General features: G+C 38.8%; 2 non-coding genes across 2 annotated transcripts; one reads left to right on the top strand and one right to left on the bottom strand.

The window, feature by feature from the left end:
• Nucleotides 1-48,356: 48,356 nt before the first annotated feature.
• On the top strand, nt 48,357-48,464 carry LOC112752182 (small nucleolar RNA R71). Its single transcript, XR_003176628.1, has one exon. It is a non-coding gene; the product is annotated as a small nucleolar RNA R71 (small nucleolar RNA).
• A 13,828-nt stretch (nt 48,465-62,292) lies between these two features.
• Nucleotides 62,293-62,400, bottom strand: LOC112752708 (small nucleolar RNA R71). The gene has a single exon (XR_003177131.1). It is a non-coding gene; the product is annotated as a small nucleolar RNA R71 (small nucleolar RNA).
• Between the last annotated feature and the right edge of the window lie 9,689 nt (nt 62,401-72,089).

Raw genomic sequence — 72,089 nt, 5'->3', positions numbered from 1 at the left:
CTAGGCATGTAAAGCTCCTGCGCAGCTTTAAACAGATATCCAGCCTCCCGGGATGACGAATGTCAGAACGTAATCCATGATCCCAAGCTGTGTTTTTTGATCCGCCTCCGTTTTGATTTGTAAGTTTCCATTCAGGCGGGTTAAAAAGTAGAATCTCACCGTGGTGACCAAACGTCCTCCGTGATCCATGCAATTGAGCACGATACCAATCCGTGTACTTCGAGGTGAAGCGTGGAACTTTATTGAACCGGGTGCACCAGCTCTGAATACGAGCCATTTCCCTCTTACTCTTAAAGCCGCAGAGAGCTCTAAGTTGGCCATCTGTTTCAAGCAAACCATATTCAAGTGAATAAGTAAAATTATAAGTTAAGGATTGTACCCACTTGAAGCTTGTATTGGGTGGTAACGGCCTTGGGATAGGTGTTTTTGGTGGTTTTGCAAGTTCTGTTTCCTTGTGCTCTTCTGTGAATTCTTCCACTTCCTTGCAAAGATCTTCAATTGCATCTGTATCCTGGTCAAAGTCTTCTATGTCTTCCTCATCACTCGAGTCATAGATTGGAGGTTGAGAGAAATCTACCTCCGAATCATCTTCATATTCACTTGGGGAAGATTCTTCGATCTCAGAGAATTCACTTGCAGACGCAAGTTCATCACTAGGAGCACTAGACTTGTGACTATCATCATCAAGGAAATTTGCTTCTTGGATTATTCCGTCTGATTCTTCGTAAACGACTTGCCTTGGAGATTGTACGGTATCCTCCTTAGCATAAACTGTGGCATCTTGGACGGAGTTTTCCTCAATTCTGGATTCCCAAGGAAGTTCAGCATCGCCTAGATCTTCAACCAACTCTTCTTCTTGAACAATGACAGCTTCTTCCACTTGTTCTAGTACGAATTCATTCTCTGTCTTGTCCACTGGAGTCTCTAGTATTTCTTTCATGCTACGCTCTTCATCAGGCTGTCCACATGGAGCTGTGGTTGATTCTTGTATATTTGAGCGCCTAGTGACCCATTGAATTAGCGCTTGCTCCAGTTGTTGAATGGTTGTTTGAAATTTAATCATTGTTTCTTGCAGGCGATCCTTTGCTTCGCGGTTTGCCAGACTTGGACATGATACAAAGGAAAGTGGTGATGATTGGGAACGATTGGATTGGTATTGGGGTAAGGAAGGATCATATGATGGCGAATGGTGAAGAGAAGCTTGTGAGTGTGGTGGTTCGAGGTTATGTTGAAAGGATGATTCATATGCACGGGTGGGGCTTGTTGGTAGTTACAAGGTTGTCCACCATGTCTTTCAACTGGGTATGCATGGTAGAATGGTCTTTGTCCAGGATATCTCGGAGGGTGTTGCTGCCAAAAGGGTTGATTAGATCCTCTTGGTTCCATCCATCCTTCATTGGTCTGACCTTGATGCACATTCCTGCTGTTACTTCTATTTCCTTTAACAATATTAGAACCAAACTCAAAGCGAGAGGGGTGAGAGTTCATAGTAGCAAATAAAGATAAAAAGGGAAAACAACAATAATTAAACAAGCAAAAGAAAAATATTTACAATAACCAATAATAAGGCACACGTTAGCAGATCCCCGGCAATGGCGCCATTTTGACGTCGTGATTTCTACCAGTAAAGAAATTCATAGAAATGGTTGCGTTGTAGATATAGTTTCTAAACTAGCAAAAATCCCTTCGTACAAACGTGTTGGGTGTCACAAGTAACAAACCCCTTTAAAAATTGTTAACCGAGTATTCAAACCTCGGGTTGTCTTCTCAAGGAACTGCGAGGAAGTATGTTCTTATTATTGGCTATAAAGGTTATAATCGGGGTTTAGAAGGTGAGAAGCAAGTAATCTAAATGACGAGTGAATTAAATGGCAATCAAGAATAAATAATAACTGTAAAGCGACTTTTAGCAAGGTAGAGAAATTAGAGGTCCAACTTAATTATCTCTCTCAACAATAATGAAAGTTAAATCTAAACTCCACTTGGTCGACCTTTACTAGGGTAAGGGAAAGTCAAGGGACTAATTAAGTTGACCTTTGAATCCTAATTATTTCCTCAGAAAAGGTTGGGATTATTTAAGTTCAGCTCAATTAGCAAGATCACGATTATCAATTGTATTGAGTTTAATAACTGTTGAGTTACTAAATTCTTAACCAGAACAAAAGGGGAAAAAAGTAAAGTTGCTGGAATAATAGTAAAAATATCCTTAGATGGGAAGCAATGGTAACTTAAGTCAAAGAGAACAATCATAAACTGAAAATACCTCAATTATCATTAATTCAAATAGAAATCTGTAACATGGAATAATTCATAAATAATAATAATCAATTCAAATGTTGGAATAAATAAAGAGAAGTAATATTAAAATAAAATTAAACCTGGATCCAGAGTTACTCTTAAAACAAGAAGAAATCCTAAATCCTAAAGGCGAGAGGGAGGAGATCTCCCTCTCAACTAAATCTAATTCATTGAAAGGTGAAAAATATGCGAGCTCTCCTTGAATGGAAGCATTCCCACACTTTATAACCTCTGGTCTATGCTGTCTGTACTTGGATCTGGGCCAAAAAGGGCTTCAGAATTCGCTGGAGGCGTATTCTGTAATTTCTGATGCGTGGCCTCTGTCACGCGTCCGCGTGGGTCACGCGGTCGCGTCATTTGGAGCTTCTCCTTTCCACGCGGTCGCGTCAGTCATGCGACCGCGTCATGTGCGCTCTACTCAAGGCGCGCGGTCGCGTCAGTCATGCGGCCGCGTCGCTGCTGATTCGTGCTTGACACGCGATCGCGTCATCCATGCGATCGCGTGAACACCAGTTTTTTTAAAGCTCCGTTTTGCTTCCTCCTTCCACTCTAGCATGTTTCCTTTTTCATCCTTTAAGTCGTTCAGCCTTAGAAAATCTGAAACTACTCAACACACTAATCACGGCATCGAATGGAAATAAAGGTAATTAAAATAATTAATTTTTAAAGCTTAGGAAACATGTTTTTCATTATATGACATAGTAAGGAAGGGAAAGTAAAACTATACAATTAATGTGAATAAGTAGGTGAAGAGTTGAATAAATCACTCTAATTAAGCACAAAAGAACTCATGAAATATGGGTTTATCACGCCGTTGCCGGTGATTGTTCGAGTTTGGACAACTGACGGTTTATATTGTTGCTTAGATTAGGAATAATTTATTTTTGTTGGTTTAGAGTCACTAAATTTGAGTCTTTTATTTGAGTTTAGTTTCATATTTTAAGTTTGGTGTCAATTGCATGCTTTTATTTTCTTTCAATTTTTTGAATTTGCATGTTCTTAGTTCTTTTTTTATCTTTAAAAATTCTAAGTTTGGTGTCTTCTTTGTGTTTTCCTTTGTATTTTCGAAAATTTGTGTTTGATTTTCTAAAAATTTTAAGTTTGGTGTCCCTTGTGGTTTTATTTGCTTAAAAATTTTTCAAAAATTTGTTCTTGGTGTTCAACTTGATCTTCAAAGTGTTCTTGGTGTTCATCTTGATATTCAAAGTTTTCTTGTTTTTTCTCTTTGTTTTGATCTAAAATTTCTAAGTTTAGTGTCATTTTGTTGTTTTTCTCTTTCCTCATTAAAATTCAAAAATCAAAAAATATCTTTTCCTTATTTTACTCATAAATTTCGAAATTTTGCATTAAATTAGTCAAAGATTTTCAAAATCATATCTTTTTTTAGTCAAGTCAAAATTCTAATTTCAAAAATTGATCTTTTCAAAGCTTTTTCAAAAATCAAATCTTTTTAATTTCTTCAATCATATCTTTTTTTTTTAAATTACAATCATATCTTTTCAATCATATCTTTTTCAAAATAATTTTCAATCATATCTTTTTTATTGCTAATTTCAAAATCTTTTTCAAAAAATCACCTAACTGCTTTTCTCTTTCATATTTCGAAATTAACTAAACTTTCTTTTTCCAAAATATTTTTAATTAATTTTGTTTTCAATTTGCTTTTATTTCATTTTCTTCTAATTTTTGAAAGTTTTATTTTATCTTCCATTTATTTTGTTTTTTTCGGTTACTTTTAATTAAATAAAATAAAAAAATTTAAAATATAATTTAATTGCAATTCATATCAATTCCCTTTTCTCCATCATGGACATAAGTGGAAATGAACAGTCCAGAAGGACTCTGGGGTCATATGCTAACCCCATTACAGCTGCATATGGGAGTAGCATCTGTATACCTCCCATCAAAGCAAGCAGTTTTGAGCTAAATCCTCAGCTCATTATCATGGTGCAGCAAAATTGCCAGTATTCCGGTCTTCCACAGGAGGAACCTACTGAGTTTCTGGCACAGTTCTTACAAATTACTGACACAGTACGTGATAAAAAAGTAGATTAGGATCTCTACAGATTATTACTGTTTTCATTTGCTGTAAAAGATCAAGCTAAGAGGTGGTTAAATAACCAACCCACAATAAGCATAAAAACATGGAGACAGTTATCAGACAAATTTCTGAATCAATTTTACCCTCCAAAAAGGATGACACAGTTGAGGCTGGACATCCAAGGCTTTAAACAAGAGGATCATGAATCCCTTTATAATGCCTGGGAAAGGTACAGAGGGATGCTAAGGAAATGCCCCTCTGAAATGTTTTCAGAGTGGGTACAGTTAGACATCTTCTACTATGAGCTTACAGAAAGAGCTCAAATGTCTCTAGACTACTCAGCTGGTGGATCTATACACATGAGAAAGATGATTGAAGAGGCTCAAGAACTCATAGATACGGTTCTTAGAAATTAACATCCGTACTCAAGCAGTGAGTCCTCCATAAAAGAAGAGGCTATGGGAGTAACTACTGATCCTAATCCTCAAGAACAGATTGTTGAACTTAATCAGCAATTACTCCTTATGAAAAAACAATTAGCAGAATTTAAAGAGATGCTCCAAGACACTAAAAACTGCTAATAAGAATATAAAAGCACAATTGAATCAGACAAGACAGCAGCTATCTAAACAGATAATAGAAGAATGCCAAGCCATTCAACTAAGGAGCGGGAAGACATTGAATAAATCAGCTCAAAGTAGTAGAAAGCCAAGAAAGGAACAACTGACAGAGGATGACCAAACCACTGCTCGAAATCCCTCTGAGGACAGCAAGAGCCCAGAGAAGAATAATTCTGGCGTTCAAACGCCAAAAAAGGGTGAAAGATTGGCGTCAAACGCCCAGTGGATGCCCACTTCTGGCATCCAAACGCCAAAAAAGGGAGAAAAGTTGGCGTTGAACGCCCATTCCTTGCCCAGTTATGGCGTTCAAACGCCATAAAAGGGTGGGAAGCTGGCGTTGAACGCCCATCCAGCACCCAATCCTGGCGTTCAAACGCCAATAAGGGATCAGACACCTGCAAGTGCTGATAATAACCCCTCTAAGAAGGCTTCTCCAACCACCACTGTGGGGAATAAACCTGCAGCAACTAAGGTTGAAGAATATAAAGCCAAGATGCCTTATCCTCAGAAACTCCGCCAAGTGGAACAGGATAAACAATTTGCCCGCTTTGCAGACTATCTCAGGACTCTTGAAATAAAGATCCCGTTTGCAGAGGCACTTGAGCAAATACCCTCTTATGCTAAGTTCATGAAAGAGATCTTAAGCCATAAGAAGGATTGGAGAGAAACTAAAAAAGTTTTTCTCACTGAAGAATGCAGTGCAGTCATTTTGAAAAGCTTACCAGAGAAGCTTAAAGATCCAGGAAGCTTTATGATACCGTGCACATTAGAGGGTACTTGTACCAAGACAGCTCTATGTGACCTTGGGGCAAGTATCAATCTAATCCCTGCATCCACTATCAGAAAGCTTGGCTTGACTGAAGAGGTCAAACCAACCCGGATATGCCTTCAACTTGTTGATGGCTCCATTAAATACCCATCAAGCATAATTGAGGACATGATTGTCAAGGTTGGGCTATTTGCCTTTCCCACTGACTTTGTAGTGCTGGAAATGGAGGAGCACAAGAATGCAACTCTCATTCTAGGAAGACCTTTCCTAGCAACTGGACGAACTCTCATTGATGTCCAAAAAGGGGAAGTGACCCTGAGAGTCAATGAGGATAAGTTCAAGTTAAATGTTGTCAAAGCTATTCAGCATCCAGACACATCAAATGACTGCATGAGCGTTGATATTATTGAGTCCTTGGTGGAAGAGATCAATATGACTGAGAGTCTCGAATCAGAGCTAGAGAACATCTTTAAAGATGTTCAGCCTGATCTGGAGGAACCAGAGGAAATAAAAGAACCTCTAAAAATTCTTCAGGAAGAGGATAAGCCTCCAAAACCCGAGCTCAAACCACTACTACCATCCCTGAAATATGCATTTCTAGGAGAAGGTGACACTTTTCCGGTGATCATAAGCTCTGCTTTAAATCCAGAGGAAGAGAAAGCACTAATTCAGGTGCTGAAAACACACAAGACAGCTCTTGGGTGGTCCATAAGTGATCTTAAGGGCATTAGCCCAGCAAGATGCATGCACTAGATCCTATTGGAGGATGATGCTAAGCCAGTGGTTCAACCACAGAGGCGGCTAAATTCAGCCATGAAGAAGGTGGTGCAGAAAGTGGTCACTAAGTTACTAGAGGCTGGGACTATTTATCCTATTTCTGATAGCCCCTGGGTGAGCCCTGTCCACGTTGTCCCCAAGAAGGGAGGCATGACAGTGGTTCATAATGAAAAGAATGAAATGGTTCCTACAAGAACAGTTACAGGGTGGCGTATGTGTATTGACCACAGAAGGCTCAATACAGCCACTAGAAAGGATCATTTTCCTTTACCATTCATAGACTAGATGCTATAGAGACTAGCAGGTCATAAATACTACTACTTTTTGGATGGCTATTGATGAGCGGATAATTTATACGCTTTTTGGCATTGTTTTTACATAATTTTCAGTATGATTTAGTTAGTTTTTAGTGTATTTTTATTAGTTTTAATTAAAATTCACATTTTTGGACTTTACTATGAGTTTGTGTGTTTTTCTGTGATTTCAGGTATTTTCTGGCTGAAATTGAGAGACCTGAGCAAAAATCAGATTCAGAGGTTGAAGAAGGACTGCAGATGCTGTTGGATTCTAACCTCCCTGCACTCAAAGTGGATTTTCTGGAGCTACAGAACTCCAAATGGCGCGCTTCTAAATGCGTTAGAAAGTAGACATCCAGGGCTTTCCAGCAATATATAATAGTCCATACCTTTCCCGAGTTTAGAGGACACAAACAACGCCAGTTCCATGTTGCAGTCTAGCGTTCAGCGCCAGAAACAAGTTGCAAAGTGGAGTTCAATGCCAGAAACACGTTACAAACTGGCGTTCAACTCCAAAATTGACCTCTCCAGGTGAAAGCTTCATGATCAGCCCAAGCACACACCAAGTGGGCCCCGAAAGTGGATTTCTGCATGAATTACTTACTTCTGTAAACCCTAGTAGCTAGTCTAGTATAAATAGGACTTCTTACTATTGTATTTGACATCTTCGGATCTTTGGATTATCTTTAGTTTCATCTTTAGATCACGTTTGGGGGCTGGCCATTCGGCCATGCCTGAACCTCATCACTTATGTATTTTCAAACGGTAGAGTTTCTACACACCATAGATTAAAGTGTGGAGCTCTGCTGTTCCTCACGAATTAATACAAAGTACTACTGTTTTTCTATTCAATTCAACTTATTCCGCTTCTAAGATATTCATTCGCACTTCAACATGAATGTGATGATCATGACACTCATCATCATTCCCTATGAACGTGTTCCTGACAACCACTTTCGTTCTACCTTCGATTGAATGAGTATCTCTTGGATTTCTTAATCAGAATCTTTGTGGTATAAGTTAGAACCCATGGATGGCCATTCTTGAGATCCGGAAAGTCTAAACCTTGTCTGTGGTATTCCGAGTAGGATCTGGGAAGGGATGGCTGTGACGAGCTTCAAACTCGCGAGTGCTGGGCGTAGTGACAGACGCAAAAGGATGGTGAATCCTATTCCAGTATGATTGAGAACCTCTAGATGATTAGCCATGCAGTGACAGCGCATCGGACCATTTTCACAGAGAGGATGGGAAGTAGCCATTGACAACGGTGATGCCCTACACAAAGCTTGCCATGGAAAGGAGTAGGATTAATTGGATGAAGACAGTAGGAAAGCAAAGGTTCAGAGGAACGAAAGCATCTCTATACGCTTATCTGAAATTCTCACCAATGAATTACATAAGTACCACTATCCTATTTTATGTTTTATTTATCTTTTACTTATCAATTCATAAAATCAGTTGAATCCGCCTGACTGAGATTTACAAGGTGACCATAGCTTGCTTCATACCGACAATCTCCGTGGGATCGACCCTTACTCACGTAAGGTTTATTACTTGGACGACCCAGTCCACTTGCTGGTTAGTTGTACGAAGTTGTGAAACAAAATTAAGAATATGAACGTGCGTATGAAGTTTTTAGCGCCGTTACCAAGGAAGTAAAGATCACGATTTCGCACACCAAGTTTTTGGCGCTGTTGCCGGGGATTGTTCGAGTTTGGACAACTGACGGTTCATCTTGTTGCTCAGATTAGGTAACTTTATTTTAATTTTAACCTTTTTGATTTTATTATTCTTATTTTCGAAAAAAATCAAAAAAATATTTTCTTCTTTTTCGTTTTTCCCAATTAATTCTCGAAAAATACAAAAAAAAATTTACAAAATCATAAAATCAAAAATATTTTTTGTGTTTCTTGTTTGAGTCTTGAGTCAAGTTTTAAGTTTGGTGTCAATTGCATCTTTTTAATTTTCTAAAAAATTATTTTCGAAAATTTCATGCATTGCATTCTTCATGATCTTCAAGTTGTTCTTGGCCAGTCTTCTTGTTTGATCTTCATATTTTCTTGTTTTGTGTCTTTTCTTGTTTTTCATATGCATTCTTGAATTCTTAGTATCTAAAAATTAAAAATTTTTTAAGTTTGGTGTTCATCTTGACATTCAAAGTGTTCTTGGTGTTCATCTTGACATTCATAGTGTTCTTGCATGCATCACATGTTTTGATCCAAAATTTTCATGCATTGAGTCAATTTTGTGTTTTTCTCTTTCATCATAAAAAATTCAAAAATAAAAAAAAATATCTTTCTCTTTTTCACTCATAAATTTTCGAAAATTTGAGTTGACTTTTTCAAAACTTTTTAAAATTTAGTTGTTTCTTATGAGTCAAATCAAATTTTCAATTTAAAAATCCTATCCTTTTCAAAATCTTTTTCAAAAATCAAATCTTTTTCATTTTTTCTTATTTATTTTCGAAAATTATAAAAATATTTTTCAGAAATCTTTTTCTTAATTCTATCTCATAATTTTCGAAAATATTACTAACAATTAATGTGATTGATTCAAAAATGTAAAGTTTGTTACTTGCCTAATAAGAAAGGTTCAATCTTTAAATTTTAAAATCAAATCTTTTTGTTTCTTGTTAGTCAAGTAATCAACTTTAATTTTCAAAATCAAATATTTTTAAATTTCTTTTTCAAACCTTTTTCAAAATAATTTTCAATAATATCTTTTTCAATTTCAATCATATCTTTTTCGAAATCAAATTTAAAATCTTTTCTAACTTCATTTCTAACTTCCTATCTTTTCAAAATTTGACTTTCAAATCTTTTTCAATCAATCTTATCTTTTTGTTTAAATCACATCTTTTTCAAATTTCAATCTTATCTTGCCAAAATTTGATTTTCAAAATCTCTTAACCACTTAACTTTTTGTTTGATTCTTATCTTTTTCCAAACTGCCCAACTAACTTTCCACCTTTAATTTTCGAAAATTCCTCTCTTTATTTTTTCAAAATTCCTTTTTAATTAACTAATTATTTTAAATTTTAATTTTTAATATAATTTCAAACTTTAATTTTCAAAATTTAACTTTAAATTTAATTTTTATTTTAATTAATTTTTGAAATTCTCTCACCTCTCATCTCCTTCTATTTATTTATTCATCTACTAACACTTCTCTTCCACCTAAAAATTCGAACCCCATCCTCCTCTCTGTGTTTGAGTTTTTCCTCTTCTCTTCCTTACATTACATTCTTCTCTTCTTCTACTCACATAAAGGAATCTCTATACTGTGACATAGAGGATTCCATATTTTTTGCTTTCTTCTTCTTTTTCATATGAGCAGGAACAAGGATAAGAACATTCTTGTTGAAGCTGATCCTGAACCTGAAAGGACTCTGAAGAGGAAGCTAAGGGAAGCTAAAGCACAACTCTCTGGAGAAAATCTGACAGAAATTTTCGAAAAAGAAGAAGACAATATGGCCGAAAATAATAATAATGCAAGGAGGATGCTTGGTGACTTCACTGCACCTAATTCCAATTTACATGGAAGAAGCATCTCAATTCCTGCCATTGGAGCAAACAACTTTGAGCTTAAACCTCATTAGTTTTTCTGATGCAACAGAACTGCAAGTTTCATGGACTTCCATCTGAAGATCCTTTTCAGTTCTTGACTGAATTCCTGCAAATCTGTGATACTGTTAAGACCAATGGGGTTGATCCCGAGGTCTACAGGCTTATGCTTTTCCCGTTTGTTGTAAGAGACAGAGCTAGAGTATGGTTGGACTCTCAACCTAAAGATAGCCTAAACTCTTGGGATAAGCTGGTCACGGCTTTCTTAGCCAAGTACTTTCCTCCTCAAAAGCTTAGTAAGCTTAGAATGGATGTTCAAACCTTCAGACTAAAAGAAGGTGAATCCCTCTATGAAGCTTGGGAGAGATATAAGCAACTGACCAAAAAGTTTCCTTCTGACATGCTTTCAGAATGGACCATTTTGGATATATTCTATCATGGTCTGTCTGAACTATCAAAGATGTCACTAGACCATTCTGCAGGTGGATCCATTCACCTAAAGAAAATGCCTACAGAAGCTCAAGAACTCATTGACATGGTTGCAAATAACCAGTTCATGTACACTTCTGAAAGGAATCCTGTGAATAATGGGACGCCTATGAGGAAGGGAGTTCTTGAAATTGATACTCTGAATGCCATATTGGCTCAGAATAAAATATTGACTTAGCAAGTCAATATGATCTCTCAGAGTCTGAATGGATTGAAAGAATCATCCAATAGTACTAAAGAGGCATCTTCTGAAGAAGAAGCTTATGATCCTGAGAACCCTGCAATAGCAGAGGTGAATTACATGGGTGAACCTTATGGAAACACCTATAACCCCTCATGGAGAAATCATCCAAATTTCTCATGGAAGGATCAACAAAAGCCTTAACAAGGCTTTAATAATGGTGGAAGAAATAGGTTTAACAATAGTAAACCTTTTCCATCATCCACTCAGCAACAGACAGAGAATTCTGAGCAGAATCCATCTAGCTTAGCAAATTTAGTCTCTGATCTATCTAAGGCCACTGTGAGTTTCATGAATGAAACAAGGTCTTCTATTAGAAATTTGGAAGCACAAGTGGGCTAGCTGAGTAAAGGAATCACTGAAACCCCTCCTAGTACTCTCCCAAGCAATACAGAAGAGAATCCAAAGAGAGAGTGCAAGGCTATTGATATAACAATCATGGCCGAACCTACAGGGGAGGAAGAGGACGTGAATCCCAGTGAGGAAGACCTCCTGGGACGTCCAGTGATCAACAAGGAGTTTCCTTTTGAGGAACCAAAGGACTCTGAGGCTCATCTGGAGACCATAGAGATTCCATTGAACCTCCTTGTGCCATTCATAAGCTCTGATGAGTATTCTTCTTCTGAAGATAATGAGGATGTTACTGAAGAGCAAGTTGCCAAGTTCCTTGGTGCAATCATGAAGCTAAATGCCAAATTATTTGGTAATGAGACTTGGGAAGATGAACCTCCCTTGCTCATCAATGAACTGAGTGATCTGGATTAACTGACATTACCTCAGAAGAAACAAGATCCTGGAAAGTTCTTAATACCTTGTACCATAGGCACCATGACCTTTGAGAAGGCTCTATGTGACCTTGTGTCAGGGATAAACCTCATGCCACTCTCTGTAATGGAGAAACTAGGAATCCTTGTGGTACAGGCTGCCAATTTCTCATTAGAGATGGCAGATAAAAAATATGAAAATGGCTTATGGACTAGTAGAGGACGTGTCAGTAAAGGTAAAAGGCCTTTACATCCCTGCTGATTTCATAATCCTAGACACTGGGAAGGATGAGGATGAATCCATCATCCTTGGAAGACCCTTCCTAGCCGCAGCAAGAGCTGTGATTGATGTAGACAGAGGAGAATTGATCCTTCAACTGAATGAGGACAACCTTGTGTTTAAAACTCAAGAATCTCCTTCTGTAACAATGGAGAGGAAGCATAGAAAGCTTCTCTCAGTACAGAGTCAACTAAAACCCCCACAGTCAAACTCTAAGTTTGGTATTGGGAGGCCTCAGCCAAACTCTAAGTTTGGTGTTGAACTCCCATATCCAAACTCTAAGTTTGCTGTTGGGAGTCTATAAACTTGACCTGATCACCTGTGTGGCTCCATGAAAGCCCACTGTCAAGCTATTGACATTAAAAAAGCGCTTGTTGGGAGGTAACCCAATTTTTATTTATCTAATTTTATTTTTATTTTTATTGTTCTTTCATGTTTTATTAGGTTCATGATCATGTGGAGTCACAAAATAAATACAAAAATTAAAAACAAAATCAAAAACAGCAGAAGAAAAATCACACCTTGGAGGAAGGACTTACTGGCGTTTAAACGCCAGTAAGGAGCATCTGGCTGGCGTTCAACGCCAGAACAGAGCATGGATCTGGCGTTGAATGCCAAAAACAAGCAACATCCTGGCGTTCAAACGCCAGGAATGCACCCTGAGAAGAACTGGCGCTGAACGCCAGAAACAAGCATAGAACTAGCGTTCAACGCCAGAAACATGCTGCATCTGGGCGTTAAACGCCCAGAACAAGCATCAATTCAGCGTTTAAATGCCAGAATTGCATGCAAAGGCGTTTTACATGCCTAATTGGTGCAGGGATGTAAATCCTTGACACCTCAGGATCTGTGGACCCTACAGGATCACCTCAGGATCTGTGGACCCCACAGGATCCCCACATACCTCCACTCACCTTCCCTCCTCATAATCCTATATCACCCTTTCCCAAGAACCCTTCACCAATCACCTCATCTTTCTTCCCCATCACCTCTTCACCACTTACCTCCATCTCTTCTTCTTCTCATCCTTTCTTTCTTCTTTTGCTCGAAGACGAGCAAACATTTTAAGTTTGGTGTGGAAAAAAAAGCATTGATTTTTTGTTTTTCCATAACCACTAATGCCTCAAGGGATGCACTTCCCTCCACAAAACTATTGGGAGCAAATCAACACTTCCCTAGGAGAATTAAGTTCCAACATGGGACAACTAAGGGTGGAACATCAAGAGCACTCCATCATCCTCCATGAAATTAGAGAAGATCAAAAAGCAATGAGGGAGGAGCAACAGAGACAAGGAAGAGACATAGAAGAGCTCAAGGACATCATTGGTTCCTCAAGAAGAAAATGCCACCATCACTAAGGTGGACTCATTCCTTGTTCTTAAATTTTCTGTTTTTTGTTTATTTAAGTTAAATGTTTATTTATGTTTGTGTCTTATTACATGATCATTAGTATCTAAGTGTCTATGCCTTAAAGTAGTGAATATGAATCCATCACCTCTCTTAAATGAAAAATGTTTTAAAAACAAAAGAACAAGAAGTACATGGTTTCAAATTCATCCTTGAAACTAGTTTAATTATTTTGATGTGGTGACAATACTTTTTGTTTTCAGAATGAATGCTTGAACAGTGCATATGTCTTTTGAATTTGATGTTTAAGAATGTTAAATATGATGGATCTTGAAAGAATGATGACAAGGAGACATGTTATTTGATAAAATCATAAAAATGATTCTTGAAGCAAGAAAAAGCAGTGAATACAAAGCTTGCAAAAAAAAAAGAGAAAAAGAACAAGCAAGCAGAAAAAGCCAAAAGCTCTTTAAACCAAAAGGCAAGAGCAAAAAGTCAATAGCCTTTAAAACCAAAAGGCAAGGATAAATAAAAAGGATCCAAGGCTTTGAGCATCAGTGGATAGGAGGGCCTAAAGGAATAAAATCCTGGCCTAAGCGGCTAAACCAAGCTGTCCCTAACCATGTGCTTGTGGCGTGAAGGTGTCAAGTGAAAACTTGAGACTGAGCGGTTAAAGTCAAGGTCCAAAGCAAAAACAGAGTGTGCTTAAGAACCCTGGACACCTCTAATTGGGGACTTTAGCAAAGCTGAGTCACAATCTGAAAAGGTTCACCCAGTTATGTGTCTGTGGCATTTATGTATCCGGTGGTAATACTGGAAAACAAAGTGCTTAGGGCCACGGCCAAGACTCATAAAGTAGCTGTGTTCAAGAATCAACATATTGAACTAGGAGAATCAATAACACTATCTGAACTCTGAGTTCCTATAGATGCCAATCATTCTGAACTTCAATGGATAAAGTGAGATGCCAAAACTATTCAAGAGGCAAAAAGCTACAAGTCCCTCTTATCTGATTGGAGCTAAGTTTCATTGATAGTTTGGAATTTATAGTATATTCTCTTCTTTTTATCCTATTTGATTTTCAGTTGCTTGGGGACAAGCAACAATTTAAGTTTGGTGTTGTGATGAGCGGATAATTTATACGCTTTTTGGCATTGTTTTTACATAATTTTCAGTATGATTTAGTTAGTTTTTAGTGTATTTTTGTTAGTTTTTAATTAAAATTCACATTTCTGGACTTTAATATGAGTTTGTGTGTTTTTCTGTGATTTCAGATATTTTCTGGCTGAAATTGAGGGACCTGAGCAAAAATCAGATTCAGAGGTTGAAGAAGGACTGTAGATGCTGTTGGATTCTGACCTTCCTACACTCAAAGTGGATTTTCTGGAGCTACTGAACTCCAAATGGCGCGCTTCTAATTGTGTTGGAAAGTAGACATCCAGGGCTTTCCAGAAATATATAATAGTCCATACTTTTCCCGAGTTTAGATGACGCAAACAACGCCAGTTCCATGTTGCAGTCTGGCGTTCAGCGCCAGAAACAAGTTGCAAAGTGGAGTTCAACGCCAGAAACACGTTACAAACTGGCGTTCAACTCCAAAATTGACCTCTCCACGTGAAAGCTTCATGCTCAGCCCAAGCACACACCAAGTGGGCCCCGGAAGTGGATTTCTGCATCAATTACTTACTTTTGTAAATCCTAGTAGCTAGTCTAGTATAAATAGCACTTTTTACTATTGTATTTGACATCTTCGAATCTTTGGATTATCTTTAGTTTCATCTTTAGATCATGTTTGGGGGCTGGCCATTCGGCCATGCCTGAACCTCATCACTTATGTATTTTCAAATGGTAGAGTTTCTACACACCATAGATTAAGGTGTGGAGCTCTGCTGTTCCTCACGAATTAATACAAAGTACTACTGTTTTAATATTCAATTCAACTTATTCCGCTTCTAAGATATTCATTCGCACTTCAACATGAATGTGATGATCGTGACACTCATCATCATTCCCTATGAACGTGTGCCTGACAACCACTTTCGTTCTACCTTCAATTGAATGAGTATCTCTTGGATTTCTTAATCAGAATCTTTGTGGTATAAGTTAGAACCCATGGATAGCCATTCTTGAGATCCAGAAAGTCTAAACCTTGTCTGTGGTATTCCGAGTAGGATCTGGGAAGGGATGGCTGTGACGAGCTTCAAACTCGCGAGTGCTGGGCGTAGTGACAGACGCAAAACGATGGTGAATCCTATTCCAGTATGATCGAGAACCTCCAGATGATTAGCCATGCAGTGACAGTGCATCAGACCATTTTCACAGAGAGGATGGGAAGTAGCCATTGACAACGGTGATGCCCTACACAAAGCTTACCATGGAAAGGAGTAGGATTGATTGGATGAAGACAGCAGGAAAGCAGAGGTTCAGAGGAACGAAAGCATCTCTATACGCTTATCTGAAATTCTCACCAATGAATTACATAAGTACCACTATCCTATTTTATGTTTTATTTATCTTTTACTTATCAATTCATAAAATCAGTTGAATCCGCCTGACTGAGATTTACAAGGTGACCATAGCTTGCTTCATACCAACAATCTCCATGGGATCGACCCTTACTCACGTAAGGTTTATTACTTGAACGACCCAGTGCACTTGCTGGTTAATTGTACGAAGTTGTGAAACAAAATTAAGAATATGACCGTGCGTATGAAGTTTTTAGCGCCGTTACCAAGGAAGTAAAGATCACGATTTCGCACACCAGCTATTCAGGTTACAACCAAATTGCAGTAGATCCTCAGGACCAAGAGAAAATAGCATTCACATGTCCTTCTGGAGTATTTGCCTACAGAAGGATGCCCTTTGGTCTATGCAATGCACCCGCAACCTTTCAGAGGTGCATGCTCTCTATCTTCTCTGATATGGTAGAAAAATTTCTAGAAGTCTTCATGGATGACTTTTTAGTATTTGGAGACTCATTCAGCTCCTGTCTTGACCATTTAGCACTTGTTCTAAAAAGATGCCAAAAGACCAACCTAGTTTTAAACTGGGAAAAATGTCACTTTATGGTGACTGAAGGAATTGTCCTTGGGCATAAAATTTCAAACAATTGAATAGAGGTGGATCAAGCTAAAGTGGAAGTAATTGAAAAATTACCACCACCTGTCAATGTTAAGGCAATTAAAAGCTTTCTGGGGCATGCAGGATTCTATAGGAGGTTTATAAAGAATTTTTCAAAAATTGCAAAACCTCTGAGCAATCTGCTAGGTGCTGACACACCATTTGTGTTTAACACAGAGTGTCTGTAGGCGTTTGAAACTCTGAAAGCTAAGCTGGTCACAGAACCAGTGATTTCTGCACCAGGCTGGACATTACCATTTGAACTAATGTGTGATGCCAGTGACCATGCCATTAGTGCAGTATTAGGACAGAGGCATAACAAACTTCTGCACGTCATTTACTATGCCATCCGTGTTCTAAATGACGCACAGAAAAACTACACAACCACAAAAAAAGAGTTGCTTGCAGTGGTTTATGCCATTGACAAGTTTAGATCCTATTTAGTAGATTCAAAAGTGATTGTGTATACTGACCATGCTACTCTTAAATATCTACTCAGAAAGCAGGATTCAAAACCCATGCTCATAAGATGGGTGTTGCTTCTGCAAGAGTTTGATATAGAAATAAGAGACAGAAAAGGGACAGAGAACCAAGTAGCTGATCACCTATCCCAGATAGAACCAGTAGTAGGGGCGTCCCTTCCTCCTACTGAGATCTCTGAAACCTTTCTGGATGAGCAACTCTTCGCCATTCAGGAAGCACCATGGTTTGCAGACATTGTAAATTATAAAGCTGTGAGGTTCATACCCAAGGAGTACAGCAGGGTACAAACAAAAAAAACTAATTTCTGATGCAAAGTACTACTTTTGGGATGAACCATATCTCTTTAAGAGATGTGCAGACGGAATGATCCGCAGATGCGTGCCTAGAGAAGAGGCACAGAAGATCCTATGGCATTGCCATGGATCACAGTATGAGGACATTTCGGAGGTGAGCGAACAGCCACTAAGGTCCTCCAATATGGGTTCTACTGGCCTACTCTCCATAGAGATCCCTGAGAGTTTGTGCATAACTGTGACAGTTGCCAAAGAGCTGGCAACTTGCCTCATGGTTATGCCATGCCTCAACAAGGGATCTTAGAGATTAAGTTGTTTGATGTATGGGGTATTGACTTCATGGTTCCTTTCCCACCATCATACTCAAACACTTACATTCTGGTGGCAGTAGACTACATATCTAAATGGGTAGAACCAATTGTCACACCCACTAATGATACTAAGACCGTGCTGAAGTTCCTCCAAAAATATATCTTCAGCAGATTTAGCGTCCCCAGAGTACTAATCAGTGATGGGGGCACTCATTTTTGCAGTAAACAGATATATTCTACTATGGTCCGATATGGAATTAGCCACAAAGTAGCAACTCCATATCACCCACAGACAAATGGGCAGGCTGAAGTCTCTAATAGAGAACTAAAAAGAATCATGGAATGGAGTGTAATTGCCCGTAGAAAAGATTGGGAAAAAAGCTTGGATGATGCTCTGTGGGCATACAGAACAGCATTCAAGACCCCTATAGGGACCTCTCCATACCAGCTTGTGTATGGAAAAGCCTGTCACCTGCCCGTGGAACTAGAACACAAGGCCTACTGGACAACCAGATTCCTAAACCTTGATGCTAAATTAGCTGGAGAGAAAAAATTGCTCCAGTTGAATGAGCTAGAGGAATTCAGTTCTGCTATTTAACTCTAGGCTTAGATTGTTCCCTGGGAAATTAAAATCCCGGTGGAGGGGACCATATGTGATTACAAGCGTGTCACCATATGGATATGTAGAGCTTCAGGATATTGACTCTGACAAAAAGTTCATTATTAATGGACAGAGAATCAAACATTATCTTGAAAGCGATGTTGAGCAAGAATGCTCAAAACTGAGACTAGACTAAAGCTCAGTAAAAAGTCAAGCTATTGACATTAAAGAAGCGCTTATTGGGAGGCAACACAATTTTCATTAATCTATGTTAATTTTCCATTTTCCATTGTTATTTTATGTCTTCTTTAGGTTGATGATCATGTGGAGTCACAAAAACAGCATTAAAAACAGCACACCCTGGAGAATGAGCTTACTGGCATTTAAACACCAGTAAGGGTAGCAGAATGGGTGTTAAACGCCCAGTCTAGCACCATTCTGGGCGTTTAACACCAGAAATGGGCACGAGACTGGCGTTTAATGCCAGAAAAGGGCACCAAGCTGGCGTTAAACGCCAGAAAGGAAAGAAAAGCTGGCATTAAACGCCAGAAATGGGCAGCAACCTAGCGTTTAACGCCAGGATTGGCACTCAAAGAGGCATTTACACGCCAAAATGGTGCAGGGATGAGAAATCCTTGGCACCTCAGGATCTGTGGACCCCACAAGATCCCCACATACCTCAACTCAATCTCTCTCTTCTTCACACATTCCAATAACACCCTTCCCCAAATACTCTTCCCCATCAGTTCTTAACCACTCACACCTCTCCATCTCCTCCATTTTCTTCTTCTTCTCCTCCCTCCTTTCTTCTTTTGCTCGAGGACGAGCAAACCTTCTAAGTTTGGTGTGGAAAAATCATTGCTTTTTGTGTTTCCATAACCATTTATGGCACCTAAGGCTGGAGAAACCTCTAGAAAGAGGAAAAGGAAGGCAAAGGCTTCCATCTCCGAGTCATGGGAAATCGAGAGATTCATCTCAAAATCCCATCACTAAGAAAAGGATGGAGCGAACAAGAGAGCTCACACATGGACCTCAACAAGAGCATTCCACTATCCTCCATGAAATTAGAGAGGACCAAAAGGCCATGAGAGAGGAGCAACAAAGGCAAGGAAGAGACATAGAAGAGCTAAAGCACTTCATATGATCTTCAAGAGGAAGAACAAGCCGCCATCACTAAGGTGGACCCGTTCTTTAATCTCCTTGCTCCTATTTTTCTGTTTTTTGAAAATTATGCTTTATGTTCTATCTATGTTTGTGTCTTTATCACATGATCATTAGTGTCTTAGTGTCTATGACTTAAAGCTATGAATGTCCTATGAATCCATCACCTTTCTTAAAATGAAAAATGTTTTCTGAAAAAGAAAAAGAAGTACGTAAATTTCAAATTTTAAAACAGTTTAATTATTTTGATGTGGTGGCAATGCTTTTTGTCTTTCTGAATGAATGCTTGAACAGTGCATATTTTGAATTTTTTGTTTATGAATGTTAAAATTGTTGGCTCTTGAAAGAATAATGGAAAAGGAGAAATGTTATTTGATAATCTGAAAAATCATAAAAATGATTCTTGAAGCAAGAAAAAGTAGTGAATGCAAAGCTTGCGAAAAAAATATGAAAAAAAAGAAAAAAGAAAAAGAAAAAGTAAGTAGAAAAAGCCAATAGCCCTTTAAACCAAAAGGCAAGGGTAAAATAAAAAGGATCTAAGGCTTTGAGCATCAGTGGATAGGAGGCCCTACAGGACTAAAATCATGGCCTAAGCGGCTAAACCAAGCTGTCCCTAACCATGTGCTTGTGGCGTGAAGGTGTCAAGTGAGAAGCTTGAGACTGAGCGGTTAAAGTCATGGTCCAAAGCAAAAAGAGTGTGCTTAAGAGCTCTGGACACCTCTAATTGGGAACTCTAGCAAAGCTGAGTCACAATCTGAAAAGGTTCACCCAGTTATGTGTCTGTGGCATTTATGTATCCGGTGGTAATACTGGAAAACAAAGTGCTTAGGGTCACGGACAAGACTCATAAAGTAGCTGTGTTCAAGAATCAACATGCTGAACTAGGAGAATAAATAACACTATCTGAATTCTGAGTTCCTATAGATGCCGATCATTCTGAACTTCAAAGGATAAAGTGAGATGCCAAAACTGTTCAGAAGCAAAAAGCTAATAGCCCCACTCATCTAATTAAGATTGATCTTCATAGATGTTTTTGGAATTCATTGTATATTCTATTCTTTTTATCCTACTTTATTTTTAGTTGCTTGGGGACAAGCAACAATTTAAGTTTGGTGTTGTGATGAGCGGATAATTTATATGCTTTTTGGCATTGTTTTTAGGTAGTTTTAGTATGTTTTAGTTAGTTTTTATTATATTTTTATTAGTTTTTAAATAAAAATCACATTTCTAGACTTTACTATGAGTTTTTGTGTTTTTCTATGATTTCATCTATTTTCTGGCTGAAATTGAGGGACCTGAGCAAAAATCTGATTCAGAGGCTTAAAAAGGACTGCAAATGCTGTTAATCTGACCTCCCTGCACTCGAAGTGGATTTTCTGGAGCTACAGCAGCCCAATTGGCGCGCTCTCAATTTCGTTGGAATGTAGACATCCTGGGCTTCCCAGAGATATATAATTGTCCATACTTTGCTCGAGATTTGATGGACCAAACCGGCGTTCCAAGTCAGCATAAAATTTCTGGCGTCAAAACGCCAGAACTGGCATAAAAGCTGGAGTTAAACGCCCAAACTGGCACAAAAGCTGGCGTTTAACTCCAAGAGAAGCCACCAAACGTGAAAGCTTCAATGCTCAGCCCAAGCACACACCAAGTGGGCCCAAAAGTGGATTCTGCATCATTTACTCATTTCTGTAAACCCTAGGCTACTAGTTTTCTATAAATGGGACCTTTTGCTATTGTATTTACACACCTCATGACATTTTACACGTTTCATATTGTATTCTCTACGGCATGAGTCTCTAAACTCCATGGTTGGGGGTGAGGAGCTCTGCTGTGTCTCAATGAATTAATGCAATTACTACTGTTTTTCATTCTATTACGCTTGTTTCTGTTCTAAGATATTCACTCGCACTTCAACTTGATGAATGTGATGATCCGTGACACTCATCATTATTCTCACCTATGAACGCGTGCCTGACAACCACCTCTGTTCTATCTGCAATAGCTTGAGTGCATATCTCTTGGGTTTCTAGTCTAAGATTAGAACCTTCGTGGTATAGGATAGAATTATTGGCGGCCATTCCTGAGATCCGGAAAGTCTAAACCTTGTCTGTGGTATTCCAAGTAGGATCTGGGAAGGGATGACTGTGACGAGCTTCAAACTCACGAGTGCTGGGCGTAGTGACAGACGCAAAAGGATCAATGGATCCTATTCCAACATGAGTGAGAACCGACATATGATTAGCCATGCGGTGACAGCGCATTTGGACCATTTTCACTGAGAGGATGGATGGTAGCCATTGACAATGGTGATCCACCAACATACAGCTTGCCATGGAAGGAGCCTTGCGTGTGTGAAGAAGAAGACCGTAGGAAAGTAGAAATTCAGAAGACAGAGCATCTCCAAAACCTCAACCTGTTCTCCGTTACTGCATAACAAGTATTTATTTCATGTTCTTTTACTTTTTACAATTAAATCTGAGAATTATTGATATCCTGACTAAGAGTTACAAGATAACCATAGATTGCTTCAAGCCGGCAATCTCCGTGGGATCGACCCTTACTCACGTAAGGTATTACTTGGACGACCCAGTGCACTTGCTGGTTAGTTGTGCGGAATTGCAAAAGTTTGATTGTGATTTCGTGCACCAGGCTTCTACTGGCCTACTCTCTATAAAGACTCTCGAGAGTTTGTACGTAACTGTGACAGTTTCCAGAGAACTGGTAATCTGCCTCATGGTTACGCCATGCCTCAGCAAGGGATCTTAGAGATTGAGTTGTTTGACGTATGGGGTATTGACTTCATGGGGCCTTTCACACCATCATACTCAAACACTTATATTCTAGTGGCAGTCAACTATGTATCTAAATGGGTAGAGGCCATTGCAACACCCACTAATGATACTAAGACAGTGCTGAAGTTCCTCTAAAAACATATCTTCAGCAGGTTTGGTGTCCCTAGAGTACTAATCAGTGATGGGGGCACTCATTTATGCAATAAACAGCTTTACTCTGCTATGGTCCGATATGAAATTAGCCACAAGGTAGCAACTCCATATCATCCACAGACAAATGGGCAGGCTGAAGTCTCTAATAGAGAATTAAAAAGAATCCTGGAATGGACTGTAAGTACCCGTAGAAGGGATTGGGCAAGAAGCTTGGATGATGTTCTGTGGGCATACAGAACAGCATTTAAGACTCCTATAGGGACCTCTCTATACCAGCTTGTGTATGGTAAGGCCTGTCATCTGCCTGTAGAACTGGAGCATAAGGCCTACTGGGTAACCAGATTCCTAAACCTTGATGCCAAATTAGCTGGAGAGAAAAGATTGCTCCAGCTGAATGAGCTAGAGGAATTCAGACTCAATGCTTTCAAAAATGCTAAGATTTACAAAGAGAAAGCAAAAAGGTGGCATGACAGAAAGTTGTCATCTAGAATCTTTGAACCAGGACAGAAGGTTCTGCTATTTAACTCTAGACTCAGATTATTCCCTGGAAAATTAAAATCCCGGTGGAGGGGACCATATGTGATTACAAGTGTGTCACCATATGGCTATGTGGAGCTTCAAGATACTGATTCTAATAAGAGGTTCATTGTTAATGGACAGAGAGTCAAGCATTATCTTGAAGGCAATGTTGAGCAAGAAAGCTCAAGGCTGAGACTAGATTAAAAGCTCAGTAATGTCAAGCTATTGACAGCAAAGAAGCGCTTATTTGGAGGCAACCCAATCTTATTTATCTATGTTAATTACTTTTTCATATTATTTTCCATTGTTATTTTTTGTTTTCTTTAGGTTGATGATCATGTGGAATCATAAAAAGAGCTGCAGAATTAAAGCAGAATCAAAAACAGCATCAAAAATAGCACACCCTGGAGGACAGACTTACTGGCATTTAAACGCCAGTAAGAGTAGCAGAATGGGCGTTAAACGCCCAGTCTGGCACAATTCTGGCGTTTAATGCCAGAAAGAAGCAACAAGCTGGAGTTTAACGCCAGAACAGAGCACCAAGTTGGCGTTAAATGCCAGAAAGGGAAGAAAAGTTGGCATTAAACGCCAGAAACAGGCAGCAAACTGGCGTTTAACACTAGAATTATACTCTAAGGGCATTTTGCACGCCTAAATGGAGCAGGGATGAGAAGTCCTTGACCCCTCAGGATCTGTGGACCCCACAGGATCCCTACCTACCTCACCATTCAAATTTAAACCATTCCCCTCCCAAACCCACCCATTTATATACCTCCATCTCCTCCACTTCTCCTTCTACTCCCTTCTTTCTTCTTTTGCTCAAGGACGAGCAAACCATTTAAGTTTGGTGTGGAAAAAAGCGTTGCTTTTTGTTTTTCCATAACCATTTATGGCACCTAAGGCCGGAGAAACCTCTAGAAAGAGGAAAAGAAAGGCAGTTGCTTCCACCCCCGAGTCATGAGAGATGGAGAAGTTCATCTCAAGGGTCCATAGTTCAGTGGTAGAGCATTTGACTACAGATCAAAGAGCCATGAGAGAGGAGCAAAAAAAGCAAGGAAGAGACCTAGAGGAGCTCAAGAGCACCATTGGTTCTTCAAGAGGAAGAAGACGCCACCCTCACTAAGGTGGACCCGTTCCTTATTCTCCTTGTCTATTTGTTTTTCTGTTTTCGGTTTTGAGCTTTATGTTTGACTATGTTTTATGTCTTTACTACATGATCATTAGTGTCTAGTGTCTATGCCTTAAAGTTATGAATGTCCATAAATCCTTCACCTTTCTTAAATGAAAAATGTTCCTAATTACAAAAGAACAAGAAGTACATGAATTTCAATTTTTATCTTGAAATTAGTTTAATTATATTGATGTGGTGGCAATACTTTTTATTTTCTAAATGAATGCTTGAACAGTGCATATTTTTTATAGTGGAGTTTATGAATGTTAAATTTGTCGGATCTTGAAAGAATGATGAAAATGATAAATGTTATTGATAATCTGAAAAATCATAAAATTGATTCTTGAAGCAAGAAAAAGCAGTGAATAACAAAGCGTGCAAAAAAAAAAGCAAGCAGAAAAAGCAAATAGCCCTTAAAACCAAGAGGCAAGGGTAAAAAGGATCCAAGGCTTTGAGAATTAATCGATAGGAGGGCCCAAGGAAATAAAATCCAGGCCTAAGCGGCTAAATCAAGCTGTCCCTAACCATGTGCTTGTGGCATGAAGGTATAAGTGAGAAGCTTGAGACTGAGTGGTTAAAGTTGTGATCCAAAGCAAAAAGAGTGTGCTTAAGAACTCTGGACACCTCTAACTAGGGACTTCAGCAAAGCTAAGTCACAATCTGAAAAGGTTCACCCAGTTATGTGTCTGTGGCATTTATGTATCCGGAGGTAATACTGGAAAACAAAGTGCTTAGGGCCACGGCCAAGACTCATAAAGTAGCTGTGTTCAAGAATCAACATACTAAACTAAGAGAATCAATAACACTATTTAAATTCTGAGTTCCTACAGATGCCAATCATTCTGAACTTCAAAGGAAAAAGTCAGATGCCAAAACTATTCAAAAGCAAAAAGCTACAAGCCCCGCTCATCTAATTAGAACTAAGCTTCATTGATATTGTGGGATTTATAGTATATTCTCTTCTTTTTATCCTATTTTGTTTTCAGTTGCTTGGGGACAAGCAACAATTTAAGTTTGGTGTTGTGATGAGCGGATAATTTATACGCTTTTTGGCATTGTTTTTAGGTAGTTTTTAGTATATTTTATTCACTTTTTATTATATTTTTATTAGTTTTTATTCAAAATTCACATTTCTGGACTTTACTATGAGTTTGTGTGTTTTTTCTGTGATTTTAGGTATTTTCTGGCTAGAATTGAGGGACCTGAGCAAAAATCTGATTCAGAGGCTGAAAAAGGACTGCAGATGCTGTTAGATTCTGACCTCCCTGCACTCGAAATGAATTTTCTGGAGCTACAGAATCCCAATTTGCGCGCTCTTAATGGCGTTGAAAATTAGACATCTTGAGCTTTCCAGCAATATATAATAGTTCATACTTTGTCTTAGTTGAGATTACGCAAACTGGCGTTTAACGCTAACTTTCTACCCTATTCTGGCGTTAAACGCCAGAACTGGCATAAAAACTGGAATTAAATGCCAGAAACAGGAAGCAACCTGGCGTTTAACTCCAACAAAAGACTCTACACATGAAAGCTTCAATGCTCAGCCCAAGCACACACCAAGTGGGTCCCGGAAGTGGATTTCTGCACTATCGATCTTAGTTTACCCATTTTCTGTAAACCTAGGTTATTAGTTTAGTATAAAAACTACTTTTAGAGATTTATTTTGTACCAGATGACATTTTACACGTTTTATATTGTATCTTTGATGGCATGAGTCTCTAAACTCCATGGTTGGGGGTGAGGAGCTCTACTGTGTCTCGATGGATTAATGCAATTACTACTGTTTTCCATTCAATCACGCTTGTTTCTATTCTAAGATATTCACTCGCACTTAAACCTGAAGAATGTGATGATCCGTGACACTCATCACCATTCTCAACCTATGAACGCGTGCCTAACAACCACTTCCGTTTTATCTTAGATTGAATGTGTATCTCTTTGGTTCCTAATTCACGAGTTTGATTGCCTCTCCTGACAACAGAGCATTCAAATTTGTGAGATCAGAGTCTTCGTGGTATAAGCTGGAATCAATTGGCAGCATGCTTGAGATTCGGAAAGTCTAAACCTTGTCTGTGGTATTCCGAGTAGGATTCGAGATGGGATGACTGTGACGAGCTCTAAACCTTGGCCTCAATCAGAATTCCAGTCCATTTTAGAGGCCTGTCACTCATCTGAGAGTGGAGGACATTTTGGCCCTCAAAGACAGCTAGAAAGATCTTAGACTGTGGATTCTGGTGGCCTACTCATTTTAGAGACGCTGCTAAGTTTTGTAAATCTTGTCTCCCATGCCAGAAATTTGGCAATATATCCAGGAGAGATGAGATGCCTCAACAAATTATGCTTTTCTGTGAAATTTTTGGTGTTTGAGGCATTGACTTCATGGGTCCATTTTCAAATTCTAATGGATATTTTTATATATTGTTAGTTGTGGATTATGTTTCCAAATGGGTAAAAGCAATTCCTACCCGCACTGATGATGCTAACACTGTTGTTTCCTTTATGAGAAACCATATTATATGTCGCTTCGGATCACCACGAGCATTCGTGAGCGATCAAGGCACCCATTTTTGTAACAGGAGACTGACAGGATTAATGAAGAAGCATGGGATAATTCATAAAGTTGCACAGCTTACCATCCCCAAACTAATGGGCAAGCCGAGGTGTCAAACAGAGAAATTAAGCGTATCTTGCAAAAGATAGTAAAGCCTCATAGAAAAGACTGGAGCACCAGGCTACAAGATGCACTCTGGGCATATAAAACAGCATACAAGACACCCATTGGGATGAGTCCTTTCCGCTTGGTTTATGGAAAAGCTTGTCATCTCCCAGTTGAAGTAGAACACAGAGCTTTTTGGGCAGTTAAGGAGTGCAACATGGGAATTGAGAAAGCCGGAGCTGAAAGGAAGTTGCAACTGCAGGAACTGGAGAGCCTTCGCCTAGAAGCTTATGAAAACTCCAGAATATACAAGGAAAAGATGAAGGCTGTACATGATCAAAACATCAAGAAGAAAGAGTTCCAACCTGGGGATTTAGTCCTCTTTTACAAATCTCGACTAAGGCTCATGCCAGGTAAGTTGAGATCAAGATGGGAAGGTCCATACAGAGTAGAGAAGGCCGAACCATACGGAGTTTGTCACCTAAGCCATCCCTCAAGCTCTAAACTCATTAAAGTTAATGGACAACACCTGAAGCTATACCATGGCGAGAAGCTGCAGAGAAACAAGGAGCTTGAGATCTTCCTCTTGGAAGATCCCCACATAGCAGAAGATTGAGCTAGTGGAGCGTCCAACTTACGGACGTTAAAGTAAAGTGCTAGGTGGGAGACAACCCACCATGGTATGATCGTTCTTTTATTTATTTTTAGTTTTTCCTTCTCAATAACTCTTCTCTTTCTTAGTACTTTCGTGCATCTGTATTTACATGTTTTTATTTTCAAAAAAAAAAAATTCCGCTACGCGACGCGATCGCATCAGCGACGCGTCCGAGTCGTAAGGAGAGTGAAGAAAAATAAAGATGAACAGAAAGTCACGCTGGAGCGTGGCTAGAGGCGTGCCAATGGCACAAATCAACCCACGCGACCGCGTCACTGACGCGTTTGCGTCGCATGGGAATCATGGCCTCCCACGCGACCGCGTGCCCTGAGTTTTCGACGTAAAAGGGTGCACAATGAAATATTGTGCGAGAGTGATGCTGGATTGGTGCTGGAAGCACAATCCTTATCACGCGACCGCATCGCCGACGCGACCGCCTCATCCATTTTCTGACGCACACTCACGCGATCGCGCCACCCCAGTTTTGGCAAATAAATTAATTTGAACAGAGATTTGTGCTGGTGCGAGGCTGCACTCGCGCCAGAAGCATAACATGGGTCACGCGACCGCGTGACCGACGCGATTGCGTCACCGTACTTGAAGCGCATCCACGCGAATGCATGCCCCACGCGGCCGTGTCGCATGTGCCGCACAGCTCAACCTAAAATTGCCACATATCTTATCTTTCTCTCCTCCAAATCCTAATTTCTCTTTTCCCTCCTTATTTCTTTCTTCTCCCTTCTTCCTTCTATCTCACCTATCACTCTCTCTCTCTCTCTCTCACCTCCATTACCAAGGTTCTATTTTCTTCTTCCTTTTTCTCTTTTCTATCATTATTATTATTTTATATGTTATTTTCTTTTTCTTTTCTTTTTCTTTTCATTATTCATATTTTCCTTCTTCTTTTCCTTTTTACAGGGTGTTAGAAATTTATTTGAGTCATTATTCCTCATTATGTGCTCGTGGATTGTTGCAATTTGTTTGACAATTATTATTTTTAAGGGATTGCTTGCATGTTCACCTTCATACTTTCTATATCTTATTTACCATGCCTGCCATGTGTTTGTGAAAAAGCCCATATAGCATTATGCACTTTTCTACATTACTTTACTCTACTATTCAATGCTTGCTTTTCACAAATTCTCTTTACTATTGTTTTCATTGAATTTAATTGTCAATACAAACATTTTGGCTTGTTACAACTGATGCTTGGTCTATGCTACTCATGCCCTTTTCCGGCATGCCAATAAACACCTTGCATCCACTTATCTTTCGATGCACTGACTATTTTTCATTGTTGGCTTTTCACATGTACTCGAGAGCATGTGTTAATGTCAACTACATCCTAATGTGCATCCATCACCACTCTTCCGTTCTCTTCCTTGCTATATATCTATTTGAATTTAATTTACTTTCTCCTCTCTTTTTAGGATGGCCACCAAGAAAGGAAAGGAGAAAGCAACTCCTAAACCCCCCCCGCAAGAAGAGGCACTAAAAGAGCATCAGTGGCAGAGCCATCTTCAACCGCAGTCAATCCCTCAACAAAAAGAGTTAAGAGGATAATAAAGGTTGATGACAAAGAGAAAGCCTTTCCAGCAAAGAAAACTGCGCGATTTCCCAATCGCTACTGTGAGCAGATGTTCCCTATCCTGTCAGAAAGGAACTATAACAATGAATACCTTCTTATCCTCCCGTCCAATATTGCTACCTTTGTTGAGCCGCAAATTGAACGAAGACAATGGTGTTTCCTACGGAGACAGCCAAGGCAGGTTAATCTTTCTTGGGTAGTTGAGTTCTACTCTAACTTCTACATGCCAACCCTACAGTCTGTTTATGTCCGGCAGAAGCAAGTCCCCATTACAGAAATGGCCATTCAGCAAGCTCTGAGTCTTCCCCCTATTTCAGAAGGAATGGATGCCTTCCAAGAAGCCGCACTTAAGCGCCAGAGGTACCAATTTGACTGGGACTCTGTTCTCGGAGTTATCGCATTACCTGGCAGCCGTTGGATCTACGGATACCACCGTACCCGCCCTAAAAGAATCTTGGCTTCAGCACTTACCTTGGAGGCTCACGTATGGGCACAGATCATGTCCCGTTACGTCTTTCCGAGCACTCGTGAGTCCTCCTTCACTGCGGACATGGCTGTTCTACTATGGTGCATCCTTACAGACCAACCTCTGAATCTCTCGCGACATATCCGGAATGCTCTGGGACACATACAAATTGCGGGTAATTTACCTTTTCCCGCCTTGGTCTCAGATCTTGTCTCAACCGCCGGAGTCTCCTACAGAGCTGGGGACACCAAAGCCGTGCTTCCACGGGATGATCAGTATGTCCCTAACGGAAAATACCTCAGACTCTCAACAGCCACTACAAGCCTTCCTACTACTCCAGTTAAAGATAATCCTTCTTCAACACCACAAGCACCTACAACTGATGAATTACTCCAGTAGATAATCAAGAGGTTGGATCCGCAAGAACACAAAGCTAAGTTGAGAGAGCGCCGTAACAACCGAAGATTCAAACACCTCAGGGAGCTACTTAGAGGAGATTGCAAAGACTCAGACACCCCAGAATCCACTTCTTTTACTAGCACAGGGAGCCATGATGGTCCCGATTGTGGAGATACTGCTACCAGCCCACCCCTGTTCCTGACAGACGGTACCGAGGACGGTGCAAAACCTTAAGTGTGGGGAGGTCGGTCAGTACCTGACTTCCGGAGGTAATTTCTCTTCTCTAGCACTAATAATTAGGATATTTTAGTTAAATTTTCTTTCTTTTATAGAATAGAATAAATTGCATAGGTTAGGATAGTTGCATGCATGTTCTACTTGATTGAAAAGACAATAAGTTTCTTTTAAGACTCTATCTTTGGAACAAAATTTCACTAATTTTTCAAAATTTTTATGATAAATTTGCTTGAGTTGTATTTGGAACATGACATTTGAGCTAAAGAACACACAACCTTAAGATTTGAGCCTTTATGTATGGTTACATTATTTAACCATAATTATTTCATTCTTGTGTGTTTACTTCTCTATGATTGTAATCTATATTTTGTTTTATCTTATATGTCCAATATTTATTATATTTGCATGCTTGCACATGATTGAGGCCATTATTTCTTTAAACTCACTTATCCAAATTAAGCCTACCCTTTTCAATTACCTTTGTTAACCACTTTGAGCCTTTAAATCCTATTTGTTCTATATTTTACCACATTACTAACCTTAAGCTGAAAAACAATTGTATATCCCAAATTGAATCTTTGGTTAGCTTAAGATAGAATTGTGTGTGCTAGTTAAGTATGGGAAATTGTGGGAACAAAAGTTGTTAAGGGAATGTGTCATGAGAATTTAATGGAAATTTGGATACCTACTCATGTGAAACTATAAGAATTAAAAATCTATGTGCATTGATAAGCTATATTTATTTTAAATATATATATATATATATATATAATAAATAAGGGGACAAAATTACCCCAATGTTAAATTCAAAATTCAAAGATCATTGCACATATGATAGAATCAAATACAAAGTTGATACATGAGTATGGATTGAAAAAGGGAATTCTGGGTAGCTAGGTATGAACTTTAAGATTAGATTAAAAATATACAAGTTGGGTTGGAGCTTGGGTTAATTAAAGATTCAATTTATTAGCTCACTTGACCAAATGTATAACCCTACCTGTACCTTAGCCCCATTACAACCTTGAAAAGACCTCATGATGTTTGCATTGGTATATTAACTGTTGTTGATTGGTTAGGAGAAGAACAAAAGTTAGAAAGCATGATTAGATAAGGATAGAGTGATTACCCTATACACTAGAGATTAGAGCGTACATACATTATCAGTAAGGGTTCAATGCTTGAATTTTCATGTTCCCTGCTTTCATGAGTTATCTTCTTGCACTTTTATCTGTTTTATTGTATAATGATAGAATTAGTGGAATTTGATTTGTAATTGTTTTGAAGAGCTTATTTACTTTTGATCAAGTGGGCAAGAATCATATAGTTGCATTTATTTATATATATATAGGCTTGCATTGCATTTCATGAGTTTCTACATGTTTATACTTATTTCCTTATCTCCTTCAATTAAGCATGAGGACATGCTAATGTTTAAGTGTGGGGAGGTTGATAAACCACTATTTTATGGTTTATATTGTGTTTAATTGTGTGGTTTTATCATGATCCTTACCCACTTATTCATTAAATTAGCATGAAATTATAATTCCTTCCTGAACTTATAACATGTTTGAAAACTGCTTCCTAGAGACTTTAATTATGTATTTTTAATTCTCCTTTATTCTATTCGATGCCGTGATCTGTGTGTTGAGTGTTTCAGACTTTATAGGGTAGGAATGAGTTGGAGATTGGAAACGAAGCTAGCAAAAATGGAAGGAACACAAGAATTTGAGGAGATAACCAACAAGAAGTGACGCGGTCGCATGGCTCACGCGACCGCGCAAAGGAGAGCAAATCGCAGTGATGCGACCGCAAGGCTCACGCGGCCGCGCGGATTGGAAAAGCTCAAGCGACGCGGTAACGTGGACAACGCGAACGCATGGTAAGGAAAAGCGCGAATGACGCGTCCGCATGGATGACGCGATCGCGTGACATGTGCAATCTGCATAATCTGCAGAATTCGCTTGGGGCAATTTTGGACCTTATTTCGACCCAGTTTTTGGCCCAGAACAGCAGACTAGAGCCAGAGAATATGCAGAAACAAAACACAACATTCATTCTACACAGTTTTCAGTTTTAGATCTAGTTTTACTCCTTTAGGTTTTTCTCTCTAGGTTTTAGAATTTTAATTTTTAATTGGTCTTAACATTGGAACATTGAGAAGAGTTATTTCCTCATCAAGACTTCGTCATTCTAGTTCGTTCTCTTAACTTGGTTTTATTCTTCCATGTTCTTTGCTTTGTTCAATTTTGTCATTTGAATACTTTCATGATTATTTAATACAAGGATTAATTCTTCCATTTTAATTTATTTTCCATTCCAATAATCATGTCTTCTTTTAATTCTCTTTCATATGTTATGGATTTATTATTTACAATGAGCGAGTAGTTTCTTCACTTGATGGGGAGTTGATTGAAAGGAACTCTTGAGTTGGAAGGATTGAAAGAGAATTTGTAATTGGGTTAACTGTTGGATTGCTATCCAGTCACTAACACCAATCCCTTTGAACTAAGTGCGTTGCAACTCATGAATAGATCTAGCATTCCAACTTGTTTGACTTTCCTTTACCTAGTAAAGGATAACTAAACAGAATAACCATTAATTATAAATTAATCTTGAAATTATCCCATCAATAATAGAGATTCCAACTAATCAACTCCCAGTCAAGGCTTTTATTCATATTATTTAAATTTTCTCAATTTAATTTTCCATCTACTTAACTCAACCTTTTGGAACATCTGATTAATAAAATAGCAAACTTTTCTGCAACTCGTTGGGAGACGACCTGGGACTCCAACTCCCAGTAATTTTTAATTTAAACTCTCTGTGACATATTTCTAAATTGATAGGCAGATTTTTGGTGAGTTAAGAACTATACTTGCTACGTAACTATTTTAATAATTTTTAATTCACCAACTTCTGTGTCCCATCAATTTTTGAAGAAAGTAATATATTAAGTAATTAAATAAGGGGATACAAAAAAAAAGAGAAAAATGAAAAAATATATATATTACACCAAATGCAAAATAAAAAGAATCAATGCACATGGGACAAAATTCAAAAATAAGTTTGATACATGAGCTTGTAATACAAGTGGGAAAAATTTGGGTAGTTAGGTAAAGTATTTTAAAATTGTATAAAGTATGTATATGTTAGGTGAGATCTTAGACTAGTCAAGGATTCAATTTGTTAGCTCACTTAGCCTTATATATATATCCTTACCCTTACCTTAGCCCCATTACAACCTTGAAAAGACCTCATGATGTTTGCATTGATATACTAAATTTTGTTGATTGGTTAGATGAAGAACAAAGTTTTAGAAAGCATGATTAGAGAAGACTAGAGTGAACTACCCTATACACTTGAGAGACTAGAGTGATATACACTACCAGTAAGGGTTCAGTGCTTAATTCTATGTTCCCTGCTTTCATGAGCTATCTTCTTACAAGTTTACTTGTCTCTTATTGTATAATTTGAATTAATGAAATATGATTTATGTTTGTCTTGGAGAACTTATTTGCTTTTAACCAAGTAGGTAGAAACATTTTTTTGCATGTAGTTACGTTCATAGGTTGCATTTCATACATTCTATCATCCCTCTTCATCTTTATAGCTTCTCTTGAGCTTAGCATGAGGACATGCTAATGTTTAAGTGTGGGGAAGTTGATAAACCACTATTTTATGGTATATCTTGTGCTCAATTGAGTGGATTTTATCAACTCTTTACCCACTTATTCATACTATTTGCATGTTTTACGTTTTCCTTCCTGATTTTGTGCTATGATTGAAAACATGCTTCTTTGATCTTATATTTGCTTATTATTAATCCCTTCTTATTACCATTAGATGCCTTGATATGTGTGTTAAGTGTTTTCAGAGATTATAGGGCAGGAATGGCTTGGAGGATGGAAAGGAAGCATGCAAAAGTGGAAGGAATACAAGAAGTTGGAGAAATTGCTAAGCTGTCCAGCCTGACCTCTTCGCACTCAAACGGCTATAACTTTAGCTACAGAGATCCAAACGACGCAGTTCAAGTTGCGTTGGAAAGCTAACGTCCGGGGCTTCGATTTGATATATAATATGCTATAGTTTCCCTGACGCTAGGCGACGCGACCACGTGCTCCATGCGGCCGCGTCGCAGTGACAGAAATCCAGCGTGGTTGAATTCGAGACCAGCGAATTCTGGGCTATTTCTAACCCAGTTCTCGGCCCAAAAAACACAGATTAGAGGCTATAAAGTGGAGGAATGCATCCATTCATAGAGAGGCTCTCATATTCACAATTTTAGGAGTAGATGTAGTTTTTAGAGAGAGAGGTTCTCTCCTCTCTCTTAGGATTAGGATTTAGGACTTCTCTTAGTTTTAGGAGTGACTCTCAATCCCAGGTTTAATGTTCTTTTATTTCTTTTCTCAATTTTGTTTATGACTCTCTATGTTTAGATTGATTTTCTATTTAATATATTTTGAGGTATTTCAGACTTATGATTGCTTTCTTTTATTTACATGATTGTTGCTTCCCATCTGAAGGCATTCTTATTCCAGTAGATTTACTTTTCCCCTTTTGGTTTTGGTTAAGAAATCAGTAACTCAGGAGTTATCCAATTCAACAGCATAATTGTTAATTGTTATCTTGCCAATTGAGTTGAACTTCAATAATCCCAATCTTTTCTTAAGAAATAAATAGGATTCGAAGATCAAACTAATTAGTCCCTTGACTTTCCTTTACTTTAGTAAAGGTTAACTAAGTGGAATTAAGATTCGACTTTCATTGTTATTGATAAGGATAACTAGACTGGACTTTCAATTTCTCATACCTTGCCAAAAGTTGCTTTACAGTATTTATTTATTTTTAATTGCCATTTAAATTATTTGTCATATAACATATTCCCACCTTACTTCCAAAATCCCAATTTACAAAGTCATAACCAATAATAAGAACATACCTCCCTGCAATTCCTTGAGAAGACGACCCGAGGTTTAAATACTCGGTTATCAAATTTATAGGGGTTTGTTACTTGTGACAACCAAAACTTTTGTAACAAAGGTTGATTGCTTGGTTTAGTAACTATACTTACAACGAGAGTTTATTATAACTTCTAAACCATCAATCTTCAGTTCTTCCACGACAAACGCAAAAGGATCAATGGATCCTATTCCAACATGAGTGAGAACCGACAGATGATTAGCCGTGCGGTGACAGTGCATTTGGACCATTTTCACTGAGAGGACGGATGGTAGCCATTGACACCGATGATCCACCAACATATAGCTTGCCATGGAAGGAGCCTTGCGTGCGTAAAGAAGAAGACAGTAGGAAAGCAGAGATTCAGAAGACGGAGCATCTCCAAAACCTCAACATGTTCTCCATTACTGCATAACAAGTATTATTTATTTTATATTATTACTAATTTCCTGACTAAGAGTTACAAAATAACCATAGCTTGCTTCAAGCCAACAATCTCCGTGGGATCAACCCTTACTCACGTAAGGTATTACTTGGACGACCCAGTGCACTTGCTGGTTAGTGGTACGAGTTGTGAAAAGTGTGATTTACAATTTCGTGCACCAGCCTTTCAAACTAATAATCTGTTTGTGTTGACAATTATATTTAATTAATAAAATATAAAAGGGGTTTTGTGAAAAAACAGGCATTAGAATAGCAGAATAGAAAGATTTAAAATAATGCGTAATGCCATACGGACTTTTTCACAAACACATAACATGCATGGTAAATATGTTATTGAAAGTAGCAATTTGAACATGCAAGCAACCCTTATGAAAAGTAATATATAATTGTCAAACAATTCCACAATAATTCACAAGCAAAATATAGAAAATAATGACCCAAATAAATTTCTAACACCAATTAAAGGAATAAAGAGAAAAAGAAAAGAAAGAAAAGGAAAATATAGATAATGAAAGTGAAAAGAAAAAGAAAACATAAATAAAAATAATAAAGGAAAAGAAAAAAGTAAAGAAAGAAAGAAAATAACCTTGATAATGGATGTGAAAAAGAAGGGAGGAGAAAGTAAAAAGTGAGAAGGAGTAGAGAATGAAGAAGGGAGAAGAAAGAAATAAGAAGGGAAAAAGAAAAATTAGGATTTGGGGAAGAAAAGATATGATATTTGGCTGATCTGGATAATCTGTGCGCCGCATGTGACGCGGACGCGTGGGTCACGCGGTCGCGTGGTGTGTGATATTTTTCAAGTGACACGGACGCGTGGGTCACACGGTCACGTGACTTGATTTGTGCGAGTGGCGTGAGAGCAGCCTCGTGTTCGTGCGACTCTCTGTTTCAAACTCATTTTGCCAAAATTTAGGGTGACGCATTCGCGTGGGTGACGCAATCGCGTGATTGGCCATATTTTGAGGACGACGCGAACGCGTGGAGCACACGGTCGCGTGATGGGGCTGGTGCTTCCAGCATCATTCCATCCCAGCTCCATCATAACTTACTGCCATACACCTCTTTTACGTTGATTTTTTAGGGGCACGCGTTCGCGTCGATGACGCGGACGCGTGGGAGGCTATTTTCCAAAATGACGTGGTCGCGTGGGCATGTTTGTGCCTAAGGCACGCCTCCAGCCACGCTTTCACGTGACTTTCTTTTCAATTATCTTTTCTTCTTAATGCACCTATGACGCGGATGCGTCGCGTGCATTTTTTTTTTATATATGCAATATGCAAATGCAAATGCAAGCTATATGGAGCTATATGCAGAGATTATGAGAAGAGTCATTAACAAAAATAAAAATAGAATAAATTAAAATAAAACTAAGACTGAAACTGAACGATCATACCATGGTGGGTTGTCTCCCACCAAGCACTTTGCTTTTACGTCCTTGAGTTGGACGCTCTTCAGACTCATTCTGCTTCTGTTGGTGGGTCTTCCAAGAGGAAGACCTCTATTACTTTGTGATCCTTCATCCTGTCACCATGATAAAGCTTCAAGCGATGTCCATTCACCTTTAGAAATTTGGAGCTGGAAGGATGATGCAGGTGAAAAACTCTGTATGGCTCTGCCTTTTCTACTCTGTATGGACCTTCCCATCTTGATCTCAGTTTACCTGGCATAAGCCTCAGTCTGGAGTTATAAAGAAGAACTAACTCCCCTGGTCTGAATTCTCTCCTTTTTATATGCTTGTCATGGACAACCTTCATCTTTTCTTTGTATCTCCTGGAGTTGTCATATGCTTCTAGGCGAAGATTCTCTAATTCTGCTAGTTGCAACTTTCGTTCAGCACCAGATTCTTCATAGTTCATGTTGCACTCCCTCATAGCCCATAAAGCCTTTTATTCCACCTCTACTGGAAGGTGGCAAGCCTTTCCGTATACTAAGCGGAAGGGGCTCATCCCAATGGGTGTCTTGTACGCTGTTCTATATGCCCAGAATGCATCTTGTAGCCTGGCACTCCAGTCTTTCCTGTGAGGTTTTACTATCTTCTCTAAAATATGTTTAATCTATCTATTAGAGACTTCTGCTTGCTCATTGGTCTGGGGATGGTAAGCTGTTGCTACTTTATGAACTATCCCATGCTTCTTCAGTAATCCTGTTAGTCTCATCTTACAAAAGTGAGTGCCTTGATCGCTCACGATTGCTCGTGGTGATCCAAAGCGACAAATAATATGGTTTCTAACAAAGAAAGCAACAGTGTTAGCATCATCAGTACGGGTAGGAATTGCTTCCACCCATTTAGAAACATAATCTACAGCTAATAGTATATAAAAGTAACCATTAGAATTTGGAAATGGACCCATGAAGTCAATGCCCCAAACATAAAAAATTTCACAGAAAAGCATAATATGTTGAGGCATCTCATCCCTCTTGGATATATTACTTAACCTTTGGCAAGGGGAACAAGATTTACAAAATTCAGCAGCTTCTTTAAAAAGAGTAGGCCACCAAAATCCACAGTCTAGAATTTTTCTAGCTGTTCTTTGAGGGCCAAAATGTCCTCCACTCTCAGATGAGTTGCAGGCCTCTAAAATAGACTGGAATTCTGATTAAGGCACACACAGTCTAATTATCTGGTCATCACCACACCTCCATAAATATGGATCATCCCATATATAATATTTGGACTCGCTTTTCAGCTTGTCTCTTTGATACTTAGTAAAATTTGGAGGAAAAGTGTGGCTAACTAGATAATTAGCTACAGGTGCATACCAAGGAACTACTTCAGATACTGCATGTAAGCTATCAAATAGGAAATTATCATTTATTGGAGTGGAGTCATCTTTAATGTGCTCAAGGTGACTCAAGTGGTCTGCCACTAAATTCTGGTTACCACTCCTATCTTTAATTTCTAAATCAAATTCTTGCAGCAGCAGTATCCAACGTATTAGCCTTGGTTTAGACTCCTTTTTAGCTAATAAATATTTTAGAGCTGCATGGTCTAAGTACACTACTACCTTAGTACCAAGTAAATAGGCTCAAAATTTATCCAGAGCAAAAATAATAGCTAGAAGCTCTTTTTCAGTAGTAGTATAATTAGATTGAGCAGCATCTAAAGTCTTCGATGCATAAGCAATTACAAAAGAGTCCTTACCTTTGCACTGAGCCAGTGCCGCTCCTACTGCATGGTTGGAAGCATCACACATAATTTCAAATGGCTGGCTCCAGTCTGATCCTCTCACAATTGGAGCTTGAGTCAGGGCGATCTTCAGCTTGTCAAACACTTGCATACAATCCTCACTGAACTCGAACTCTATATCTTTCTGCAGCAATATGGATAAAGGCAATGCTACCTTACTGAAGTCCTTAATGAATCTCCTGTAAAAACCTGCATGGCCAAGGAACAAACAGCCTTCCCTCACGGAGGAGGGGTAAGGTAAACTAGAAATAACATCCACCTTTGCTGGATCTACAGAAATGCCAGTATTAGATACAACATGTCCTAGTACGATTCCCTGTTTTACCATAAAGTAACATTTCTCAAAATTTAATACAAGGTTGGTACTAACACATCTGTCTAATACTCTAGATAAACTATCCAAGCAAAGGATAAATGAATCACCATATACGCTAAAATCATCCATGAAAACCTCCATACAGTTCTCAATGAGATCAGAGAAAAGACTCATCATGCATCTTTGGAAAGTAGCTGGTGCATTGCATAAGCCAAAGGGCATTCTCTTATAAGCATACGTTCCAAAAGGACATGTAAAAGTAGTCTTTTCCTGATCTTCAGGAGCTATATGAATTTGAAAGTTGCCTGTATAACCATCTAAAAAGTAGTAATAGGATTTACCTGACAGGCGATCAAGCATTTGATCAATGAATGCAAGGGGTAGTGATCCTTGCGAGTGGCTTGGTTGAGACGCCTATAGTCAATGAAAACTCTCCATGAGTTCTACACTCTAGTTGTCAGGAGCTCTCCGTGCTCATTTCTTACTGTTGTGACTCCAGACTTCTTGGGCACCACTTGTACTGGACTGACCCATTCACTGTCTGAGATCGGGTAAATGATATCTGCTTCAAGTAGTCTGGTTATTTCTTTCTTGACAACTTCTAAGATGGTGGGATTCAATCTTCTTTAAGGTTGACGGACAGGCTTTGCTCCATCTTCTAAGAATATTCTGTGCTCACAAACTTGAGGGCTGATGCCTACTATATCCGCCAAGCTCCATCCAATTGCTTTCTTATGTTTTCTCAGCACACTGAGCTATTGCTCTTCTTGTTGAGAGGTGAGTTCCCTTGCAATGATAACTGGGAACTTCTGCTTATCCTCAAGGTAAGCATACTTGAGGTGTAGAGGGAGGGGCTTTAATTCTAATTTTTGCTCATAGCTAGGCTCTGGATCATCCGGGGCTGGTGATAATGGCAAGGGGTTCTCATTGTTTTCAGAAAGTGTCCCCACACTTGGACCTTGCTCCATGTACTTCTCTTCCATTTTTTCTTGGTGAACCTCAGCTATAGTTTCATCAATGATGTCGCATTGGAAGATAGAATGATCTTCCGGAGGATGCTTCATAGCTTCATTTAAACTGAAACTCACTGCTCTGCCATCTAACTCAAAGGAGTAAGTTCCTGAGAATGTATCTAGCTTGAATTTTGAAGTCTTCAGGAATGGTCTTCCAAGAAGGATTGATGATGGTCTTCCTGAGTCATTAGGGGGAATTTCCAGGATATAGAAGTCAATGGGAAATGTGAGCCCCTTAATGCTCACTAATACGTCTTCAACAATTCCAACTACTGTAATAATGCTTTTATCTGCTAACGCAAAACAAGCTGCCGACCTTTTTAAGGGAGGGAACCTCAAAGTATCATATATAGATGATGGTATTATACTAGCACATGCTCCTAAATCACACATGCAGTCAGAAAATATCACACCTCCAATGGTACAGTTAACCATACATGGACCTGGATCGCTACATTTTTCAGGTATACCTCCCATTAAAGCAGATATAGAGCTACCTAAAGGAATAGTTTCTAATTCATTAATTTTATTTTTATGTATGCATAATTCTTTTAGAAACTTTGAATATTTAGGTACCTGCTGAATAACATCAAAAAGGGGAACAGTTACCTCAACCTTTTTTAATATTTCTACCATTTTGGGGTCAAGTTCCATCTGCTTTCTGGGCTTCCTTGCAAGTTGTGGGAATGGGATAGGAAGGGCGTTACTTGCAGCTTCTGCATCCTTTGGTGTTTCATTCTGTGGTTGAGTTGCTTCTTCTTCTACTATGTTTTGTACGTCCTCTTCCTCTTCAGCATCTTCCACTTCCACTACATCCTCAGCTGGGACGTGTTCTGGTGAGCTTGGCTCCTCTTGGTTCCTCCCCTGCAATGTGGTTCCGGACCTCAAAGTAATGGCATTGATGCCACCTTTGGGATTAGGTAGGGGTTGAGAAGGAATTCCACTGGAGCTTAAGGTTGATTGGTGGAATTGGGTGACGAATCTAACCAGGAGACGAGAGCTTGTAAAGTAGCAGTCAGACCATTTAAAGTACGATTCAGCTGCGTCTGCATGTCTTGTTGTCCTTGTGCAAGAGAACGGAGCATCTCGTCATTTGATGAGGAATTGGAATAAGTGATCTGAGGAACCTGTTGTTGATTGTGCTGGAATTCTTGAGATTGTCTTAGGTGAGGTGCTCTGTAAGGCTGGTTCTGATTCTGCTATCTGTTGTTGTTATTGTTATTCCACCTCTGGTTTCCATTGTTATCTCTTCCTCCTCTGTTATAGTTGTCCCTCCAACCATGGTTAGAACTATCTCTCCAACCTTGGTTGGAGTTGTCTTGCCATCCATGGTTATAAGTTCCACCTTAGTTGTAATTGCCGCCTTGTTGATTATATCCTTGATTCGGGCGGTCATAGAAGTTATGAGTAGCTGCCACAGTGTTGTCTTCCTGTTGGAGCTGCGAACATTCATTAGTATAATGACTATAATCAGCACAGATCCTGCATACTCTTTGAGGAACTAACTGTTGGCTCTGTTGTGGTGGGTGAGGCTGAGGTTGTTGTGCTTGTTGTTGATTTAACTGCATTTGCTTCAGTAGGTTGGTCATTTCACATATACTCTGTGTAAGAGCAGTAGTCTCAATGCTAGAGGAAACCTCTACAACAGCTTTTGAGTGGCTACGCCTCTGCTTGTGATTCCTGGTGGACTTAGCTAAGTCGCTGATCAGTTGCCATGCTTCATCTGCGGTTCTGTACTTTTTCAGGGAACCATTACTAGCACCATCCAGTGTAGTCTTATCCTGGGGGTTCATGCCTTGAGTGAAGTAGCTGATCAACACTAGTCTGTCAATCATGTGATAGGGGCATGTGGTGCATGGAATCGTGATCGTTCATTCCTTGGTAATGGCACCAAAAACTTAATACGTACGTTCATAATCTTAGTTCTTTGTCACAACTTCGCACAACTAACCAGCAAGTGCACTGGGTCGTCCAAGTAATAAACCTTACGTGAGTAAGGGTTGATCCCACAGAGATTGTCGGTTTGAAGCAAGCTATGGTCAACTTGTAAATCTCAGTTAGGCGAATTCAATTGGTTATGGAGATTTGATAATTAAAATATAATTAAAATATAAAATAGGATAGAAATACTTATGTAATTCATTGGTGAAAATTTCAGATAAGTGTATGGAGAAGCTTTTATTCCTTCTGAACCTCTGCTTTCCTACTACTTTCATCCAATCATTCATACTCCTTTCCATGGCAAGCTGTATATTGGGCATCACCGTTGTCAATGGCTACATCCCGTCCTCTCAGTGAAAATGGTCCAAATGCGCTATCACCGCATGGCTAATCATCTGTCGGTTCTCGATCATGCTAGAATATGATCCAGTAACCCTTTTGTGTCTGTCACTACGCCTAGCACTTGCGAGTTTGAAGCTCGTCACAGCCATCCCTTCCCAGATCCTACTCGGAATACCACAGACAAGGTTTAGACTTTTCGGATCTCAAGAATGGCCACCAATAATTCTAGCCTATACCACGAAGACTCTGATCGTAGATCAGGAGGCTAAGAGATATGCATTCAAGCTTGCTTTCATGTAGAACGGGAGTGTTTGTCAGGCACGCGTTCATAAGTGAGAATGGTGATGAGCATCACATAATCATCACATTCATCATGTTCTTGTGTGCGAATGAATATCTTAGAGAAGAAATAGGATTGAGTTGAATAGAAAAATAATAGTACTTTGCATTAATTCATGAGGAACAGCAGAGCTCCACACCTTAATCTATGGTGTGTAGAAACTCTACCGTTGAAAATACATAAGAACAAGGTCCAGGCATGGCCGAATGGCCAGCCCCCTAAACGTGATCTCAGAACATAAAATTAGTCAAAGACTAAGCATAGATGTAAATACAATAGTAAAAAGTCCTATTTATACTAAACTAGTTACTAGGGATTACAGAAATGAGTAAATGATGAAGAAATCCACTTCCAAGCCCACTTGGTGTGTGTTTGGGCTGAGCATTGAAGCTTTCACGTGTAGAGGTCTTCCTTGGAGTTGAACGCCAGTTTGTAACTTGTTTTTGGCATTTAACTCTGCTTTGCAACTAGTTTCTGGCGTTTAACGCCAGAATAGGGCAGAAAGCTGGCGTTAAATGCTAGTTTGCATCGTCTAAACCTGAGCAAAGTATAGGCTATTATATATTTCTGGAAAGACTTGGATGTATACTTTCAAACGCAATTTAGAGCGTGCCATTTGGGTTTCTGTAGCTCCAGAAAATCCACTTTGAGTGCAGGGAGGTCAGAATCCAACAGCATCTGCAGTCCTTCTTTAGCCTCTGAAACAGATTTTTGCTCAAGTCCCTCAATTTCAGCCAGAAATTACTTGAAATCATAGAAAAATACACAAACTCATAGTAAAGTCCAGAAATGTAATTTTTATTTAAAAACTAATAAAAATATATTAAAAACTAACTAAATCATACTAAAAACTATGTATAAATAATGCCAAAAAGCGTATAAATTATCCGCTCATCACAACACCAAACTTAAATTGTTGCTTGTCCCTAAGCAACTAAAAATCAAATAGGATATAAAGAAGAGAATATACTATAAATTCCAAATATCAATGAAACTTAGCTCCAATTAAATGAGCGGGACTAGTAGCTTTTTGCCTCTGAACAGTTTTGGCATCTCACTTTATCCCTTGAAGTTCAGAATGATTGGCATCTATAGGAACACAGAATTCAGATAGTGTTATTGATTCTCGTAGTTCAGTATGTTGATTCTTGAACACAGCTACTTTATGAGTCTTGGCCGTGGCCCTAAGCACTTTGTTTTCCAGTATTACCACTGGATACATAAATGCCACAGACACATAATTGGGTGAACCTTTTCAGATTGTGACTCAGCTTTACTAGAGTCCCCAATTAGAGGTGTCCAGGGTTCTTAAGCACACTCCTTTTTTTTTTTTACTTTGGACCTCGACTTTAACCACTCAGTCTCAAGCTTTTGGCTTGACACCTTCACGCCACAAGCACATGGTTAGGGACAGCTTGGTTTAGCCGCTTAGGCCAGGATTTTATTCCTTTGGGCCCTCCTATCCGTTGATGCTCAAAGCCTTGGATCCTTTTTATTACCCTTGCCTTTTGGTTTTATGGGCTATTGACTTTTTCTGCTTGCTTTTTTTTCTTTTTCTTTTTTGCCTTTTTTTTTCGCAAGCTTTTCTCTATTCACTGCTTTTTCTTGCTTCAGGAATCATTTTTATGATTTTTTCAGATCATCAAATAACATTTCTCCTTTTTCATCATTCTTTCAAGAGCCAACAATTTTAACATTCATAAACAACAAATTCAAAAGACATATGCACTGTTCAAGCATTCATTCAGAAAACAAAAAGTATTATCACCACATCAAAATAATTAAACTATTTCAAGGATGAATTAGAAATCATGTACTTGTTGTTCTGTTGTGATTAAAAGCATTTTTCATTTAAGAGAGGTGATGGATTCATAGGACATTCATAGCTTTAAGACATAGATATTTAAACACTAATGATCATATAGTAAAGACACAAACATAAATAAAACATAAAGCATAGGAAATGAAAAACAAGAAAATAAGAACAAGGAGATTAAGGAATGGGTGCACCTTAGTGATGGCGGCTAGTTCTTCCTCTAGAAGATCTTATGGAGTGCTTCAGCTCCTCAATGTCTCTTCCTTGCCTTTGTTGCTCCTCCCTCATGACTCTTTGATCTTCTCTAATTTCATGGAGGAGGATGGAATGCTCTTGGTTCTCTATCCTTAGTTGTTCCATGTTGGAACTTAATTCTTCTAGGGAGGTGTTGATTTGCTCCCAATAGTTTTGTGGAGGGAAGTGCATCCCTTGAGGCATCTCAGGGATTTCATGGTGAGGAATTTCCTCATGCTCTTGTTGAGGTCCATGATCTCTTGTTTGCTCCATCCTTTTCTTAGTGATGGGCTTGTCCTCATCAATGAGGATATCTCCCTCTATGTCAATTCCAGCCGAATTGCAGAGGTGGCAAATGAGGTGAGGAAAGGCTAACCTTGCCAAAGTGGATGACTTGTCAGCCACCTTGTAGAGTTCTTAAGGTATAATCTCATGAACTTCCACTTCCTCCTCAATCATGATACTATGGATCATGATGGCCCGGTCTACAGTAACTTCAGACCGGTTACTAGTAGGAATAATTGAGCATTGGATGAACTCCAACCATCCTCTAGCTACAGGCTTAAGGTCTGGTCTTCTCAATTGAACCGGCTTGCCTATTGAGTCAACTTTCCATTGAGCTCCTTCCACACATATGTCCATGAGTACTTGGTCCAACCTTTGATCAAAGTTGACCCTTCTAGTGTAGGAGCGTGCATTTTCTTGCATCATTGGCAAGTTGAACGCCAACCTTACATTTTCCGGACTGAAATCTAAGTATTTCCTCCGAACCATTGTAAGCCAATTCTTTGGATTCGGGTTCCTACTTTGATCATGGTTCCTAGTGATCCATGCGTTTGCATAGAACTCTTGAACCATTAAGATCTCGACTTGTTGAATAGGATTAGAGAGAACTTCCCATCCTCTTCTTCTAATCTCTTGTTGGATCTCTGGATATTCGCTCTTTTAGAGTTTAAAAGGGACCTCAGGGATAATCTCTGGTCTTGATGGACCTTTGAGATGAATCTCTCCATCTCCCATGACTCAGAGGTGGAAGCAATTGCCTTCCCTTTCCTCTTTCTTGAGGTTTCTCTGGCCTTAGGTGCCGTTAATGGTTATGGAAAAACAAAAAGCAATACTTTTACCATACCAAACTTAATAGGTTTGCTCGTCCCTGAGCAAAAGAAGAAAGGAAGTAGTAGAAGAAGAAGAAAATGGAGGAGATGGAGGGAGAAGGTGTATTCGGCCAAGGGGGAGAAGTGGTAGTTGTAACGTGTGAAAATGGAGTAGTGTTGAGGGGTTTATATAGGGGTGGGGTGGAGGGTAGGTTTCAGCCATTAGGATTAGGTTTGAGAAGGAAAAGAATTTGAATTTTGGAGGTAGGTGGGGTTTATGGGGAAGAGTGGATGGATGTGAGTGGTTAAGGGTATTTAGGAAAGAGGTATGGAGGTGATTGGTGAAGGGTATTTGGGGAAGAGAGGTATGAAAAGGTGTGAAGAGGAGAGAAGAAGAGGTGGGGTAGGTGGGGATCCTGTGGGGTCCACAGATCCAGAGGGGTCAAAGACTTAACATCCCTGCTCCATTTAGGCGTGCAAACGCCCTTAGAATGCATGTTTGGCGTTAAACGCCAGCTTGCTGCTTGTTCCTGGCGTTTAACACCAATTCCATGCTCTGTTCTGGCGTTAAACGCCAGTCTGGTGCTTGTTTCTGGCGTTTAATGCCAGCTTGATGCTTCTTTCTGGCGTTAAACGCCAGTTTGATACTTCTTACTGGCGTTTAAATGCCAGTAAGCTCTTCCTCCAGGGTGAGCTATTTTTAATGCTGTTTTTTCATTCTGTTTTTGATTTTTCAGTAGTTTTTGTGACTTCACATGATCATCAACCTAAAGAAAACATAAAATAGCAATGGAAAATAAATAGATATAATTAAATAACATTGGGTTGCCTCCCAACAAGCGCTTCTTTAATGTCAATAGCTTGAGAGTGAGCTCTCATGGAGCCTCACAGATGTTCAGAGCATTGTTGGGACCTCCCAACACCAAACTTAGAGTTTGAATGTGGGGGTTCAATACCAAACTTAGAGTTTGGTTGTGGCCTCCCAACACCAAACTTAGAGTTTGACTGTGGGGGCTTTGGTTGACTCTGCAATGAGAGAAGCTTTCCATGCTTCCTCTCTATGGTTACAGAAGGAGAACCTTGAGTCTTAAATACAAGGTAGTCCTCATTTAGTTGAAGGACCAACTCTCCTCTGTCCACATCAATCACAGCTTTTGCTGTGGCTAGGAAGGGTCTTCCAAGGATGATGGATTCATCCTCATCCTTCCCAGTGTCTAGGATTATGAAATTAGTAGGGATGTAAAGGCCTTCAACCTTTACTAACAAGTCCTCTACTAATCCATAAGCCTGTTTTATTGATTTGTCTGCCATCTCTAGTGAGATTCTTGTAGCTTGTACCTCATAGATTCCCAGTTTCTCTATTACAGAGAGTGGCATGAGGTTTATCCCTGACCCAAGGTCACACAGAGCCTTCTCAAAGGTCATGGTGCCTATGGTACAAGGTATGAAGAACATTCCGGGATCTGATTTCTTCTGAGGCAATGTCTGCCTTATCAATGCACTTAGTTCATTGGTGAACAAGGGGGGTTCATCCTCCCAAGTATCATTACCAAATAAACTGGCATTCAACTTCATGATGGCTCCTAGATATTTAGCAACCTACTCGTCAATGGTGTCTTTATCCTCTTTAGAGGAAGAATAGTCATCAGAGCTCATGAATGGTAAAAGGAGGTTCAATAGAATCTCTATGGTCTCTAGATGAGCCTCAGATTCCTTGGGTTCCTCAAAGGGAAACTCTTTATTGGTCAGTGAACATCCCAGGAGGTCTTCCTCACTAGGATTCACGTCCTTCTCCTCCTCTCTGGGTTTGGCCACACCAAGTAAGGTTATGGCCTTGCAATCTCTTTTTAGATTCTCTTCTGTATTGCTTGGGAGAGTACTAGGAGGAGTTTCAGTGACTCTTTTACTCAACTGGCCCACTTGTGCCTCCAAATTTCTAATGGAGGACCTTATTTCATTCATGAAGTTTAGAGTGGCCTTAGATAGATCAGAGACTATATTTGCTAAGCTAGATGGATTCTGCTCAGAATTCTCTGTCTGTTGCTGAGAGGATGATGGAAAAGGCTTGCTATTGCTAAACCTGTTTCTTCCACCATTATTAAAGCCTTGTTGAGGCTTTTGTTGATCCTTCCATGAGAAATTTGGATGATTTCTCCATGAGGGATTATAGTTGTTTCTATAGGGTTCTCCCATGTAATTCACCTCTGCTATTGCAAGGTTCTCAGGATCATAAGCTTCTTCTTCAGAAGATGCTTCTTTAGTACTGTTGGATGCAGCTTGCAATCCATTCAGACTCTGAGAAATCATATTGACTTGCTGAGTTAATATTTTGTTCTGAGCCAATATGGCATTTAGAGTATCAATTTCAAGAACTCCCTTCCTCTGAGGCATCCCATTACTCACAGGATTCCTTTCAGAAGTGTACATGAACTGGTTATTTGCAACCATGTCAATGAGTTCCTGAGCTTCTGCAGGCATTTTCTTTAGGTGAATGGATCCACCTGCAGAATGGTCCAATGACATCTTTGATAATTCAGACAGACCATCATAGAATATATCCAGGATGGTCCATTCTGAAAGCATGTCAGAAGGATACTTTTTGGTCAGTTGCTTGTATCTCTCCCAAGCTTCATAGAGGGATTCACCTTCTTTCTGTTTGAAGGTTTAAACATCCACTCTAAGTTTGCTAAGCTTTTGAGGAGGAAAGAACTTGGCTAAGAAAGCTGTGACCAGCTTATCCCAAGAGTTCAGGCTATCTTTAGGTTGAGAGTCCAACCATATTCTAGCTCTGTCTCTTATAGCAAACGGGAAAAGCATAAGCCTGTAGACCTCGGGATCAACCCCATTGGTCTTAACAGTATCACAAATCTGCAAGAATTCAGTTAAGAACTGAAAAGGATCTTCTGATGGAAGTCCATGAAACTTGCAATTCTGTTGCATCAGAGAAACTAATTGAGGTTTTAGCTCAAAATTGTTTGCTCCAATGGCAGGGATTGAGATGCTTCTTCCATGTAAGTTGGAATTTGGTGCAGTGAAGTCACCAAGCATCGTCCTTGCATTGTTGTTGGGTTAGGCCATGTCTCCTTCTTTTTCGAAAATTTCTGTCAGATTTTCTCCAAAGAGTTGTACTTTAGCTTCCCTTAGCTTCCTCTTCAGAGTCCTTTCAGGTTCAGGATCAGCTTCAACAAGAATGTTCTTATCCTTGTTCCTACTCATATGAAAAAGAAGAGAACAGAAAATAAAATATGGAATTCTCTATGTCACAGTATAGAGATTCCTTATATGAGTATAAGAAGAGAAGAATAGAAGAAGGAAAAGATAAGAATTCGAACATAGAGGAGAAGAGTGGATTCGAATTTTTGAGTGAAAGAGGGGTGTTAGTAGAAAAATAAATAGAAAGAGATGAGAGGAGAAAGAATTCGAAAATTAAAAATAAAATGAAATAAAATTATTTTTTGTTTTTATTTTGACTATTAATTAGAATTCGAAATTTAAGAAGGAAAATAAAATTAAATTAAAATTTAAAACAATTAGTTAATGAAAAGAAATTTTTTTGAAAAAGAGATTAGTGATTTTCGAAAATAAGAGAGAGAAAAGTAGTTAGTGGTTTTGAAAAAGATATGATTGAAATAGTAAACTTTTAAAATCAAACAAAAAGTTAAGTGGTTAATTGAAAAAGATTTGAAAATCAAATTTGAAAGGGTGAGAAGTTAGAAAAGATTTTGAAATTAATTTCAAAAAATATATGATTGAAATTTAATTTGAAAAAGATTTAAAAAGGAAATTAAACAAATTTGATTTTTGAAAATTAAAGTTGATTACTTGACTAACAAGAAACTAAAAGATAGGATTTTAAAATTTAAAGAATGAACCTTTCTTAATTGGCAAGTAACAACTTGAGATTTTTGAATAAAAATATTAAAAGTTAGCAATAAATTCGAAACTATGAAATGGAAATACGAAAAAAATTTTGAAAATAAATTTTGAAAATTTCGAAATTATGAAAGAAAAAATGAAAAAGATTTGATTTTTGAAAAAGATTTAAATAAGATAGAATTTTTAAATTGAAAATTTGATTTCACTCATAAGAAATAATTAAATTTAAAAACTTTTTGACTAAATCAAACCAAATTTTCGAAAATTTATGAGAGAATAAGGGAAAGATATTTTTTTTTTGAAATTTTAATGAAGAAAGAGAAAAACATAAAAATGATGCAAAATATGAGAATTTAAGATCAAAACATATGATGCATGCAAGAACACCTTGAATGTCAAGATGAACACCAAGAACTTATTTTTGAAAATTTTTAAGAAAAGACACACATGCAAGACACCAAACTTAGAAATTTTCAATGTTTAGACACTAACAAATTGAGAATGCATATGAAAAACAAGAAAAGACACAAAATAAGAAAATGCAAAGATCAAACAAGGAAATTCATCAAGAACAACTTGAAGATCATGAAGAACATTATGCATGAGTTTTCGAAAATTTTAATGAAATTAAAAAGATGCAATTAACACCAAACTTAAAAATTGACACAAGACTCAAACAAGAAACACAAAAATATTTTTGCTTTTTATGATTTTGTAAATTTTTTTTTTCGAAAGTTAATTGGAAAAGAAAAATACGGATTTCAAAATTTTTAATGAAAATTCCAGGAATCATGCAATGTTAGTCTAAAGCTCCAGTCCAGGAATTAGACATGGCTTACTAGCCAGCCAAGCTTTCAATGAAAGCTCCGGTCCAAAACACTAGACATGGCCAATGGCCAGCTAAGCTTCAGCAGAACATTACATACAACAGCTAAATTGCTGAGAAAGACAAAGAAGCTCTTCTCTAAGGATAAGTGAAACCTAGGTCCAAAGGATTAGACATGGCTTTACAGCCAGCCGGACTTCAACAGATCATCATGAAACTCTAGAAATCATTCTTAAAAATTCTGAAGAACATAGAATAATTTAATAAAAAATATTTTTCGGAAATAAGAATAATAAAAACAAAAAGCTTAAAATTAAAATAAAATTACCTAATCTGAGCAACAAGCTGAACCGTCAGTTGTCCAAACTCGAACAATCCCCGGGCAACAGTACCAAAAACTTGGTGCACGAAATCGTGATCGTTCATTCCTTGGTAATGGCGCCAAAAACTTAATACGCACGTTCATAATCTTAGTTCTTTATCACAACTTCGCACAACTAACCAACAAGTGCACTGGGTCGTCCAAGTAATAAACCTTACGTGAGTAAGGGTCGATCCCACGGAGATTGTCGGTTTGAAGCAAGCTATGGTCACCTTGTAAATCTCAGTCAGGCGGATTCAATTGGTTATGGAGATTTGATAATTAAAATATAATTAAAATATAAAATGGGATAGAAATACTTATGTAATTCATTGGTGAGAATTTCAGATAAGTGTACGGAGATGCTTTTATTCCTTCTGAACCTCGGCTTTCCTACTGCTTTCATCCAATCATTCATACTCCTTTCCATGGCAAGCTGTATATTGGGCATCACCGTTGTCAATGGCTACATCCTATCGTCTCAGTGAAAATGGTCCAAATGCGCTGTCACCGCACGACTAATCATCTGTCGGTTCTCGATCATGCTAGAATAGGATCCAGTAATCCTTTTGCCTCTATCACTACGCCTAGCAATTGCAATTTTAAAGCTCGTCACAGCCATCCCTTCCCAGATCCTACTCAGAATACCACGGACAAGGTTTAGACTTTCCAGATCTCAAGAATGGCTGCCAATAATTCTAGCCTATACCACGAAGACTCTGATCGTAGATCAGGAGGCTAAGAGACATGCATTCAAGCTTGTTTTCATGTAGAACGGGAGTGTTTGTCAGGCAGCGTTCAAAAGTGAGAATGGTGATGAGCGTCACATAATCATCACATTCATCATGTTCTTGTGCGCGAATGAATATCTTAGAGAAGAAATTGGCTTGAGTTGAATAGAAAAACAATAGTACTTTGCATTAATTCATGAGGAACAGCAGAGCTCCACACCTTAATCTATGGTGTGTAGAAACTCCACCGTTGAAAATACATAAGAACAAGGTCCAGGCATGGCCGAATGGCCAGCCCCCTAAACGTGATATCAGAACATAAAATTAGTCAAAGACTAACCAGAGATGTAAATACAATAGTAAAAAGTCCTATTTATACTAAACTAGTTACTAGGGTTTACAGAAATGAGTAAATGATGCAGAAATCTACTTCCGGGCCCACTTGGTGTGTGCTTGGGCTGAGCGCTGAAGCTTTCACATGTAGAGGTCTTCCTTGGAGTTGAACGCCAGTTTGTAACTTGTTTCTGGCGTTTAACTCTGCTTTGCAACTTGTTTCTGGCGTTTAACGCCAGAATAGGGCAGAAAGCTGGCGTTAAACGCCAGTTTGCGTCATCTAAACTTGGGCAAAGTATAGACTATTATATATTGCTAGAAAGCCCTGGATGTTTACCTTTCAACGCAATTGAGAGCGCGCCATTTGGGTTTCTGTAGCTCCAGAAAATCCACTTTGAGTGCAGGGAGGTCAGAATCCAACAGCATCTGTAGTCCTTCTTCAGCCTCTGAATCAGATTTTTGCTCAAGTCTCTCAATTTCAGCCAGAAATTACCTGAAATCACAAAAAATACATAAACTCATAGTAAAGTCCAGAAATGTGATTTTTATTTAAAAACTAATAAAAATATATTAAAAACTAAGTAAATCATACTAAAAACTATATAAAAACAATGCCAAAAAGTGTATAAATTATCCGTTCATCAGCATGCATCTAGAAGGTTCTTAAAATGCTCCCAGTATTCATAGAGAGTCTCTGAGTCTCCTTGAACAATGCAGGAGATCTCTTTCCTCAGTCTATCTGTGACTTCAGCTGGAAAGTATTTTTCCAAAAATTCTCTCCTGAGTGTATCCCAGTTGGTAATAGTCACTTCAGGTTGGGAGTAGTACCACTCCCTTGCCTTTCCCTCAAGAGAAAATGGGAAGGCAGTTAACAGAATAGAAGTTTCATCTGCACCATTATGCCTAACAGTAGAACAGGCTATCTGGAAATCCCTAAGGTGCTTAATAGCCTCTTGAGCAGGTAAGCCATGAAACTTGGGCATCAAGTTGATTAGTGCAGTCTTCAATTAAAAATCTGCAGCCAGATTTGGATTATGCACTTGATAAGGTTGCAGTGTAAAATCTGCGGCTCCAGCTTCCTGGAGAGTAATTCTCCTAGGTTCTGCCATGTTACCTGCATGTGAATCAACTGGATCAGTAGTAAAGGAGCTTGTCTCGCTCTCAGATGGCGGTTCAGATTCGCCCTCAGATAAGACTGGTGAATCGATAACAATCACTTCACCACCCTCAGAGGCTAACCGACATCGAGCTCGCCTAATACATGAAAGAGTTCTTTCAATTTCAGGATCAAAAGCGGCTAAGCTCAGATCAGGCAGTGAACGCTTCATTCAATGAGAAAGACATATAGCTCAAGGTAACAGAAATAAAAATAAAATATGCAAATAAAATAAAATATGTACACTAATTAATAATCTAGCACACTATTGTAACTCCCCGACAACGGCGCCAAAAATTGATGGTGGCAGAAATTGACCAGTTAAGAAATTAATAAACGAGATGCGTTGCAAGTACAGTTCTCAACCAGCTAAGATCCGTCTTCTCAATTTAAAAAGGGTTGTCACAAATTTTAGAATTAAAAATACCGGGAGTATGAGTCTTAGGTTGTCTCCCAACGAGTTGCAAGAAAGCGTGCTATTTTATTAACTAGAAGTTTTCCAGAAAAGTTGAGTTTTGATAATGAGTAAGAATAATTGTAAAATAAAGCAATAAAAATAAACTAAGAACAATTATTGATATTCTAAATAAAAAGCCTTGACTGGGGGAATGATTAATTGGAAGTTCTATCCTTGTTGAAATCTTCTCAAGTGTAGTGTAAAGAGGTTGTTGTTTTCACTTAGTTAACCCTTACTAAATAAAGGAAAGTCAAGTGATTGAGCTAACTCTTACCCGCAAATCCTAGTACTCTCCCTTGGGAAGGTCTAGCGTTAGTAGGTACAGGATTAGCCAACAACGTCCAATTTAACTAAGCACTTGAGCACTCTAACTCAAGTGTCTCCTCTTAATCAACCCCCATGTCAAGTAGAAAATCTACTCCATTGACATGGAATTAATACTCATAAAAATATAAGAAGATATAATTAAATGAAATACAACAGAGATTTAAAATTAATAAAAAAATAAAAGTAACTCTATATAGTAATAAATTCAAAATGCAACATACTTAATTGAATAGGGTCAACGATCAACATGAAAAGAGTAAAGGAATAAGGAAACAAACTAAAGTAGTGTCTTCAACGGAGGTAATGACTCTTCAGCATCCAAAATCCAAAGCAAAAGCATAAACTATCAATGTAAAAACTAATCTAGATTCAGATCAAAAACTAAAAGTAATCCTAATATTAATGTATCTGAATGTGTGTGGATGCGTGTTGAGTCTCTGCATGTTCCCTAGCTTTAGTCTGTGTTTCTGGGCTGACAACTGGGTTAAAACGCGGCCCGAAATTGTCTCCAGCGTATTTTGCAATTTCTGCAAATTGCGTAGGTCACGCGTACGCGTCGTCCACGCGATCACGTCATTCAGCGATTTTCCTTGTCATTCGTTCGCATCGTCCACGCGTTCGCGTCATTTGTGCAGACTCCACTCCACGCGTTTGCGTTAGGCACGCGTTCGCGTCACTGCGATTTCTTCATTTTGCGCGCTTGACGTGTGGAAAACGATCCAACACAAAACTCACCGGCAAGTGTACCGGGTCGCATCAAGTAATAATAACTCACGTGAGTGAGGTCAATCCCACAGGGATTGAAGGATTGAGTAATTTTAGTTTAGTGGTTGATTTAGTCAAGCGAACAAGAGTTGATTTGAGTGGTTTGTAACTGACAGAAGCTAAATTGCTTGAATTGTAAAGGGAAAGGGAAGAATTGCAGTAAATTAAAGAGCAAAGGAAGTAAAGAAGCTGAATCTTAAAGTGCAAGTAATATAAATTGCAGAAACTTAGATTGCAAGAAATGTAAATGACTGAAGCTTAAAGTGCAAGAAATGTAAATTGCTTGAATTATAAAAGGATTTGGGAGTTGAGATTGCAGAAATTAAACAAGAGAAATTAAAATGACATTAAACAAATAAGTGGAATATGAAATAAAATTGCAACAGATCTAAACAGAAGAGAACAATTGCTTGAAAATCCAAACAGATAGCAAAATGTGGCTCAATTGCAATGGTTCAAGAGAAGTCAAAGATCTCAGGGTTAGAAGAGACTAGAGAACAAGTCTAGATCTCAATCCTTCCTTGATCCAACCAAGAATAATTGCAAGAGAAGTGGAAAAGTAAATTGCAGGAGAAGTAGAGAAGAAAATAATAAATAGAATTCAAATCCAAAAGCACAATTTCTTGAATTATGCAAACAATTAAACAGAGAGGGATCCCAAGGAGAGATTGAAACAGAATTTCTTCAATTCTCCACCCAAGATCCAAAACAAAGAGTAAAAAATGTAGAAGCAAGAACAAGGAAGAAGAGAGATCAATTCTCCTTCCTAATTCCCCAAATAGAACTCAGAGATCCAAAGTTAAAGAAAAACTCTAAAAATTACAAGTGAAAATACTCAAAGAAGAAAAAGGTCCTTTCTAAATCAAAATAAAACCTATTTATACACTTCCTAATTTGGATCTAAGAATTTGGGTGGGCTCTAAAATTTGGTGAAGAAATGAATTAATTTGAATTTTTGATGAATTTTTGGCCCATGGTGCACCTCCCAGGAGAAAGCTCGGCTCTTGGCAAGAGCTTTGGCCAAGAGCTTTGGTTCCCTTCCTTGCCAAAGTGTGCACACATTCCCTCCTTGTGACAAGAGAATAAAGCTATTTACAAGAGCTTTGAGCTCTTGGCAAGAGCTTTGGCTGTCCTTGAGGTCCCTGGTTCAAGCCTTGGGTGAAGCACTTACTGGCTATTTTCCTTTGCAACCAAGTAGCGCCTAGTGTCTCCCTTCCTTGAGGTGCTCGGTTCGATCCTTGGGGAGTGCAAGAGCTGCCCATTTTTCATGGCACAAGAGTAGCGCCCAAAGTCTTGCTTCCTTGAGGGACTTGGTTCGAACCCCATGGAGTGAAAACAAGCCAATTTTGGCTTGTTTTCCTTGTGAGGTAGCGCTACCCCCCTTCCCCCTTGGTCTTGGGTTCAAGCCTTGGTGAGTGCATTGTTGAGCTCTTTTTCTCTTGATTTTTCCTTGAAGAAGCCCAAAAAATCTCTTGGAGAAAGCTCTTGGCAAGAGCTTTGTCTTGGATTTGCCTTGCTTCCTCCTTCCTTGTGCGCTTGGTTAAGCTCTTGGCAAGAGCTCTAGGCTCTTGGCAAGAGCTCTAGGCTCTTGGTAAGAGCTTGGCCTTTGATTTGTTGAAGTAAAGCTCTCCACAAGAGCTCTAAGCTCTTGGCAAGAGCTTTGTGCTCTTGCTCCTTGTTTTGAGCCACGCTTTTCTTCCTTTGGGCCACACTTCTCTCCCTTTGGCCACGCTTTTCTTATTTTTTTTCTTTTCTTCACCTACAATTAATCAAAACAACCAATCAAAGTATCACAAAATTCACAAAGCTTAAAATTCATTTAAAACCAATTAATTTTAGCTTAAACCTCATGATTTTGTGTCAATTAAAGGGTGGTTGATTGATTCAAAGAAACCATGCAATTCCACTCCAAATTGCTAACTTACAATGCAAGAAAGTGCATAAAAACTAATGAAACAAGTGAAAAATGTTTGAAAAACTAGTATAAGATGACTTGTCATCACAACACCAAACTTAAACCTTGCTTGTCCCCAAGCAAGCATCAAACATAAGAGTAAATGAAATGAACCAGAGAAGTGTGCATATCCTTATTAGGCATAGAGTTAAACTTGGTTCATGGGATTTTTATGTAGACAATGATGGCTCATTTATTGCTTGCTGTTACATAAGAGGTGCTTCCTCAAAGGATCACTAAGTTTGCTGCTATAAGGCTCTACTTTTGCTTGTTACCTTGCTAATTTTTCCTTCTTTGTTTTGCTCAAAGAGCTTATTGTTCTTTGAAGGCTTGGTGGCAAATGTTGCAGCAGCCTTTGGCTTAACTTTGCTCAACATTCCTTCACCACAGACACATGGCTCACCCTTTTCTTCCTAGGATCATTGATGCCCAGCATCTCTTTGGATAACTAAGTGTTTTGTAGCTAGGTTGCTCTTTATTGTGGACTTTCAGTTGGCAATCCCAAATCAGTTGATCTAAGTGGCCAAGTTTTGAAATACTCCTTAGAACTTACTTGTCCAAGCATATCCTAGCACAAAAACACCACAGGCATGTGTCCTAGGGTCCGAGCTATTGGTGCCTAGCCTTATTATTTGTTTTCTTTGCCACTCTTGGCTTTTTCTCTTTCTTTTTTTTTTCTGTTTTATTCCATTCTCAAGGGATTTTTAATGATACAAGCATTTATAACAACAAACTAGTTCCTTCTTCAGATAACATATCATTATGCAGCATTTATTTTATGAGCCATGCATTAAATCAACAAATACCACCACTAACTTTCATTCTAACTTATGCAACATTGGATATTTACTTCCTAATTCAAACATCTTTCTTTTATTCAAACAGCAAGGGGAACAAAACAAAATACTCAAGCTAATGAAGGATGACAATTATTATGCAGATAGCTTATTCTAGCAAAAATTATGCAGATAGCTTTCTTTAGCATGTACTTCCACTTGCAACTAAATGAACATTCTAGATAGACATAAAGGAATCCCTGAATTAAAACATTTCATAACAATAAGGATCAAGTGTAAATACAACCTGTTGGGTTGCAGCTTTTCATTCTTCCTTCTGTTATGCCCATTCTGAGTCATAATGCAAATGTTCTTTAATTTGTTGGCTATTTTCCTGCATACTCCTCAAACGTTGCTTGCTTTTTAGGCCCTTTAGGTATCCGGTTAATATGCAAAGCTTATTTGTGGGCTTTTGAACTTACTTTGGTGTGTGAACACCAAACTTAGTTCCTTGCCAATATTTCTCATGCAGCAAATTAACCATATGTGAAATCCTTTTTCCTTGCTAAAGGTAATAAAGCTAAAAACTATGAAACAGCAAATAGTTAATTAGTTTATCTAAATGTTTGAAGCTAGCATTATGCAGAAAGTGAGAGTGTGTTTTATGATGAAGTTTTTGGTGGAATACCAAACTTAGAATCCTTCATTCTCCCTTATATTGTTTTGGTGTGCAATACCAAACTTAGCTTCTTGCAATGTAGATAAAACTAATTGACCTTTTTATTAAAATAGCTTATGAAAAGAACACTACCTCAGGTTGAGTTGCCTCCCAACAAGCGCTTCTTTATTGTCATTAGCTTGACATTGGACCCCTCTTTTATGGTGGTTGATGACTGTAGTGTCTCAGCTTATCCCCCCTGACTGTGAGCTTCTTCTTTGTTCCTTGATGTTCAATTTTGGCATGCTCTAGTGAGAGTATTTTGCTGACAGTATAGTAGTCATCAGCTTATTGGCTTGCCCCCAGTTGTTGATAGATCAATTGTACTTCATCACCCTTAGAAAGCCCCTCTGTTGGAATCTTTTTGTTCTTCCAACCCTTTTTAGTTTTGTTCTTGTTTTTCTTCCCTCTTTTTGTTGATCCTTTCTCCTTGCAAGTGGGCTTCACTTTGGGACTTTTCTTCTTAGTGGCTAATGAGCGGATAATTTATACACTTTTTGGCATTGTTTTTAGTATGTTTTTAGTATATTTTAATTAGTTTTTATTATATTTTTATTAGTTTTTAAATAAAAATCACTCTTCTGGACTTTACTACGAGTTTGTGTATTTTTTTGTGATTTCAGGTATTTTCTGGCTGAAATTGAGGGACCTGAGCAAAAATCTGATTCAGAGGCTGAAAAAGGACTGCAGATGCTGTTGGATTCTGACCTCCCTGCACTCAAAGTGGATTTTCTGGAGCTAATAAAGCCCAATTGGCGCGCTCTCAATTGTGTTTAAAAGTAGACATCCTGGGCTTTCCAGCAATATATAATAGTCCATACTTTGCTCGAGATTTGATGGCCCAAACAGGCGTTCCAAGTCAGCTCAAGAATTCTGGCGTTTAACTCCAAAACTGGCACAAAAGCTGGAGTTAAACGCCCAAACTGGCACAAAAGTTGGCGTTTAACTCCAAGAAAAGTCTCTACACATGGATGCTTCAATGCTCAGCCCAAGCACACACCAAGTGGGCCCGGAAGAAGATTTCTGCATTAATTACTCATTTCTGTAACCCTAGGCTACTAGTTTTCTATAAATAGGACCTTTTGCTATTGTATTTTCATCTTTGATAAGTCTTATGCTATCTTAGACATGTTTGGAGGCTGGCCTCAGGGCCATGCCTAGACCTTGTTCTTATGTATTCTCAACGGTGGAGTTTCTACACACCATAGATTAAGGTGTGGAGCTCTACTATTCTTCATGAATTAATACAAGTACTATTGTTTTTCTATTCAACTCAAGTCTATTTCTTCTCTAAGATATTCATTCGTTCTTCAACCTGATGAATGTGATGATCCGTGACACTCATCATCATTCTCACCTATGAACATGTGCCTGACAACCACCTCTGTTCTACTAGCAATGGCTTGAATGCGTATCTCTTGGGTTTTTAATCTAAGATTGGAACCTTCGTGGTATAGGCTAGAATTATTGGCGGCCATTCCTGAGATCCGGAACGTCTAAACCTTGTCTGTGGTATTCTGAGTAGGATCTGGGAAGGGATGACTGTGACGAGCTCCAAACTCGCGATTGTGGGGCGTGTGACAGACGCAAAAGGATCAATGGATCCTATTCCGACATGATCGAGAACCGACAGCTGATTAGCCGATGTTGTGACAGAGCATCAGGACCATTTTCACTGAGAGGACGGGATGTAGCCATTGACAACAGTGATGCCCAACATAAATCTTGCCATGGAAGGAGTATGAATGATTCGAAGAAGGCAATAGGAAAGCAGAGGTTCAAGGGGAACAAAGCATCTTCATACGCTTATCTGAAATCCACCAATGAATTACATAAGTATCTCTATCTTTATTTTATGTTTATTTTCATAACCTTAAACTCCATAACCATTTGAATCCGCCTGACTGAGATTTACAAGATGACCATAGCTTGCTTCAAGCCGACAATCTCCGTGGGATCGACCCTTACTCACGTAAGGTTTATTACTTGGACGACCCAGTGCACTTGCTGGTTAGTTGTGCGGAATTGTGACAAAGTGTGATTCACGTTTAAGAGCTCCAAGTCCTTTGGCGCCATTGTTGATGATCACAATTTCGCATACCAAGTTTTTAGCACCGTTTCTGGGGATTGTTCGAGTTTGGACAACTGACGGTTCATCTTGTTGCTTAGATTAGGTATCTTTTCTTCAGAATTTTAAGAATGAATTCTAGAGTTTCAAGGTGATGTTCCCACCATCACAAAAGATAATTGATTCTCATCAATTTAGCTATTGAATGTAATGTCCTGCTGAAGCTTGGCCAAACATGTCTAATCCTTTTTAGACTGAAGCTTTAGACTAACATTGCATGATTCTTGGAATTCTTATTAAAAGTTTTGATTCTCTTTATTTTCTTTTCTATATAATTTTCGAAAAAAAATACAAAAATATTTTAAAATCATGAAACCAAAAATATTTTATGTTTCTTGTTTGAGTGTATTATCTAATTTTAAGTTTGGTGTCAATTGCATGTCTTTATCCTTCTAATTTTTGAAAATTTATACATATTGTTCTTCATTGATCTTCAAGTTGTTCTTGATGATTTCATTGCTCTGATCTTCAAATTCTCTTGTTTTGTATGTTTTGTTGTTTCTTACATACATTTTTACATTGTTATAGTCCTTAGTATACAAACTTTTAAGTTTGGTGTCTTACATGCATTGTTTATTTGATCTTAGTTGCATTTTTATTGATTCCCATCATCAAAAATTCAAAAATATTTTTTAAAACTATGTCTTTTCAAGTCAATAATACAGAGAATTGAAGATTCAGAACATTCAGCAGAGGAATCAAACAGAAAAAGCTGGGCATTGAAAACGCCCAGTGAAGAAGGAAAACTGGCTTTTAAACGCCAGCCAGGGTACCTGGCTGGGTGTTTAACGCCCAAAAAGGTAGAGATTTGGGCGTTAAACGCCAGCCAGAATGGGTACCATTCTGGGCGTTTAACGCCAGAAGGACACAAAAGGGAAGATTTTGTTTTTAATTCAAATTTTTTTCAAATCTTCATAATTTTTCAAAATCAAATCTTTTTCAAATTACATATTTTCAATCATATCTCTTCAAAATCAATTTCTTTCCATTTTTTTTTAATTTTTGAAAATCATTGTTATAATTAAAGATTTACTTCAAAATTTTCAAGTTGTTACTTGCCTATTAAGAAAGGATCAAATTTTAAATTTTAAGAATCATATCTTTTAATTTCTTGTTAGTCAAGTAATCAACTTTGATTTTAAAACTTTCTCTTTTTAAATTGATCTTCAATCATATATTCTCAATCATTCTCAATCACATCTTTTTCAAAATTAACTCTCAATCATATCTTTTTTATTTCTAATTTCAAAATCTTTTTCAAAAATCACTTAATTTCTTTCCCAATTTTAGTTTTCGAAAATCATCAATCAATTTTTCAAAATTTCTTTTAATTATTTCAAAATCTTTTACTTTACTTTCGAAAATTCTTCCCCTCTTCTCACATCCTTCAATTTAAAGGACTAACACTCTTCCTCAAAGTGCAATTCAAACTCCCTCCTTCTTTATATGTTCGAATTCTCTTCTATCTACCTCCTCCTTCTATTCTTCTTTTCCTCTGACACCTCAAGGAATCTCTATACTGTGACACAGAGGATTCCCTACTTTCTTGTTCTCTTCTCTTTTATATGAGCAGGAACAAAGATAAAGGCACACTTGTTCAAGCTGATCCTGAACCTGAAAGGACCTTGAAGAAAAAGCTAAGAGAAGCTAAAGAACAATTCTCTTTAGAGGGCCTAACAGAGCTTTTCAAGGAAGAAGAAACCATGGCAGCCGAAAACAACAATGCCAACAATGCAAGGAAGGTGATTGGTGACTTTACTGCACCTACTCCCGACTTCTATGGGAAAAGCATCTCAATCCCTGCCATTGGAGCAAACAACTTTGAGCTTAAGCCTCAATTAGTTTCTCTAATGCAACAGAATTGCAAGTTTCATGGACTTCCATTGGAAGATCCTCATCAGTTCTTAGCTGAATTCTTGCAAATCTGTGACACTGTCAAGACCAATGGGGTTGACCCTGAAGTCTACTGACTTATGCTTTTGCCTTTTGCTGTAAGAGACAGAGCTAGAACATGGTTGGATTCACAACCTAAGAAAAGCCTGAACTCTTGGGAAAAGCTAGTCAATGCCTTCTTGGCAAAGTTCTTTCCACCTCAAAAATTGAGCAAGCTTAGAGTGGAAGTCCAAACCTTCAGATAGAAGGAAGGTGAATCCCTCTATGAAGCTTGGGAAAGATACAAGAAATTAATCAGAAGATGTCCTTCTGACATGCTTTCTGAATGGAGCATTATAGGAATTTTCTATGATGGTCTGTCTGAACTATCCAAGATGTCATTGGATAGCTCTGCTGGAGGATCTCTTCATCTGAAGAAGACGCCTGCAGAAGCTCAGGAACTCATTGAAATGATTGCAAATAACCAATTCATGTACACTTCTGAAAGGAATCCGGTGAATAATGGGACAAAGCAGAAGAAATGAGTTCTTGAAATTGATACTCTGAATACCATATTGGCTCAGAATAAAATATTGACTCAGCAAGTCAATATGATTTCTCAGAGTCTGTCTGGAATGCAAGCAGCAACAGGCAGTACTAAGGAAGCTTCCTCTGAAGAAGAAGCTTATGATCCTGAGAACCCAGCAATGGAAGAGGTAAATTACATGGGAGAACCCTATGGAAACACCTATAATCCTTCATGGAGAAATCATCTAAATCTCTCATGGAAGGATCAACAGAGACCTCAACAAGATTTCAACAACAACAATGGTGGAAGAAACAGGTTTAGCAATGGCAAGCCTTTTCCATCATCTTCTCAGCAACAGACAGAGAATTCTAAGCAGAGCCCCTCTGACTTAACAACCATTGTCTCTGATATAATCAAAACCACTCAAAGTTTCATGACTGAAACAAGGTCCTCCATTATAAATTTGGAGGCACAATTGGGTCAGCTGAGTAAGAAAATTACTGAACTCCCTCCTAGCACTCTCCCTAGCAATACAGAAGAGAATCCAAAAAGAGAGTGCAAGGCCATAACCACATCTCACATGGCCGAACATGGAGAGGAGGAAGAGGCAGTGATTTCCACTGAGGAAGACCTCAATGGATGTCCACTGACCTCCATGGAGTTCCCTAATGAGGAACCATGAGAATCTGAGGCTCACACAGAAACCATAGAGATTCCATTGAATTTACTTCTGCCATTCATGAGCTCTGATGAGTATTCTTCCTCTGAAGAGGATGAAGATGTTACTGAAGAGCAAGTTGCTAAGTACCTTGGAGCAATCATGAAGCTAAATGCCAGGTTGTTTGGTAATGAGACTTGGGAGGATTAACCTCCATTGCTCATCAAAGAACTGGATGACTTGACTAGGCAGAGATTACCTCAAAAGAGACAAGACCCTGGAAAGTTCTCAATCCCTTGTACCATAGGCACCATGACCTTTGAGAAGGCTCTGTGTGACTTAGGGTCAAGCATAAACCTCATGCCTCTCTCTATAATGGAGAAGCTAGGGATCATTAAGGTACAAGCTATAAGAATCTCACTGGAGATGGCAGGCAATTCAAAGAAGCAGGCTTATGGACTTGTAGAGGATGTCTTGGTAAAGGTTGAAGACCATTACATCCCTGCTGATTTCATAATCCTAGAAACTGGGAAGTGTATGGATGAATCCATCATCCTTGGCAGACCTTTCCTAGCCACAGCAAAGGCTGTGATTGATGTTAACAGAGGAGAATTGATCATTCAAGTGAATGAAGACTCCCTTGTATTTAAAGCTCAAGGATATCCCTCTGTCACCATGGAGAGGAAGCATGAAGAGCTTCTCTCAATACAGAGTCAAACAGAGCCCCCACAGTCAAACTCTAAGTTTGGTGTTGGGAGGCCACAACCAAACTCTAAATTTGATGTTGAACCCCCACATTCAAACTCTAAGTTTGGTGTTGGAAGGTTCCAACATTGCTCTGAACATCTGTGAGGCTCCATGAGAGCCCACTGTCAAGCTATTGAAATTAAAGAAGTGCTTGTTGGGAGGCAACCCAATCGTTACTATTCTATGATAATTTTCTATTTCTATTTTATGTTTTCTGTAGGTTGATGATCATGTGAAGTCACAAAAAAATTGAAAAAGAAAAAACAAAGTGAAAAATAGAATGAAAAACAGAATACCCTGGAGGAGACAGTTACTGGCGTTTAAACGCCAGTAAAGGTAGCAGAACGGGCGTTAAACGCCCAGTCTGGCACCATTCTGGGCGTTTAACGCCAGAAAAGGGCACCAGACTGGCGTTTAGTGCCAGGAATGGGCAAGAAGCTGGCATTAAACGCCAGAAATGGGCAGTAGCTTGGCGTTTAACTCCAGGATTGGCAGAAAGGGGCGTTTTGCACGCCACTTGGTGCAGGGATGAGATATCCTTGACACCTCAGGATCTGTGGACCCCACAGGATCCCCACCTACCCCACCACTCTCTCTTCTTCACCCATTCACCAATCACCTCAATACCTCTTCCCCAAAAACCCCTCACCTATCAAATCCTACCATTCTCTTCACCACTCACATCCATCCTTCATAAAACCCCACCTACCTCACCATCCTAATTCAAACCACTTTCCCTCCCAAACCCACTCATAATGGCCGAACCATACACACCTCTCTCACTCCTATATAAACCCATCTTCACTCATTCATTTTCACACAACCTAAACACCACTTCTCCCCCTCGGCCGAAACACAAAGTCCCCCTCCATCTCTTCTATTTCTTCTTCTTCTACTCTCTTCTTTCTTCTTTTGCTCGAGGACGAGCAACCTTCTAAGTTTGGTGTGGTAAAAGCTAAAGCTTTTTGTTTTTCCATAACCATTTATGGCACCAAAGGCTGGAGAAATCTCTAGAAAGAGAAAAAGGAAGGCAAAAGCTTCCACCTCCGAGTCATGGGAGATGGAGAGATTCCTCTCAAGGGTGCATCAAGACCACTTCTATGAAGTTATGGCCAAGAAGAAGGTGATCCCCGAGGTCCCTTTTAAGCTCAAAAAGGGCGAATATCCGGAGATCCGACATGAGATCCAAAGAAGAGGTTGGAAAGTTCTCACTAACCCCATTCAACAAGTGGGAATCTTAATGGTTCAAGAGTTCTATGCAAATGCATGGATCATCAAGAACCATGATCAAAGTGTGAACCCGGATCCCAAGAATTAGCTTACAATGGTCCGAGGGAAATACTTAGACTTTAGTCCAGAAAATATAAGGTTGGCATTCAACTTGCCCATGATGCAAAGAGATGCATACCCCTACACTAGAAGGGTCAACTTTGATCAAAGGTTGGACCAAGTCCTCATAGACATCTGTGAAGAGGATGCTCAATGGAAGAGAGATTCAAGAGGAAAGCCAGTTCAACTAAGAAGGCATGACCTCAAGCCCGTGGCTAGGGGATGGTTGGAGTTCATCCAACGCTCAATCATTCCTACTAGCAACCGACCTGAAGTTACTATAAACCGGGCTATCATGATTCATAGCATCATGATTAGAGAGGAAGTAGAAGTTCATGAGGTTATATCCCAAGAACTCTACAAGGTGGCGGACAAGTCCTCTACTGTGGCAAGGTTAGCCTTCCCTCATCTCATTTGTCACCTCTGCAATTCAGTTGGAATTGATATAGAGGAAGACATCCTCATTGATGAGGACAAGCCCATCACTAAGAAAAGGATGGAGCAAACAAGAGATCCCACTCATGGACAAGAGCATGAGGAAATTCCTCATCATGAAATCCCTGAGATACCTCAAGGGATGCATTTTCCTCCACAAAACTATTGGGAGCAAATCAACACCTCCCTAGGAGAATTAAGTTCCAACATGGGACAACTAAGGGTAGAGCACCAAGAGCATTCCATCCTCCTCCATGAAATTAGAGAAGATCAAAGAACCATGAGAGAGGAGCAACAAAGGCAAGGAAGAGACATTGAGGAGCTCAAGCACTCCATAAGATCTTCAACAGGAAGAACAAGCCGCCATCACTAAGGTGGACCCATTCTTTAATTTCCTTGTTCTTTATTTTCTATTTTTCGAAAGTTGTGCTTTATGTTTATTTATGTTTGTGTCTTTATTACATGATCATTAGTGTCTATGCCTTAAAGCTATGAAAATGAATCCATCACCTTTCTTAAATGAAAAATGTTTTTAATTGAAAAAGAAAAAGAAGTGCATGAATTTCAAATTTTAAAACAGTTTAATTATCTTGATGTGGTGGCAATACTATTGTTTTTCTGAATGAATGCTTGAACAGTGCATATTTTTGAATTTGATTGTTTATGAATGTTAAAATTGTTGGCTCTTGAAAGAATGAAAGGAAAAGGAGAAATGTTATCTGATGATCTGAAAAATCATAAAATTGATTCTTGAAGCAAGAAAAAGCAGTGAAAATCTTGCAAAAAAAAAGAGAGAAAAGCAAGCAGAAAAAGCCAATACCCCTTTAAACCAAAAGGCAAGGATGATAAAAAGGATCCAAGGCTTTGAGCATCAGTGGAAAGGAGGGCCCACAGGAATAAAATCCTGGCCTAAGCGGCTAAACCAAGCTGTCCCTAACCATGTGCTTGTGGCGTGAAGGTGTCAAGTGAAAACTTGAGACTGAGCGGTTAAAGTCGAGGTCCAAAGCAAAAAGAAGAGTGTGCTTAAGAACCCTGGACACCTCTAATTGGGAACTCTAGCAAAGCTGAGTCACAATCTGAAAAAGTTCACCCAGTTATGTGTCTGTGGCATTTTTGTATCCGGTGGTAATACTGGAAAACAAAGTGCTTAGGGCCACGGCCAAGACTCTTAAAGTAGCTGTGTTCAAGAATCAATATACTTAACTAGGAGAATCAATAACACTATCTGGATTCTGAGTTCCTATAGATGCCAATCATTCTGAACTTCAAGGAATAAAGTGAGATGCCAAAACTGTTCAGAAGCAAAAAGCTAAAAGCCCCGCTCATCTAATTAATACTGATCTTCATAGATATTTTTGGAATTCATTGTATATTCTCTTCTTTTTATCCTATTTGATTTTTAGTTGCTTGGCGACAAGCAACAATTTAAGTTTGGTGTTGTGATGAGCGGATAATTTATACGCTTTTTGGCATTATTTTTAGTATGTTTTTAGTATATTTTAATTAGTTTTTATTATATTTTTATTAGTTTTTAAATAAAAATCACTCTTCTAGACTTTACTATGAGTTTGTGTGTTTTTCTGTGATTTCAGGTATTTTCTGGCTGAAATTGAGGGACCTGAGCAAAAATCTGATTTAGAGGCTGAAAAAGGACTGCAAAAGCTGTTGGATTCTGACCTCCTTGCACTCAAAGTAGATTTTCTGGAGCTACAGAAGCCCAATTGGCGCGCTCTCAATTGCGTTGGAAAGTAGACATCCTGGGATTTCCAGCAATATATAATAATCTATACTTTGCCCGAGATTTGATGGCCCAAACAGGCGTTCCAAGTCAGCTCAAGAATTCTGGCCTTTAACTCCAAAACTAGCACAAAAGCTGGAGTTAAACGCCCAAACTGGCACAAAAGTTGGCGTTTAACTCCAAGAAAAGTCTCTACACATGGAAGCTTCAATGTTCAGCCCAAGCACACACCAAGTGGGTCCGGAAGAAGATTTATGCATTAATTACTCATTTTTGTAACCCTAGGCTACTAGTTTTCTATAAATAGGACCTTTTGCTATTGTATTTTCATCTTTGATAAGTCTTATGCTATCTTAGAAACGTTTGGAGGCTGGCCTCACGGCCATGCCTAGACCATGTTCTTATGTATTCTCAACGGTGGAGTTTCTACACACCATAGATTAAGGTGTGGAGCTCTACTATTCTTCATGAATTAATACAAGTACTATTGTTTTTCTATTCAACTCAAGTCTATTTCTTCTCTAAGATATTCATTCGTTCTTCAACTTAATGAATTTGATGATCCGTGACACTCATCATCATTCTCACCTATGAACATGTGCCTGACAACCACCTCTGTTCTACTAGCAATGGCTTGAATGCGTATCTCTTGGGTTTTTAATCTAAGATTGGAACCTTCATGGTATAGTCTAGAATTATTGGCGGCCATTCCTGAGATCCAGAATGTCTAAACCTTGTCTGTGGTATTCTGAGTAGGATCTGGGAAGGGATGACTGTGACGAGCTTCAAACTCGCGATTGTGGGGCGTGTGACAGACGCAAAAGGATCAATGGATCCTATTCCGACATGATCGAGAACCGACAGCTGATTAGCCAATGTTGTGACAGAGCATCAGGACCATTTTCACTGAGAGGACGGGATATAGCCACTGACAACGGTGATGCCCAACATAAAGCTTGCCATGGAAAGGAGTATGAATGATTGGAAGAAGGCAATAGGAAAGCAGAGGTTCAAGGGGAACAAAGCATCTCCATACGCTTATCTGAAATCCACCAATGAATTACATAAGTATCTCTATCTTTATTTTATGTTTATTTTCATCACCTTAAACTCCATAACCATTTGAATCCGCCTGACTGAGATTTACAAGATGACCATAGCTTGCTTCAAGCCGACAATCTCTGTGGGATCGACCCTTACTCACGTAAGGTTTATTACTTGGACGACCCAGTGCACTTGCTGGTTAGTTGTGCGGAATTGTGACAAAGTGTGATTCACGTTTAAGAGCTCCAAGTCCTTTGGCACCATTGTTGATGATCACAACTTCGCGCACCAGTGGCTAACACTTCAATGTCTTCTCGAATTTCTTCATCACTCTGCATAATCTCTTTCTCTTATTGTCCTACTGTGTTATCTATTTCTTGCTTTGGAAGGTAACTACTGATCGTCTTGTTGATTCCTTCCTTCCACTGTGAGTCTCCCCTGTCAGTTTCCATGCAGTCCTTCTTCTCATCAATGAGCTGTGTTTCTGGAAATACGTTCAGGGTGATGCTTTCATCATGCATTCTGAGGGTTAGCTCTCCTTGCTCTACATCTATAATGGCCCTAGCAGTGGCTAAGAATGGTCTCCCCAATATAATAAAATCACCTTCATCCTTATCTGAGTCTAAGACCATAAAATCTGCAGGGAATATGAACTTGTCTACCTTGACTAGAAGGTTTTCAATCACACCCCTGGGACATATCACTGACTTGTCCACCAATTCTAAAGACATCTGTATTGGCTTCACTTCCTCTATGTACAGCTTTTTCACTAGAGAGGAGGGCATCAGATTAATACTAGCCCCTAAGTCACACATTGCCTTGTTGATGGTCATACTGCTAATGGCACAAGGTAGAAAGAAACTTCTAGGATCTTCAAGTTTAGGGGGGAGTCTTTTCTGGATTAATGCTCTGCATTCTTCAGTGAGTAGTATAGTTTCATTTTCTTGCCAACTTCTCTTCTTGTCAATAAGCTCCTTCAAAAACTTGGCGTACAGGGGCATTTGCTCTAGTGCTTCAGCCAGGGGAATGTTGATCTCCAATTTCTTGAAGATTTCGAGAAATTTAGGGAAGTGTTGGTCCTTAGTCTCCTTGTTGAACCTTTGGGGATATGGCAATGGAGGTGTGAAGTTCACTCCCTGCCTGTGATCCTTGGTTAGTTCTTTAATTGCTTCCTTCCCTTTTCTTGAAATTTTTGGCTGTTCCTCCTTTTCTTGAGCCTGCTTTGAAGTTTGCTTGCTTGTTGTCACATCCTTGTTGCTAGCTTCCTCTTTCTCTGTTGGCTCTTTGTTGCTTTCCTTAGGCTTCTTGGTTACTTCTTCATCTTTCATCAAGATCTTTCCACTCCTTAGCTGTATAGCTTTGCACTCCTCTTTTGGATTAGGGATGGTGTCGCTTGGGAATAAGCTTGATGGTCTCTCAATGGAAATTTTCTTGGAAAGCTGCCCAATCTGCCTCTTCATATTCTTCATGGAAGCTTCCTGGTTCTTTGTTGTCATCTCTTAGTGCTTCATCATTTTCTCCATTAAGATCTCCAAGTTGGTGATCCTCTGAGAGTCTTGTGAGATTGGTTGGTTGTGGGGTGTTGAGGGTTGATGGTAAGTGTGTTGATTAGTGGCTTGGTTATTGGATGGATGATGGTTATAGTTGGGGTAAGTTTTTTGTGGTTTTCTATATGTATTTTGGTTATTATTGTGCTGGTTATTGTGGTTTGTATTTTTCCAACTATTTTGGGTTGAATTCTTTTGCCATGGCTGTTGAGTCTGAGTATGATTGTCTCCCCATCTGAGGTTGGGGTGGTTCTTCCAAGAGGGGTTGTAAGTGTCACCATAAACCTCATTTGGCCCAGAATTTTGGTTGTGCATATACTGGACTTGTTCTTGCTGTTGGTCTTCACAAGCTTCTTCACCTTGCCCCCATGTGATTGATGGTTGGCTTGGGTTGACTGCTGCAACTTAGAGGCTATCAATCCTTTTGGCCATTTGCTCAAATTGTTGTTGAATTTGCTGCTGCATCATTTTGTTTTGAGCTAGGATTGAGTCCACTCCTTCCAACTCCATCACTCCTTTCCTTTGTGATGGTTGGTGTTGCCTTTGGTGAGCAAAGAAATACTAGTTGTTAGCCACCATATCAATGAGATTTTGGGCCTCCTCTATAGTTTTCATGATCTGCAAAGAGCCTCCAGCTGAGTGATCCAATGCCTCCTGAGATTTCAATGTCAAGCCTTCATAAAAATTCTGCAACCTGTCCCATTCATTGAACATTTCAGGAGGACACTTCCTGATTAGAGCCTTGTATCTCTCCCATGCCTCATAGATGGGTTCAGTGTCCATTTGTGTGAATGTTTGTACTTAAGTCTTCAACCTAATGATCCTTTGAGGTGGTTAAAATTTGGCAAGGAACTTGCTCACTAGATCATCCCAATTGTTGATGCTGTCCCTTGGGAAGGACTCCAACCATTGAGTAGCTTTGTGATGAGGCACAGAAGTTGGTGAATTAAAAATTATTAAAATAGTTACGTTGCAAGTATAGTTCTTAACTCACCGAAAATCTGCCTATCAATTTAGAAATATATCACAGAGAGTTTAAATTAAAAATTATTGGGAATTTAAGTCCCATGTCGTCTCCCAACGAGTTGCAGAAAAGTGTGTTTATTAATCAGATGTTCCAAAAAGTTGAGTTAAGTAGGTGGAAAATTAAATTGAGAAAATTCAAATAATATGAATAAAAGTCTTGACTGGGAGTTGATTAGTTGGAATCTCTATTATTGATGGGATGATTTCAAGATTAATTTATAATTAATGGTTGTCCTGTTTAGTTATTTTTTACTAGGTAAAGGAAAGTCAAACAAGTTGGAATGCTAGTTCTGTTCACGAGTTGCAACCCACTTAGTTCAAATGGATTGGTGTTAGTGATTAGATAACAATCCAACAGTTAACCCAATTACAAATTTTCTTTCAATCCTTCCAACTCAAGAGTACCTTTCAATCAACTCCCCATCAAGTGAGAGAACTACTCACTCATTGTAAATAATAAATCCATAACACATGAAAGGGAATTAAAAGAAGACATGATTATTGGAATGGAAAATAAATTAAAATGGAAGAAATAATCCTTGTATTAAATAATCATGAAAGTATTCAAATGACAAAATTGAACAAAGCAAAGAACATGGAAGAATAAAACCAAGTTAAGAGAACGAACTAGAATGACGAAGTCTTGATGAGGAAATAACTCTTCTCAATGTTCCAATGCTAAGACCAATTGAAAACTTAAAATTCTTAAACCTAGAGAGAAAAACCTAAAGGAGTAAAACTAGATCTAAAACTCAAAACTGTGTAGAATGAATGTTGTGTTTTGTTTCTGCATATTCTCTGGCTCTAGTATGCTGTTCCGGGCCAAAAACTGGGTCGAAATAAGGTCCAAAATCGCCCCCAGCGAATTCTGCAGATTATGCAGATCGCACATGTCACGCGATCGCGTCATCCACGCGTTTGCGTCGTCCACGCTACCGCGTCGCTTGAGCTTTTCCAATCCGCGCGGCCGCGTGAGC

This window comes from Arachis hypogaea, chromosome 15, assembly GCF_003086295.3.
Source record: "Arachis hypogaea cultivar Tifrunner chromosome 15, arahy.Tifrunner.gnm2.J5K5, whole genome shotgun sequence".
NCBI lineage: Eukaryota > Viridiplantae > Streptophyta > Magnoliopsida > Fabales > Fabaceae > Arachis > Arachis hypogaea.
The sequence above is the reverse complement of the archived record's forward strand: the minus strand, read 5'-3'. Positions and strand labels throughout refer to the sequence as shown.